Consider the following 68,593-nt stretch of genomic DNA (forward strand, 5'->3'; position numbering starts at 1 on the left):
TTAAGAGAAGAAAATACATAGTGAAAACTATTTCATACTACAAAAATGACCTCCTGATATTTGAGCTCTGGGGGCTTGGATTAAATTAGAGAGTAAATAGTCAAGTAGAAACTGGGAAGGTGAGAAGGGGAAAGAAAACTTTTAAAAGAAGAGGAAGGGTGGCTTTGAAAAGCTTGAGGACCAAGAGACTGAGGACTAGGTGTCAGCTTGCACACTTTTTCTGTTGCTCTGCAATGGTTGTGTTTTGCATTGTGTGAACTGCAAAGCAATGAGTTCTTTGCTCCTAAAAGTCTTTGGAAAAAAATTACTCTGTGGTGTATAAAGGGGACAGAAGGACAGGAGGTAAGATAACTTGCAATGAAGAGGGGAGGGGGCAGGGCTGTTGATTAGTGTCCCGTGAGAGGATTAGGAACTTATTAGGACAAAAAAGAGCAGGAGAAGATGAGGAAAAGCAAGTGTAAATATTAGTAGAAAGATTAGGAGAGGAGGAACTAATGTGAGCACTTTATGCACCAATAGAAATGCTGGCAGATGTCAACAGTTTCTGGCTGTGTGAGTACTTAAAGGACAGACCTGCCTGTGGTGATAGAAAAGTCTCTCTTCTGATGGCTTTCTGTGTATGCTTCATAACATGTGTCTAAGATTTTGTTCTGATAAAGCTGTGGGAGGATGCCCTCTGAGCAGAGGCTGCAGAATGTGGCATCGAGTTACTGCATGTTCTGCCCTATTTAACTTAAATTTGCTTAAGGCTCCAGTCTTAGAGATAGCATGGAGTGAAATGCTGCTGCTAAGCATGAGAGGCTGTGTGCTGCCCAGTGGCCTTGGCCATCGCTCTGCTGAGGGGCAAAAATACAGCTGCAGTTAGGTATCACTGGGCCCTTCTGGTGACCTTGATACTGGGCTGCCATCTAGGGCGTGGTGCTGGCTGTGTGAGATGAGAAGTGGAGCCTCTGTGGGAAGCCTTCATCTTGTTCTTTCTGCTTGCAGAGATTTGCACCCAGGTGTCAGGAGAGAACTCTCACCACAAAGCTCTAGGGTATTCTTAAGCAATCCTTCTGTTCAGGATGTTTAAGTTTTCAGACTGGAGTGCAGGTGCAGGCACTTGGCACACCTTCTGCTCCTCCACAGATGCACAGGGCTGCACACTTGTGAGGCCAGTCTGTTGGGAGCAGGCAGCTCCTGCTTCCAGTCCTGGTCCCAGTCCTTGTTTAACCCAGCTACATGGAAGGAGGTAAAAAAGCTGCACTGGTGCTTCTCATTTTCCTCTCCTGGGGAAGGAGAAGGATGATTACATTTTCCAGCACAGCAGCCTCTGGAAAACAGGAAAATCAGTAAGTGCTGTTGGCTGCTCCTTCCTATGCCTGACCCTTCAAGAGGTGACTGATTACCCACTGTTGGCTACTCCAGAGTTCTGCCTGTCCCTGAGCCCAGTGCCCACCAGCCTCAACTAGTCCCCTGGGTCAGCACCTGGTGCTACAAAGCCCCCAGGTTGACTGGTCCTAAAATTACTTCAGTCCTGCCTGAAGTACAGAGGCACTGCCACATACTGTCACTTTCAGAGCCCCTCTTGGCTGTGATTCCAGAGAATTGTGCCTACAGGCTGGGACCGTGCAACTGGATGGCAAACCAAGCACCTAGAGAATAGGGAATAGCACAGAGGAGAAGGAACAGAAAGCTCTGTTCTTTGCATGCGTGGGGAGAATTAAAACAAAGTAATGTGTGGTGGTGACAGAAACAGCTGCACGTTTTTGTGGCTGATGAAGCAGTTACCAGAAAGACAACAGGAATACGCCAGCTTTTGAAATGGAGCTGGTGTGTGTGCATGATGGGGTAGGACAAGCAGAGTGGTGAGGCATTCTTTCCCACAGGGATGAGTATCACCAAGCTACTACTGTAGACTGATTGCTTAATTAGGTATGTCTGAATCACTTGTTCTTTTCCTACCTATTTGCACTTGTGCAGAAGAGCAACAGCAGATAAGCAGCCCCTCTCTTGGCATAGGAGGAAGTATAGCAAGACTCTAGAAACGTGGGGGGAAAAAAACCCTCCACAGGTGTAGACTTAGAGGCACCTAACACTTAGGCATACAAGGACAGACTGTTTTTACAGCCCAAAGACAGCGAATGTCATTCTTCCAGGGAAGAGCACAGCATGATGTGGAAGCTATCTGCATGGGCCAGCCTCACTTCCCAGACCTTCTCCCTTCTGTATTCAATGAAGACAGAGCAGGACAACAGTGAATCACAGCAGCAGTGGCTCAAAGTGCAGGAGTTACCTTTCTCCTTTGATTCACTCTCTAGATGTGCCTCTTCTGCCATTAACTACCAAGGGAGCTTAGCCTCCCAGCTGAAACATCTCAGGCGAGGGATGATGAGTTTCCTGGTTTGCTTTCCCATGTGGGGCAACACTCACCTGTTAATTCCAGCACTTGCATCTCAGCAGTGAACAGAGCTAATACAATAGCTGGGTGGACAGGAAGAGACCAGGCTAGGAGTTGTGTGGCACCTGAAAGCCTGTAGCTAGCCAAAAGGATCTACTTCAGCTTCCTTGTATTTCATCTGCCTGCCAGCTGTGAGGGTAGGGTATGATTTCCACACACCCCCAGTACAGTCCTGCCAGCAGCCACAATTACACTAACACAATTTTCTTTTACTGAGATTATTGGGGGTTGTATGAGGTGGACTTGTGCTGGTGGCTGTGTACCACCACAAGTACAAGTAACAGCTCTGCTGGTATAATAGGTCCTTTTAAATTGGAAGCACTTTGTCCATCTAGCACGGTTATTTCTACATCTGTAAATCACTGTTAACACAAAATTAATGGTCTGCATCCCCCTTTTCCACAAACCCCAGCCAAATGAACACAATGCTGCAGCTGTAGCTAGTAAGCTATAGTGGCAGCAAAGCACTCCATTAATACCTCATGCTCAGCAGTTTATGATGCATGAGAGCTGAAAAAATTACACCCTTGTTCCCTCCAAATGAGAGGCACAATTGCCAGTAACAAGCATTTGCAATTAAAAAACTGCACCAAGTCAAGGACTACATTTGTTCATTCATAAAACATGCCTTTCTGAGCAAGAGGACTACAAGGCAGAAAACAGACAGGCTTGTCTTAATGAGACAGTTGTTTCCAGAGCTGTTTTCTACTCCCTCAATAGACCTTCATGGCTACTTTATCCCAACTGTTTTGAGAAACTAACAGGCAGAACTTTAGCCAAGGCTTTTATTGCTATGAACTGCAAGTTTAGATTTGAGGGACAGGAATGGGAAGGAAGGCTTTGACAATGTATCAATCAGCAGTGTTCTTCAGCCTTCAAAACAGAGCAGACAGGCACAGGAGAGTGGAAGTGGGTGTTAACAGTAAAAGCAGACCTAGTGAGACTCTCCTCCTTTCTGAAGATGCCTTGCTGCTCACACCAGGGTAGCAGCTCTAGGTTAGTGGTGTGCAGAGACCACAGAACAACTAAGGAACTGTTCTTTCCTTACCTACAGCTCAACATGAACACAGATCTCAGAATGATGTCTTTACTGTTATTTTTGGAAGACTAACAGCTTTTGCAAAGGAAGCAGTTGCAAGGAGGGCTGCAGTGCAGACAGACTTGCATTATTTTGAGCAACATTCCACCATTCTCTAAGCAAGGACATAGTAACAAAACACTCATCCTTCTTTTGTCTTACAATATTACGCTTTCATTAAGTCCAAGTGTGGACTGAAAAGGAGTTCTGAAGTACACCTCAAACTTAGCACTGCAGAATACTACATGGTTTTATGCAGCACAGCTAGCAGCAGGAATCTGATTGAATATTTGCTGTCCTCAGTTGGCGTGAGTCATGCTACAGGAGTCATGTACATGCTTCTGCTGTTGTCTCCTTGTAAAGCCCCAACTCTCACCTTAGGACTTGCCTACTTCAAAACAGCCAAGCCTGTTTTACTTTCCCAGACCTATTCTAACATTGAGCCAAGAACTGACAGCTCATAACAAACAAACTGATTAAGTGATCAGGACACGTGGGCTGGTCAAATCAAGTTTTGCTGAGGTGCCTGGAGAGGACTGGAATTGCCTGGAGAGGACTGGAATTGCAAGAAGTCCGTTCTGGCACACTTCACAGCTATGTTTGCCAACATTTCTGATTGTGGACTATAATTATTTTTCAGCATGCTTTTTTTTTTTTTAATATAATAAGCTTTCCTAACTTCCCAAGAGTTCAGGAAGTGCTCAGGTACCCCCACCCATGAACCACAGCATAGCACAGATGACAAAAATCTTCAAAGCCACAGTACAATGTTATAGGTGCAAGTGTAGTCAAGCAGCTGAAACTCGAGTTTGTAATAAAAAGGAATTGCAAAATAAAACGTTTCTTGACAGGTTACAAAACAGAAGGAATAAAAATAAAGCCCCTTCAAACTGCTTAGACGAAGTATCTCCTTAAGACAATATTGATCTGTTATCAAAAAACCTTCAGGCTACATTTTGAGAAATAAGCAAACGGTTGGAAACAGTGTCACTAAAATGCACGGTTGAATTCATAGCCACACTGACAAAAGAAGAAGACATGAAGGCTTCAACTCCACTTAAAGTACAGATGGGAAGAGGGCGACGTTCTCCAGACCAGAGTGCAATTGCAGGATTACCTTTGCCCTCTTGTGGGCAATTTTCTCTCCTGCAGCTTCTCAGCCGATTCCCCTGCAGACAACCGCAGCGTGCGGACGGCACGAACAGGATGCAAAAACATCTCTGGCCTTCCTTGTTCTTACTTCATGAGGCAAAGAATTCTGAATCCAAAGAGATATCAAATCTAAAACCCAGCCAAACAGTCAGCCTTGCTTGGTTCTTGCAGACAGCATGAAGGAGGCTGTGTGATGAAGCAGGTGCCTGTTTGTGCTCCTCACACCTTGCTAATTCAGGGCAAGTCCCCAGTGGAGACATCAGTGATAAGGATGCAGAGAATCTTTGTTATCTCAAGTTGTGTCTAGCAGCATTTTCATTCGTAAAGACACAGTCTACCTTAATCCCATTACACTTTTCACAGTAACCTATAGACCACACACAGGCTATTGCAAACTGATTGGGTTGGGCTGTACAGTAAGAGGCAGTACTGACCTTATCAGATGTCTACTCCTAGAAACTTGCAGGGAGAACATCCAGCTTTGCGAGTTGGACCTTATTCCCCAGTAACAGGCAAACACAATGCAAGCCTCTTCCTCCAGACCAGAAATAAAGATGATGTTATTTCCTGTGGTCAGCTCTGGGAGAACTACTTGGTGATATCAAATCACAGCAGCAGAAAGAAGACACACAAGTTATTTATTAATATTTTATTTTATTTTAAAAATTATTACAAAATATCTTAGAAAGTTCTTAAGACAAAAAAAGTGTAATAGATTCAAAAAGACAATGGAAAGAGCATTTAAGCATTTTAAAACCATTTAAATGGAAATTCAAGGCAAAACTGTATAAAAATTTCATTTTGTATCTATACAACTGTATTATCATCACGATTTAGTAATCATAAAGTTAAATTCTCAAAGGTATTAAAAGTGATAGTTCCAAACAGCATAAACTTTAATATCTAGAGAATTGCTTATGTTTATAGCAGTAGATCATAACAAAAGAAATTATTTCCATCTTAAAGGCACTACCAGCATTTTGATTTGTTACAGTTTCATATAACCTCTCCAAAATTTCACACAGTATTCTCTTCCCTTCAGTGTAGAAAGCTTGGTATTCTTATTGCACAAATTTGAACAAGGATCACTGTGATGGCCATTATGCAAAAACATCTTGTGTAGAGCTCAGAATTGTGAGAGACAGCTCACTGCTTTTTCAAGTTGGAGGATGCAGACGTAGAACTGAATTGTAACAGACCACAAGCCTTCCTTTTTAAGCACACAAGCAGCAAGGCACAATTCCTTCACATACACAGAACATAAAAGGCAATGTCAGCATTGTGATTTTAGTGTGGGCTGAACACCAAACTCAAAAACTAACATTCGCAATCAACACAACATATGTGCAAATTTTCAGAGGAGAAGCACAGTGCAGCCTCTTAAGTCCTCACATGCCCTGGAAAATCTGCACTGATTCTTAAGGCACTGTAAACAAAGCCTGAAAGCAGGTACAGAGCCTTTAAATATTTTGGATGGACTTAACTGGAAAAGATTAAATCTTCTAGTGTGTCTGAGCAGGCTCACAACAGCACTACTGAACACCCTGGTGAAAAAGGGAGAAGACAAATCTGGGCCAGTTGCTTCTTTCCACAGGTTTTACTATCACTTAAGATTATACAGAGATGGTTACCTTTCAAACAAGAATAAATTTAAGAGAGTTGCCTGCAGCAGTACTCCTGCCAGAGCTCCCACCACTCTCCTAAACAATCTCTAATCCACTCAACATCAGCCACCTTAATGTAAGCAATTAAAATAGCTGGTTTAAATAAAGTAGGCTGATTCCATCTGAAGTATGCCATGAAACCAGCAGATGACTTTGCTGACGTAGCACAGGAGGAATAAGAGTAATCCAGCTACACACACAGAAGAATATATTGTGAAGAATAGCAGGACTCTTCCAATTAATGAGCTCCTGTGATATATGGGAAACAACTGACCAGTTTCCCAAACACTACCATTTGTCATTTTCATTGGTAATAAACCTTCCATCCCTTTCAGTCAGAGATGGAATCTGATCCTCAAATCTATATATGGATCAGGTAGTTGGTGGGAGGATGGGTAAAAACTACCTACTTGGAAGTGCTAAAATGAAAATGGAAAACGTCAACCCTGCCTCACTAAATCCAAAACATGCCAGGGATGCCAGCACATATGTAGTAGGAGAATCCATCAAAGGTTGGCAGTATTTGTTTTAAAAGACCTAACAGTCAGATCATGGAAGTTGGGAGATGTAACTCAGTCACATTGTCTGATGTACAACCCCTTGTGGCACCTTTTCATAAAAATTACTTGCTCTGTATTTCAGCTTCCCTGTGAAGCATCAGCAGTAGATACCATAGATACGGAGGCCAAGGCAGAGGGGATGACTTTACAGGTCTGTTCCAGCACCAGTACCTCCAGTTGAAGAACAGACACTAGTAACAAAGCACTTAGGTGGGGAAAACTTTATAGAATCATAGAATCAACCAGGTTGGAAGAGACCTCCAAGATCATCCAGTCCAATTGATCACCCAGCCCTAAGCAATCAACTAGACCATGGCACTAAGTGCCTCATCCAGTCTCCTCTTGAACATCTCCAGTGATTGTGATTCCACCACCTTCCTGGGCAGCACATTCCAATGGGCAATCACCCTCTCTGTGAAGAACTTCCTCCTAATACCTAGGCTATACCTCCCCTGGCACAACTTGAGACTGTGTCCTCTTGTTCTGCTGCTGGTTGTCTCGGAGAAGAGACCAACTCCCACCTGGCTACAACCTCCCCTCAGGTAGCTGTAGACAGCAATGAGGTCACCCCTGAGCCTCCTCTTCACCAGGCTAAACAACCCCAGCTCCCTCAGCCTCTTCTCATAGGGTTTGTGTTCCAGACCCCTGGAAAAAGCAACCACAATCCAAACTTCTTTTCATGTACTTTCAGGCTGAAAAAGATTACTAGAAAAGTTACCTCAAGATAAAAGCCCAATTATGGTGCTGCATTGCTTAACAAATAGCAGCAGCACATTGTTTTCATATCAAGATGTCTTTAGTCTCTAAATCTTGACCTCTACAAGCTGTAAATATAGTGTAGGAATAACAATTTCAGTAGAATCATTGGCAATAAAAAACCAACAAAAATCATAAACACAGTTCCCAAAGTAAGACCCTGCAAATCATAGCAGGAATGTGTCAAGTTTCACATCACCACTAACACTGCCTGTAAACAAAATATCTTTACTGAATTTTCAGACAGCTACAGCAAGCTTTGTACACACAGACTGAGATTAGGTTTTAGTGCAAGTGGTCACTTATGAATACAAGGGAAAAAAAAAAAAGACAAGTCCAAAGAGCATCTCTTCTTCACAAAGCAGAAAATTCTGTGAAGGAGAGGTATGTCTTTTATGCATTGCTCTGAAACCAAGCTACAGCTTAAACTTGGTATCTTACAGGACTTGTTAGGATTTTATATTCTCCAAGCAAAGTGTAGTGCTAGGCTCCATTCTCAGAGCAATAACATCACATTCATCAGAAAGTGGCAGCACTGGGAAAAAACTCTGACCCTTTACAGTCCTTTGTCTTACAACAGCTTCCTTATCCTTTCCCAAATATGGTTTGCTCAGACAGTTCCTGGAGGGCCACAACAGGTTACAGGGCCATAGATCTGTCATACTAGGGTACTAGGGTACTTGGAAGACACAGCAAGAGTCATGAGCACCCAAACAAGGTTTTTGCATAATCAGCTTTTTCTCATTTGCTTTGGTATTTTGGAACACCTCCTTGCTTATAGCAATTTGCTCTACTTTTGAAGGCTTTCCTCTTAAATGAGGTCTTGCTTCTACCTCAGACATCTGAAAAATGCCTTTGCACCACTCAATTTCTTTTACAGCCACCAACATCCGATCTGATCTGCCTGTCACTGATATGTGTTGAATCAGGAGTGTTTCTTGCAGTCCTACAGCCTGCCATTTTTAAGACAAATCATAGGTACAAGTCCTTATTTACTTGTTTACCAACTGAGCTAGTCAGCAGCAAGAAGTCTCAGGCAAGTGCCATATTTATAAACAAAGAAAATGGTGAGGCCCATAACCATTCTGGAAAAGGTTACCATGACCTGTGCATAAACAAGCTGCATATGGTATTAACCTTGCAAGTATTATTCACCAGGACAGTTACCAACGTGTTGTAAAGTTTTTGCCATTGATGTTCAGATTGCTGCTTTTGAAATTACTTCATGAAGATATTTGTTTTCATCTTTTTCCTCTCACAGATGGCTTTTTGAGTATCATCCTGCAACTTTTATAGATTTCAAAACGGTCTGAAAGAAGATTCTGGCATAGAAGTCCAAACCTGGACAATTGTAGAGTACAAAACTTTCTCTTTAATACACCATTTACATCACCCTCCCCATAAAACACCTGCACTCACTATTCCATTGAACTGTTCTCCACAGATAGAACTGAGATATATCAATAGTAAAAAATCCCCACCCTTTTCTAAGCATTTCTAAGGCATTTCTGTAAAGTCCCCATTAGGCATCCCTTTTATATTCACAGTTTAACCAGTAAGTAAAAAAATTAATTCTGATGTACTAATTCACAACTGGTATCAGAAATATTTGGTCCACCTATAGAGAAAATATCTTTAGGGTACAGTTCAGAACTCATGCATCACATATGAACCTTTATTAGTCACCTCTGTCAAAACAAATTCAACATACTCTTGTCCTTAAAGTTATTCTAAGTAACCACAAGGGTTTTTTTAGTGCATGTTACCTGGACAGGTGGCAGGACCAGTTATTGAGCAGGACCTTACAACATGATGCTCAGGATGCCATTACTCATTTGTGATAAGCAGTGCATACAAAATTGATGAGTATGAAGAGAAAGAAGTTGTTACCTACAGTGCACTCAAAGTTCATTTTAGTTTTCCGCATTAAAAAAAAAGAAAAAAATTAATTCCAGAAAATTAGCTTTGTGTATTAGCTTTGTGTATTCAGTGGCTGATTTTCTGTGGCACGCTGAGTGTTGCCTGGATTTTCAGGGTGTCCCTCAATGTTTTGTTTCTGACTGTGAAAATACTCTATAATAATTTCAGCTAAAAACGCAGTACTTGCAAGAAATCCAAATGCCTGTGAAAGTGAAAAGAATGTATGATTTTAAAAATGTACAAACATTAACAGTATTCCAACATTGTTTGCTGGAATATTTACATACATTAATAACACTTCTGCATTAAGATCACAGTCCTCCTTAAATCGGTACTTCCATTTACATTAGAAACAGATCAGAAATCCTGATTCTAGCACGTTGTATGCAGAAGTTTTTACAGTCCTCATTCTCTTGCTCAAGTGGGAACCTTGTAATATGTCCTAAATAGCTCTTAATAGTAAAAGTATGATAATTTCATTGAAAAAAAATGCTTATTAAAGTATGGCACTGGTGGCATGGCAGAGCATTTATCCAGGAGATAGGCAGTAAGTAAAGAAGAATAATACATGGAAGGTGAAGTAAGGCAAGGCCTGGGGAGCCTAAGCAAGTCCTCACTGGGTCAGTGAGTAGGGACAAAATGACATTTTGTTAATGGCAAGATAGGACTAAGGAGAAGGTTGATTCCAGCAGGAAAGACAGACATGCACTATTCTAACTTCTACCTAAATTTTACACAGGTGGTTTGTCCCAAAGATACTTGACAGTAGTAAGTCAAAAATCACGATAGTTTTTGGTTTGGAGAGCTCCAGAAAAAAAAATGAAGTCATTTATACTCAAACCACTAGGTAGAATATACATAAAAGTGTGTCTCTCTACTAGCTCATGCTGCCTGTGGAATTATTTTGCTTTCTTTTCTTAGTCATTTTTTCCCATTTGAGATCAAATCAAATTTGATCTTTTATACTCACATATTCAGAATTCCAAAGTTCTTCAAAAGAAGTGCCAAATGAATGAGTAATTATGACACCCACAGCATCCCAAAGCCTCTTCAGTGCCTTGCCCTGAGTCTTTTCTGTTATTCCCAGAGGATGTATGTCCTGTTGCTTTTCTATTTCTGGCACTGAGGAACCTGCTACTCTTACTGCAGCCTTTGCAAGTCTGCATTCTCCACATATGCTTTATGATGCCTGGCAAAAGATGTGGTTTCCTCCTGACTTTGTGAGGGGGTGGCATTATGAAAGGACAATTGAGGGAAAAAAGTAAGCATTTTGGAGATGAGGTATCAGAGAACTGAGGCAGCTGCAAGGGGTAGCAACATCGAAACAGTGACAGTTGAAAGGGAAATACAGAGCCAAGGCAGGGAACTCTGAGCAACTCAGAAGCAAGCCACAAATGCTGTGGAGCTGTAAGTGCCTGCAGAGCTCTCCAGCTTTCCTGAAGAAAGCTTGCTCTTTGGATTATCTATATTAAATTTCTGGAAGGTCTGAAATAGCAAATTCCTCCTCAACACTGCAATGCATGGAGTTCTGTTCCCTTCTCAGTTTCTTCCCTGCAGACTGAATGAAGCTTAGAGGACAGAGAAATGAACATACCAGACAAATACAAAGTAAATCATGCAATTTTAAGACTTACACATGCTGCTTTTTCCACAGCAGACCCGGAGCTGGTCACAGCAAGCGCTATTGATGCTGACAGAAAACAGACACCTATGACTGGCATGGACCAAAAATTCTGCAAATAAAAACAATGACAGTTACAGAATTGTAGATACACTGCCCGAGAAAGAGCAATCATAACAGCAGCCAAGTCAGTCTGCCAGTGAATCCACATTGAAACTTCAACGCTAATGGAAGCTTCAGAAAAATGTATTTTACAGCTACATTCCAAACAATATTCAACATTATCAGCTATTTAAAGGAGTTTGCATTACATACTCCCCTGGTTTCATCTTCTTTGAGTATTTAATTAATTTAATTTTTTTTCACAATCAAATTCAAGCTCAGGCCCACCATCAACCCCATTTGGGAAATCAGAAACCTGTCAGTAAATGTACTCATTCAAACCTCTTACTACACTCTCTTATCTTTATCTTCATGCAAAAACGTTTACTGTTTGCTCTGAAGACAAATAGGATAGGACACTCATAAACCAGTATAATATTTTTACTGACTTTTCAGAGCAACTTTGTGCCATTCACAGATCTTCTGAAATACAAAAAGCATAGACAAGTACGATTATTACCAAAAAGAAGATAGGCTACACCCAGTAGGAAAACAGAAAGGGTAAACAGGCAAGTTACAAGCCTTATGCTGACAGTACACCCTGTCCTGGATACATGCATATATGTGCACCTCATGCAGTAGCATTAATCTGTGTGAAAGACTCCCACAAGTCCTAAAATCCTGCAAGTAACCAACATGACGATTTTGGAAAAGCCAATATAAAAGGGATTCTCAAAGCTGACTCATTTTTTAACTATAAGCTACTTTATCTACCCTTTAAATAGAGAAGAAAAAGAGATCCATTCTGTATAGCCTTTTAACTCTACAGTAGTCTTCAAGCACTTAGAAGAAATTGTTTTCAAAAAAGTATTCCTTACCACTCTTTGTACTTTATCTTCCCCAAGTGTTCCATATACGTCGGTGCAATACACACAGAGGATCAGGAGGCTCAAAAGAAAGGCACTGCAGCTTACAAATTCAAAGAAGTAAAGTCCACCACACCGGATACAATCCTCCACAATTTCTTCACAAATAACAGCCAGAAGAGACAGAATCTGCAAATGAATAATACACTTGAGTTGGATCAAGTCTCTAGTATCTTACATGAACATCACTAAAGACAGCTGTAAGTCTGCAAAGCACCCAGTAAAATTCTGCACTGCTCTTACAGACAGAGATAATTATACAGTGACAAGTAACACTTGCTGTTCAAGTTAGTCAATAAATTGCACTCAGGTAAGCTGAGCACACACTGCCAAATAAGAGGGGGAAACTGGATAGCACTGACACAATCAGCTACCTCCCTGAAAGTTTACAGCTGATGTTACCTCCCTTGGTAAAACTTCAGACAAAGTGCCTGTAGTTAATAGCTCACATGCTTGTTACCCAGTAACACAGAGGCTCGGCTCTACTTGTAGGAACCACAGCTCTAAACTATGTCTAAGTTACGTTGGACAGTCTTTAATCCATGAAAAAGCTTATGCTCACCTTCCTGCCACTGTAGGTGCCAAGAAAAGTTCATGAGTTAATTCCTGTACGGTCACCATATACCTGCTGCTGCATTTTCTACTATTTTATCATAGAAGAATATTGCTTTATTTAAATGCCCTCTCATTTTGACCACTTCTTTATAGTTTCTTCCATCCCATAAAGTTGACATAGATCCTTCTAGTAAGGAGTTCACCAAGTTAGGACAAAACCATTAGTAGGAATCAGATGCTGCCATAAAATTGAGCCTGATAAGGACAGCGATCACATTTTTAATAAGACTGTATGGCCAATAATGAGGTTGACAGTTCATTAAAATAAAAATTTTAAATAAAGTTCTATAATTCACAATTTTGCTTCGAAAATAAACCACCACCCTTTTGTTTCAGTTTTCTGACAATAAAACTAAGAACAACAATTTATCACCTGGAAAATCACTTGTAAATTCCCCTTGCTAATTAAGACTTCATAAGGGCATTTCGAAGCATCGTGTTTTAAAAACACTGTAATCATATAAACAGGATCTCAGGAAGTGAAAGAACCTGAGCTGGGAAAGGGCAATATCACTACCAGGTCTCCACATACTTTTCTTCTCTCTTGCAGCAGGCAAACTTCTCAGCAGCCCTCTTACCTGAAGCAGTGACTACAATGGCTGGCTGAGCAATGTTTCGAACCCTGAATTTCCAATTTTTAAGTTTTGGTGGGGGTTTTTTGCATTTCAAATGATTTGCTTGCAGCTGCGTCCCATGACTTCAATTTCCCATCTCTCACAAGGTCAGCTAAAGTGTGAGATACATTTTCATATATAGTTCTAGCTCTTTTTATCAGCACTGAATGACATCACCTTCACATGGGATGAAACAGAACTAAGAGGAAATAAACCTACCCAACCCCCCCCATGATATTATCTAAATAACTGAAAATCCCCTCTTCACCAAGTGTACAAACAAGTAGGGAAAAAAAAACTCCCAAAGAATACCTCTAAAGGTTTCAGTGTTAAATGAATGAGATTTACCAAGGGAAGTCTTATCCAAATCAGTATTTGATTTTTTTATTAATAAGCTGAATAACAAAATAGGGTGCATCATTATCAAAACTTTGGCTTTAAGAACTTCAACTAAAGTTGTGTTGCAACAGCACATTTATAAGCTGACAGAAAGTTCTGCTTGGGCTTCTCAAACTTACTTCTTAAACTTACTTCTTGATATCACTATGAGAAACAAACAGGATTGCTCCATTGTCCTACTACAAAAATAGAATAGTTCTAAATAGCACTAAAACAGTAGTTCCCAACTTCAGTTTATAAAGTTACAGCTATGTAACATCACCAAAAAATGTTTTTAGTATTGACTGGAAGATTATTGTCTCTATTCATCTGCATTTTAGTAACATCCTGCTATTAGATACAGTATAAATACATGGGCTGTTTTAAACAAGCCAGGAGATTACACATTCTATTCAGTTTCCCGAGAATTGTTCAACTGGAGACCCAACTTTGTCAGTTTGAGTCCTGAGATGAGTGCAGACTTCTGTAGGCTTACACAAAGCAGCCAAATCTTTGTTTTTAAATCTGCCTTCTCCATACCAATCCCTTGGAGAACTCTAGAAGCCAATGCCCAAAATATTCCTACTGCTTTTGTCTGAGCCCTCAATAATGAGTGAAGATGAGCAGCTCGGTAGTTCCTCATTTTCTTGAGAGCTAAGCCTTCCAGGCAGTTTCTTTCACCCTGAAGCACAGGGTAACACCTGAAGAGAAAAGAAGGTAGCCATCTCTTCTCCCAGGCAACCAGCAGCAGAACAAGAGGACACAGTCTCAAGCTGCGCCAGGGGAGGTTTAGGCTGGAGGTGAGGAGAAAGTTCTTCACAGAGAGAGTGGTTGGCCATTGGAATGTGCTGCCCAGGGAGGTGGTGGAGTCACCATCCCTGGAGGTGTTCAAGAGGGGATTGGACATGGCACTTGGTGCCATGGTTTAGATAGTCATGAGGTTTAGGGTGACAGGTTGGACTCGATGATCTTTGAGGTCTCTTCCAGCCTTCTTGATTCTATGATTTTATGATTCTATGATCACCTATCTTCCCTCTGACCCAGAGCCCTGCACTGCTGCAGATGCAGTACCAGCCCTGGTGGGCAGGCAGAAGTAACCCATCAGCAGGTCAATGTGCAGCTGAGAGCATGCATGGGCTGCAGAGAGGTGCCTGGGGACACTGCTGGTTCCTGCAGGAAAATCTGCACCTTGCCATATGCGTGCACTGCTTGCAGTAAAGGATAAAGCATCACTGGAGATGCAGGTTTTAATATTTTCCTTTTCTTTCTTTTTCCTTTTTTTTTTTAATTATTAGTCTTACGTGTCCATATGTACACCAGAAATTAAACATCTTCCTCTGTCCCTCACCAGCAAGAAGTTATTCATTGATACTGACATTATTGTCACACATCAAGTTTCTAAAGTAGAATTAATAAGTAAAAGGCTACCAAACAATGCTATGAAAATAAAGCAGATTAATGAACTTTCCAACAGACCCGTGCTCAGCAGTGGTATTCCCAGTGCAATGCCTTCTAATTCTGATGGGCACACATATCAATTCTGTAAGTGTCCACAATTAGGGCTACTACAGGGAGTGAACAGCTCAGGAAAAGAGCAGATGATTGAAACTGAATTACAGTTCTGTTTTTCAGTTAGGGCATATTAGTTACAGTCAAACAATAGTTGATGACAAGTATTTCTTCTTGAGATGAGAATTCATTTCTACCTCAGTTTTGGCACATTATGTGCCTTCAGTAATTTGTGGGGCTTGTTTAAAGTATTTTGACTATTAACTCCAAGATCTATGCATTATGGGTAAAGGCAGACACTCCCTTCCCCCCTCCCCCCCAAAAAAAGGAGGTGGGAAGAAATGTTGGACATCAGGAAAGTGAATTACTATAATTCTCTTTCCTTTTCATTTTTGCTGTCATTGAAGGACAGGTATGAGCCATAAACTGCTAATTCTATAGGATTATATCAAGCAGCTATCTATCCTGTTTAGAATAATCATAATTTTCCATTTTCCCACCTAGAAATCTTTTAAAATGATGCCTCTGTTCAGGTAAATAGCTTAAAACTTTGGCACACCAGTAAACATGCAAATGTAACAGTTCATTTTAGTCAGTAAACCCACTTATACAAATGATCTGCTTGTCTGAGAGCAATAGTCAGCAGATCTTACTTTATTAATCTCCAGTAGACAAAGTAAAAGTTTATGTTCTGATATATTGATAGCATCCTTGGGGGTAACATTTTTAAACACCCCTAGAAAACATTTTTTTTGGCAATGTTACCATTACAGCACTCAAGAATATTACATTTGGTGTTGAGGGTTTTGATTGTGTGCCAGGACAAGGTTTAAAGCCCAAATGTCTTCTTTGCAATGGTGAAGTAATGACAGAGGGTTGGAAATCACCTACCATTCCTGTCAGCATGACACATCTGGCTAAAAAGCCACTTTATTGGCTGGAGAATGTACTGTGACACAGTCAGATGCCCTTTCCCACTGTCAGTTTCACTACCTCCCCGCCAATACTTAGAATGATGCTCCTCATGTCCTTAACAGCAGTAGCATAGGTGAGTTTTGGAAGACTTCATCACCAACCACAGAAGAAGCATGAGTCTGAATCATGTCCCCAACTTCTGAATGCTTCCAGGAATAATGTTACATGTAGTAAAAATGCAAGCAAAATAAATGCCTTTTGTTCCCTGCACAAGGTGATGCATTACAACGCCTCTTACAAAAGGCCACCATCAACACTGCACATTTCTGGTGGAACTTTCTACCATGGATCATGAGAAAAGAGAATCCCTGTTTTAGCAAAGTCAGTGCAGCTCGATGAACTTACAAACGAGCTGCAGGGGTGGCAGGAGAGGGATGTTCAGATCTGATGACCCAGCAAGTCCTTTTTAGTTCTACTGCCCTACCCTGAGGTTCAACCAAAGGCTTCTACCTCCTATTTTCATCAGAAGTGGCCCTCAAAAGAAAATCTTAAGTTTCTTGTGAAGTTTCCCTCTGATTTTAAAGCATGACAGCAGCCTGCTGAACGACACCTGCTGCAGCACGAAACCTTGGTCACACAAGTCACGCAACCATCAGATGTCAGCACATGCTTGTGCAGCTAGAATATGGAAAAAGAACAAGCCTGTTACTGCCACGCCATAAAACAATCTGAACGGCAGAGACGAAGGCTTTGTAAGACAAGGCCTGCCTTCCAGCCGAGTAACAAGTCTGCACGGCTTTAGTGACCAGGAGCAAAGGTGCAGGCTGCCTCTACTACGTCTGAGCCAGGCTCCTTGCCTGAGCGAGCCCTTTCTGAGGGACAGCAGCAACTCGCCGCACGCCTGCACCCAGCTACCTCCTCAAACCTGCGCCTCGCCGCTGGAGAGGTTAACTGGCTGAGCTTGCCCTACAGCCGGAGATCATCAGAACACGCGCATTTCTACACCAAAGCCGCACTTTCGGCAAGCAGGGACAGCTGTAGAGCTCCCCGATGACACGGGCGGGCGCAGGCCCAGCCGGGGGTGCGGCGCGCTGCTCACCCCTACCCCGCCGCCACCGCCCAGCTGATCTCAGGCCCCCTGCTTCTGGCCACCTCGGTGAGGCTTTCGGCCTCTCCCTCTTCCTTCCTCTCCCTTCCCCAGGTGCTCGCTCCGCGCAAGGCCCGGCACGTCCACAGCCGCTACCTGTGGAGGCGGGCAGGCCGGCTGTCAGTCTGTCAGGCAGTCAGTCTATCGGTCGGTCAGCACCCCAGTGCCGGCGGGCGTTTCGCCCTGGTCCCCCTCTCCGCCGGGCAGAGGAGAGAGCAGAAGAGGACAGGACGGGACTCACCGCTTGGAGCGCTTTGGTCGGCAGCCGCCATCCCCTCAGGTGCCGCAGGGTGCAGCCGAAGGGGCGGCGGGACGGCTTGGCCTGCGGCTCGGTGGTCTGATTGTAGACGGCGTGGTTTTCCATGGCTGTCAGCAGTCGGAAAGCGAAAGCAAAAGGACGGCAGCGGCGGCAGAGAAGAGAAAGACAGCGGCAACGCAGGGCAGGGCAGAGCAAGGTAAGGCGTCGGCCTGCCTAGGCCCCAGCGGGACAAAGGCGCTTCCTGCAGTGGGCGCCATCGCTCCCCCCGGCGGCGAGCGGGCGCGGCTGCTGCAGGCGGCCTGAGAGGGGCAGCGGGCAGGTGAAGGCTGCGGCCGTGGGGGCTGTGGCAAGCGGCAGGCTTGCAGGAGTCGTCTCGGGCCTGTGTCTGTTCTCATTTTTCTGAGGGGGTGCTTTATTAAGAAGATTAAGAGATTATTTACTTTCCTCTTGTCACACGAGATTACGATACCAGAAGGACTTTTTAAAGACGAAGTTTTCCCTGCTTTGCATTCTCTGTTGTTAATGACAGAAAACAATATTATCCCAGAGTCTCCACTAATACACTTCCCTACCTTTGCCCAGATCAACTTTTAAAAGAAACTACAGCTTCGGGTGCCTGGGTAAGAGTATGCTCATCACAGGTAAGCAAAAAGTGTGTTACATTCACTTTTATATTACTAATGCATCATTCACAGGACTATTATGGAACTTCATAGTCAAGTTCAGACATACTTCACTTATTTAAATTTAGTCAAATACCGTCTTCTGATATAAAAGATGGCAATGTACTTGCTTAACCTTAGCTTTATATGTGCTTAGGAAGCAGAGCAGGCGGTTCAGGCACTGCCTCTTTGAGAGCCACACAGTGAGGTGGAAGTGTGTGGCACACTGATCCATGAGGCAGGTGCTCTTTGTAACTCTGCCATGTGCCACTGTGAACTGGACAGATGGAGTAGTGTGGGCCAGATAAAAGCAGTGCATGCTGTGTACCAGCAGGCCGCATGCATGACTTCTGGTAAGACAAGACAAGTCTGTACATAAACAATATTCATCTGCAGGAACTGGCTTGAGAGACAAATGAGTAGGGTAAGTCCCATAATTCCCAAGGTATGGGAGTTTCTGCTAAAATTGGTAAGGTATCACCATGGGTGTGCCCTAGCTTCTGCCGGGGGTTGGGGTGAGCCTAAGTAGCTGGCAGCATCCCAGACTGCAGGACTGAGCAGGTAGGTGTAGTCCATAACATTTACCACTTACAAGTCCCCAGTGCCTTCCTTACCCTTTTTTTCTTTTCTTTTTTTTTTTTAACATTGATACCATATTATAAGATTACATTACAAGAGGTTGGCATCTCTTCTGAAGGAAATTCCCTTTTTATTTTCTTTTGCATATCTCAAAACTGGCTGAGTAACTCCAAAGCCAAAAACTGTGTGACTCTGCTATGCTGTGATCTGAGGGAGACAGGACTTAATGGAGATAGAAGCAATTGTCAGTTCTTTTAAGATGTTTGGTAAAATCTAAGGCTGTTTTGTAGTTGTTCCCCTTTTGAACCTTTACCAATGTCTTAATGCAGCATTGCTAGATTATGAACACATATGTTAGTATTGGAGAAAACTGTCTTGAGGAGAGACTGCTTTACAAGGAGTCACAGAAACACAAGACAAGCCTATAAAAGATAAAATATAAGGGAACTTTTTTTTTCTAGCTACTGCTGTAATTTAGAGTTGTATTTCTTGTTCAGGCCTTCTCCGGGAAATAAGTATCAACGATGCATGAGTTATAAAGGCTAGTTTGCCAATTAAAGCCTAACTTATTTAGGCTACTTTATTTATTTGTTTATTTTTATTTATAAGGAAGTGCAGGAAAAGCAAAACAGCAGCAAAGGTACAGGAACTGTAAGATCATGTGATAGAAAAGGAATGAAAACTGGACAGCAGCATTGGACCTGACAGCTTAAAAATACTACAAGCGTTATGTTGAAACATAGAAATGCTGCTGTTCACACAAACTGCAAGAAGTCTTCATCGTCCTTTTAATCATCACTGTCTTTCAAATACAGTATCTCTCCTGTAAAGAGGGAATGCAAATCAAAACAACAGTTAGGACGTATAACAAGTCTGTTTAATGCAAATAACTGTAATTAGCTGGCTGTGATATAATGGAAGTCCCACTCCAGATGTACATCTATTAATTTCCTTCTGTTTACATGCTACATCTGCCAGTTTTCCAAAATCAGAGCACCTTCTTCATTCCAGCCTCTGCTGGAATGGCAGGACCAGAGCTAAAGGCAAAATATGGTGGCAGAGAAGCAATTCTGGAGTTAGATCCTGAGCTATGGTAACATCTCCAGTCAGCCAGGCGGAGAGTGGAAGATTGGTGGAAGCAGATTAGTGATGAGTGACCTAGTTTTCTCCCTCATTACATCTTCTCCAAAGACACCCACCATAGTGACCAAAAAGCAATACCAATTAGGTTGAGAAAGCCACCTCATTAGGGAAGATTACAGTGTACACACTACAGCTGTATGACAGTTACCACTCCTCACCACTGATGTTGAAACAAATGTGTGACTAGAGCTCCTTGAAGCAGTAGAGTAAATGCCAGCCACTGGAATAAGTTGGATACAGGCCAGGGCTCTATCAAGGTTTTCATAAAGTGACACCTTGGTGGCTTTTTAGCACTAGCTTTGTGCTGTGAAGCAATACAACACAAAAGCCCAGGTCCCTCACATTCAGAATTGGCAGCAGGGTTCCGCTGACCTCACAAATGAATGTTCTCCATGATCATAAATGCAATTGTGGAGCGTTTTGCTTTTCTCCTCAGAGGGTAAGGGGGAAGTAGAGGAATGCAAAAGCAGTTTAGAAGGCCAAACCAGTGAAGGAGCGTGTTTGTTTCATTTGAAGGGTGGTGAGGTTTATTGCTACTGCACAATTTGGGGTGCTCCACTGAAGTCAGCCTGCTGGAGGCACAGCTCTGTCCCTGCTCTTGGTTCTGGTGTTCCATCATAAGTATTGCACCAGCTTTTGTTTGTTATTCTAGCCCTGTATTGTTATGTGAAGTAAATACACAGGATTTGCTAGCAAATGGAATACTCCAAGTACTGTGACAAAGAGCTCAGAGAAGACTTCAATATGTTGCTTCTGCTGAAGCTTCTTCAGCTCTATTTTTGGGCTCAGTATTGCAGCTGAATTTGACAACCCTGATGACCATACTAGTATGCTAGAATGCGTAATTTTTAAACAGCTGAAGATTAATTATTATTTTAAACAGCTGAGTATCCCTTATGGTATATAAGAAAAAATGCCCTCAACTCTCCCCTTTTCCCAAATGCAAGGCTAAGCCCACTCCCATCAGTGGTTTTCTGCCATGTATCCATATGGCATAAAGCCTTGAGGTATTCGATAGGCAATGGTTCTGCAGCTGAAGGTGTCCTACTGCAAATTGTTTGCTCCCCAAGAGGAGACTGCAACCCAACAGGCTGGTACTTGCATTTTAGATGTAGCATTAGAAACTTAAGGTTAGTATAGTATGGGAGCTACTCCATATAACCTGAAAGCCATCTGCCCATTTCAGAGACTGCCATTTTCAATGAAAAAATATGAACTGTCTGCACATAAAGTGGCCATTTACTAAAAATTTTCAAGTTTAAAATCTGCAGAACAGCTTTATTACAACCAGCATACTCAAAAAGTGACCTAAGAACATGATAGAGAACAGGAAAGAAATCTGTAAAATTCCCCCTGAAACAGTTTTGTTTGAAGCTCATCAGCTCCTTGTCTACACAGAACTAGACTGAAAAGTCTAAAGGAATTTGTTTATTTATTTAATAGTATTTTTGCAGTATTCATACTGCAAAGAATTTTAAAAGTATAAATTGTTCTTTATCAAAAATCATCTCCTCTAGTTCTTGTGTTACCTTTTTGCATTCTGCATCTTGTCCCCTAGACTGAAACTTTGTACTAAATGACACTGAAGTGCTGAAGTGATTAGAAGCAAATCTGAAATTATTCATGCTGTTATTCTTTTTTAAGCTGAGAACCATAAACCTCATCTATAGCAGAATAAAGGGTTATTCAGAAGTACTGTTGCTGAATCAGCTTAATTTACCCATTTTTTTTTTTTATAGGTTTGGTGACTGACTTGATGGTGAAGGAAGGAGAACAAGGAGAAGGATTTACTGGCACTACCGTTTTGTGAAAAGGGCCTTCTGTCGCAGGGACTCATTTTCCAGTTCTGGTAAATCTCAACTTAACTGCTTACTCACCTCAAAGCAGTAGTCAGGAAAATTGCAACTCAAGAGGACAAAGCAATCAGCCCAGTGGTCTTGGTCTCATCAGAGGAGAAGAGAAAAACAAACAAACAAAAAACACCAAACCAAGAGCCAAGCCATCAGGTCACACAGCTATGCATTCTCTAATGTTTTCCTTTTGTGGTGAAGATATCTTAAAGTCCTATTTCCCCAAACAGCACAAGCAGGCTGTAGACAGTTAGGGAGAGCAGCTTTAAGAAAATTTGAACTTTAAGGAGGGAAGCAGGCTAACTTTACTCTTATAAAATGAAAAGGCATGACAGGGAGACAGCCTTGATTTTGTAAATAGTAATTTGCAAATAATAAACCCCCACAATACCAAAGAGCTATCAGGGTTTAGGGAAGAGATATATTTAGAAGCTTTAAATATGCAGAAGTGACATTTTGCCAGCTGTTTTCAAAGAAGTTCAGTTATGAGTCATGAGTGAGGTATTCCCCTGCCCCAGCCTCCACAGCAAAATGGCACCCAGGGCAATAGTTCCAAATATACTACAGCTCATTTTCCAGCTGTGAAAAGGGTGGGGTGCTTTGACAGATGCTCAAACAAACTAAAATAAAGACTACAGGAGCTAAAATTTTCTTTCAAAATCTTGGACATCACCAACTAGTTTAAGATGTTGTCCTAAAATCCAGAGTTTCACCCTGCCAACACACAGCACTGCAGTAACAGGGGGAAGCAGGACAGTGATGGTAGGAGCAGAACACATCTCCCAAGCACATGTGAATTCTGTTTGAGGAAGTTTATGCCATGCATCAATGACTACAAACTTGTTTTTTCTTCAAGACATTTTTTATTCTATAGGGTTGTTCATCAGCTGATCATACATTTCCCCACATGCCACCCTTACTAAGTCACTGCCATAAGCAAAATTTTAAGGACTTGTCATGGGCTGAGTTGAAATCTGCTGCTGTTACTGGAAAGCACCCCACCTTATGCCAGCTTCAAAATGAAAGTGCTGGCTGAAGCAAAGTGTTATAGGGCTTGAAGTTCAGCCAGCAGCTGGAACGGGAAGCCTCTCATGTTACAGCTTTTAGTTTCTAGGTTTGGGTGTTGGTCTCATTCTGCTGGGATGGCAGCAGGATGGGGCAGCATGGGAGGGTAGCTTAGGGTTCAGTTCACTGGCTTCTATTTGATGCTGCTTTCTGAATTTTGCTGTGCTTTTTCTGCAAATAGGCTAACTGTGCATTCCGTTATCTCAGTTTCTCAGTAAAACTTTGTATCTTGACTCTTATCTCAGCCCAGAGCATTTTCTGTTACTTTTCCTTCACTTCTGTGTTGGAGGGAAACAGTCTGTTACAGGGCTCCAGCTTGAACAATTGATCTAGCTAAGAACCTCTGCTGAAACTTGTTAAAATTGAGTCAGAATGCTGACTTGTGAACTGACAAGTATGCCTAACTTTAGAGCATTCAATGTGCAACAAAAACTTTAGCCATTTTGAAAACACAGAGATAATTCAGTAGTCTCATAACAGAACGCAAGAACGGAAGACGACTACCCAGTTTTCAAAATAAAGAGGACTTACTTTCTTTTCAATGTTTCAGTTTTCTAAATAATTGGAGAAATTAGTTCTGTAAATGAAAAAGCTTCTCATTATCAATCAAAAGTTCTCATTAGAGAACCTGAACTCGTTAAAGAAGTCTCTTGGCAATCATTTTGTCAGGATTGACTTTTTATGCATCCTATTCTGTGGCTAGCAATAGAACATAACCACAAACTTCATGTGGAACAGTAAAGCTTAACATTTGTGTTGTAAAACTTAAGTATAGTCCTAATCTCAGTCAACTACTTCTTAGACAGGCTCTGATGAAACCTAATTGCAGCCTTCCTATACCTGAAAGGGGCCTACAAGAAGGCTGGAGAGGGACTGTTTCTAAAGGCCTGTAGTGATAAGACAAGGAGCAATGATTTGAAATTAGAGCAGAGTAGATTTAGATTGGATGTTAAGAACACGTTTCTTTACCATGAGGGTGTTGGAAAACTGGAACAGATTGCCCAGAGAGGTAGCTGAGACCCTGAAGATATTCAAGGTCAGGCTTGACAAGGCTCGGAGCAACCTGATCCAGTGGACGATGTCCCTACTCACTGCAGGGGGTTTGGACTAGACCTTTGGAGGTTCCTTCCAACCCAAACCATTCTATGATCCTTAGGGTAGCTAGTGTGCTTTTAAAACACATTGCAGCAGCAACCACCCAAGTCAGATAAGCTACTTGTGCTCTTAAGAACAAACTGCAGACTTACCCATTCCATTCCAGAAACAATGTTTTAAAGAAGTTAAAAGTTCTACCAGTGATACTATTCGCTGAGAGGTAAAATACAGAAGCATGTTTTAAGATGTTTTACATCACATCCTTAGACTTAACTGTAAACAAACATGAACACCATGGCTTCAATGAAAGTTATATAAATTTGAATGCAGAGAATACTTTATTTACTGATTACAGTTTTGATGACCAATTTTAAACCATAACTCATGTGGGAAACAGTGGGGGCCCTTAAGGCTGAGCCATATATATAGACAAATCTGGATACTGATAATCTGTACATTTAACCTCTGCTTTGTCTTTATACATCTGTTATTCAGTGTCTGAAATTAATCAAAGAGAACCCCCCTACCCTAAAATGTTCACTAATTTAGTCTTATATCTGGAATGAATTTTTGCATGGGTTTTTGAATGCAGTGTAAATTTAGTGGAGATCAAACTGTTTGTTTGTTTTTTTTTTTTTTAAACCATATCACAAACAGGGTTTTTTTAACCATACCCCAAACAGGTTTTTTTTAACCATATCCCAATTCAAGTACAATTGGAGTTTGCTGTTGTTACAGCTTTGTGCAGTTAATTTTGTCTTCCAAAAATTAGTAGTTGTTCTCTTCTGTAGAGGTTAATCTATTTAAAGATAGTGTTAAACTTGCCTAACAGGTTCGAAAAATCAATATAAATTAAGTGCCCGTGGTGCATACCAGTTTTCCTGCTCTAAGCAACCCCTATAACTTAAGTGGATATACTTGCATTTTACAAAATGACACTGACTTTTCAACAAAACCCAGAAAAAAATTAATTTACTATTCTTGCACTGAGCAGTACTCCTACAGGATGTGATAACCGTTTTCCATCTGTACAGCTCCCTTTTGTAAAGCTGGGCAACACATAAGAAAAAGATAAACATCAACTGTTTGTGTTCTGAAAGATAATTCAGTTCTTTAGTTCCAGTCACTGAAGGAAGAGGCAGAGGCAAGTTTGACTTATCCCAGAAAAGTGAACAATTGGTTTTATTTGGTGTCTTCAGGATGCTTCACCTTCTGTGGGAGATGTAGGTGTTGTAGGAGAGACCATTTCAGGTTTTCGTGAAATTCTGTCCAATTCTGCTTGAACATCTGTTAAGACTGGCTTCTGACCTACAAAATACATGCAGAAACATTCAGGCATTTTTATGAATCAGTTTTGGGAAAGCCTGTAAGTAGCTTTAATTCTCAGACAAGTCCTAAAATTGTTACTGCATACTTTGATTGCAGAGTAAAAGCATAAAGCCCAAACCCCAAGTCATTTCATGAATGCTATCACTGTATTAGAATCAAAGAAGCTAATATTCCAGCTAACAAGCAGAGGCATTTCCCACAACTGCTGAGAAGAAAAGTAATTCTCAAATCCCAAACTATTGTCTCAACAGTTTGCAGATTTGAAGAATGAGTGCAACAGATAACACTAAACACAAGACAAATACTGGGGAAGGTGAAGAGGCCGCATCTAAATCTAAGACAAACTTATTTGTATTTATGCAATTCCTTGAAAACTTAGACCTTTGCAATGTTGAACTGGCTGCACTCTCACCCTTCATTGTTGCCTATTATGAAATTTTTGAGAGCCTTTTTTTTCTCCTTTAATAGTCTGATTCTGTTCATGAAGTTTCTGCCATGGCCCTGGACATAAGAGTTTTCTGGAGCGCTGCCTCCATCTGCCCGGCATTGCCCAAACCTGCTGCCAGCCACTCCCCACAAGATTTTTTCAGTGGATGCTCTCTGCACCTCATACTGCATGAGCTGTATGTGTTTGTACTATCTCCATTTGCTGTTCAAACTAGCACTGCTGACTTTGCCTGAAGTGTATTAGGAAGTACTTGTAAACTTTGCTCAGCCAGCTAAGCTTTGCACTCAGAAAACAGAAGTGCACGCATGTAAAGAAAAAAAAAAAATCAGGGTCAGTCTGCACAAAATGTTAATAGGAACCATTTTCCTTTCTCTTACTACATAAAAGTAAACACTAATGTCAGCAATGTAACACCAGGTTTCTCACCTAAGCACACCTGATCTAGTTGGAGATGTCCCTGCTCACTGCAGGGGGGTTGGACAAGATCACCTTTGAGGGTTCCTTCCAACCTGAGGCATTCCATATGGTTGTGTGTGTGTGATTACTAACCTCTGGGGAAGCTGGGAGGAAAGATGTCTGTGTAGGTATGCTCTAAAGTAATACAGAAACATTTTAATCTGGAATAGCAAGAAGCACCAGAGTAGTATTGCATCTAGCTTTAGAGCAGCCACTATTAGACATTTTTAGATTAATACCACTTATTAATCACATCATATGAAAAAGGCTATCAACAGAAAATACAGACTTATTTTTACAGGCTGTCCCCAAACTCAAAACCTTCATTACATCAGAACTAGATCAGTAGCAAAAGAAAATTTTATATTATCTTAACACTGGTGGTATTGTTAAAAAGAACACAAACAACTTGGAATTCAGTTCCAATATATCTGAATAATATTAAAAGTGGCTTACAGCATAAGCCATTTTATTGGGATGATGTGGAACACAGGACAAAAAAGAAGAACTCAAGTGGACTATTCATGCATAAACAGCTACAACACAAGTTTTAATTTGATCCTCTGAAAGCCATAAAAGGCAATACTAACCTGCTGTGGAAACAAAAGCAAAAAACATATCCAATGAAACATTGTTAAGTACAGTATATCTGATAAATTATACTAGTAAGAGCAATCCACCACTCTCAAATTGAATTATCTATTAATCCTACCTGATTTTTTTGCTGATGGTGGTAAGTTGCTGCCAGCACCTCCAGGGCCACCTCCTCCGGGACTGCCACCAACACCACCAGGGCCACCGGGGGAACCAGTTTTCTTGCTCAGGAGACTATTAAAGAAGTTAGCCAGGACTCCTTCACTAGTAGCTCCAGCTACAAAGACAGAGAGGGAAAAAAAAAAACAAAACAAAACAAAACCAAAACAGATTTTCTAAGTAAATACTGATTTGGCATATTAATTGCTCTAAGTGTATCAAAGAGAAAGCAGGCAAAGCAGCTGTTCTACTTTCCCAACTGCATTTGTGCTCACATAAGAAAAGGTACCTTTCATATTGGGATCAATTTTTTTTGACCCAGTAGGGATAGGTGTAACACTGGCAACGTTTGATGTTACAGATCTATTTGGTGTCCTAGGGGACCCACCAGGAACTCTTGGAGAGGCATCCTGTGGAAGAAAGAAAATCAACAAAACCAACCTACCAAAAACCAAACCCCAAAAACCAAAAGGGCACCAAACTGGCCAATTTTCTACACAATTAAATTGTGTGCTGTAAAGGTACATGAAATGAAGCATTTTGCTATTTCTCACAACTCAAACTTACTTTTTTTTTTTTAAATAATGTACTATCCCATGCTACTGAAATGACACAAGATTAGTTTTTGCTCACTGTACATGAGTTTTTTCACACTTGGGCAATGTTCCTAAAAATATTAAATTTAGGGCAATTAAAGCATAATGAAGCTTTTTCATTTTATCCTAATGAGAAACTTGAAAACCCATCTGTTGCACAGTAATGCCTCTGCCCATAGTGAAAACATGGATTAGGATCATAGAGGAACTACATCAAATTTCTTAGAAAAATACCACCAGTACTGTGGAAAGGACTAAATGCAGCCCAGGAGATAAAGAACCCTCCATTACTTCAAGGAAAACAAGTCATGTTGTCAGTTCATCTAAAAAGATAAAGCTACCTTTGTAAGATCACATGCTCCCCATTAAACTTTTGTCACTTTTTAGCTATTTTATTTTTATTTTAGACGTAGATGATGGCATTGTTTCATTTGAGCTTGTTTTTATGCCAAACGCTTTATAATACCAGAGAAACAGTGGCAAGTTTAGGATATAAAACTCAATGCAATTCAATTCAGACAACATAGTTTGTTCCCTGGCACACTCTTGGGACAGAAAGAGTAGTCAACTAGCTATTTAGATGCATTCTAACACATGAAAAGTAAAGCCATGACATGTAGCCCTTGCTGTCAATACAAGTTGTCATGACTAGCTGTGAAGTGTCATAATTTTGAAGTACTATATGATGTTAAAAATACCCCAAACAACCAAAAAAAATTAAAATATTAAAACAAGCCACCCTCTAAATATATGGAAGTGAATAATTTTCAAATAATATTTAACATTTTTATTACTAACCACTGGCCTTCCTGCAGCAGTAGGTGGTTGTTTCGCCAGCTGTGACTGCAAAAAAACCCAAACAAATCCATGTAGTGTTAGATGTACAAACCCAAACGTTACTGAAAATGGTGCTAAATGAAACACCAACTGCTTGTTTTATAGACAGAAAATTACCTGCTGCTTCATAAGAAACACTTGGTCATCTTCTGCTACAATTTCTTTTTCATGAACAAACTGCAACACAAAAACATTAACATTGTTTTAACTAAAAGAATGTCATGGTGAATATGACCAAGGCATTCAGTAATAAAGTAAATGTGTAAAATACTGTGTTGACTGAAGAACATATTTTCTATATTTAAGACTTCTACCTCATGACTTCATTTAAGCTAAGTTAATTAGAAGAGAAATTGAAGTATCGTTAACTGCTTTGACCTGGCATGCACAAATCTCTAGATGCAGAAAGACTCATTAAAACAGTTCAGTAAAAGAAGAAGGAAGCAGATGGTTACAAGGCACATTCAGGGGTCTTGGGTTCATTTGCAGATGCATGAACTCTGCAGCATGCTCGCATCTCTCAATTTATTGAGGCCCCACTTTGGTATTTTTTGAATAACTACAGCTGCATTGCATGGTAGTGTATAAACTGGACAAAGGCATCCTGTATCCTAGGCTGTGAATCTAATTGCAAGCACTCTCCCTCCAAATCAGCCCACCACCAACATTTTGCAAAAAACAAGCATAGTAAATGTCAGTATGAAAGTTTATAAGCCAGGCCTGAAGTTTATAAGCATGCAAAAAAATTTGTCAGTTATATATTCCTTGGACACATGTAACGCTCTACTATATCTGTCTTGATTTTTTTTCCTTAAAGATTGGAGAAACGACATAGTATTATTTTTCTCAGCTAAAATAATTCATGCTTGAAAATATGATCAGTCTCAAATTCTTAGCTTTCTTAGAAAAAGCCACTTCTATACACATGGGCTCCACTGCTGCTTCCATTTTTTTTCCCCAACAACCTTACACATGTTTTCAGGTAGTTCAATCAAAGCCTTTTGTTAAATAGTGTGAGAAAGAAAATATATGGAATATATGCAGAACTTGTTTTCACATATTTTTGATCTGACACTGTCTCAAGCCTTCTTATTTTAAGTATTCCAACAGAAAGCATTATGAAGTTATGAGCAACTCTGTGCAAAATGGAGTGTTCTTAAAAATACTAATCCAATTTGACCAACACTTAAATGACACAGACTTTGCAATATCAAATATGTATGCAAAATAGGTTATGTTTGTAGTCTTGAACAATGTAACAGCAGCAGAAAAAAACCCCAACAGTATAAGCTGGAGAAGAGCTATACAGCACAAAAACACAAAATGAATTTTTTTTCTAACGGAAGAAGAACATTAAGAATGAAATAGATAAAACAAGAAAAAGCTTCACAGGGTTTATCAGCCTCTTACAATAAATGTGAAGCAAAGCCTCAAACAAAAAAGAAATGGTCAAAACCTGACAAGTAAATAAATAGGTAAGAAGGTGACTGTCAAAAAATTAAGTATCTCAATTTACCTTTCTGACTGGTGGTTTTGTTATGATATCTTCAAAACTGTCTTCTGCTTTTAGTGTCTGAAAGTTCTCATGCAATATTCCTATCTTCTTGTCGTTATCCCAACCTGCAGGACTAGATAAAGGATTATTTGTCTTTGAATTCTATTGTTACTTGAGGTTATTTTTGTATGCAATCCTGAACTGCACAGAACTGAAAGCCAGTAAAGCTGTCATAGCTCCTATTCTCCTGTGCAAGCTGGTTATTGATTAGCACAACTAGTTAGAGAGAAGAGCAAAATCTCGGGGCTTAACATTTCTCTTTGTGGCTGTGAGTGTTCATAATCTCAGTCCACTGACACTTACCAAACTCCAACTCATGAGAATGTAAAAGGAAACTTCAGAAAGCATAAACAGAAAAGGCTCTAAATGCCGTTTTACAGACTTGCACAAAGACATTTTGTAGTTGTATACAAAGAATAATGCAGATAACTTACATAAATACTGCATCTTTTTCCACAACAACAGCTGGAACATTGAAAGGAAAACCATACAACTTCTGGACAATATATTTATACACTAAATCAATGTTTTTGTTCTCCTTTACTGAAGTGTAAATAAGAGCTGCCCCATCTGAATAAACTTGTTAAAGAAAACTCAGTTTAGCAGATAGTAAGAGGTATTAAAATGACCCCTCTTTGTTAGTTTAAAGGTTATCTACTCCCAACACTTATTTTTTTAATAAGCTACTTAGTAATTTAAAATCTTTCTTTCTGCATTTGTTTTTGGCCAGTTCAGCTGTTCCTTATAAAGTCCATACTTTACTCACTGTCCAAGCTCACAATACCAACTGTTTCACTACAATGTCTTCAAAACTTTCTGCTTTTAGTAAACAGAAATTCTGATGGCATATCTTGGTATCTCGTCATTATCCCATCCTCCAACACAGACACTACAGCAGATAGGTAGCTAGGTAGACACTAGGTAGCTTGAAAAATGCCAAAGATCTTTCATTTCCCTACTTGGGTTTTTTTAATTAGGTGTGGTAGGTTGAAATTACTCCCCAATTAATTTGGAGGAAACTCCACCCAAAATAAAATTGCCAGACTAGGTAAGTTTGGGATGGAAGTAAATGAAGCTATACCTACAAGCAAACTACAATCTAGAAATAGGAAATGCAATGAACATATACAAAATACACAATATATGTACAATAGATATATATATCTACAGTTTATAAACAACACAGAAACTCCTCAGAACCCCCCTGGATGGATCCAGGGGGCCCATTCACTTCCTCCCCCACTCCCTCCCTCCTTCCTGTTACCTCACACAGTAGTTGAAACAGAGATACCCTGGCAAGACCACAGAAGGGAGAGAACGTTGCAAGCAGAAACAACAGAAGAAAAAAATCAGAGAAAGAACTGTTTATGCCACTACTCTCTATCCCCATTAGCAAGCCAATGAATTATATAGACCTTATCATTATTTTTCTTTTGTATCCAATGGTAATTATTTTACTTTCAGTCTTTGCAGGCAGGAACTAGGCTAAAGTTCCCTCTTCATTCTGTGACATTAGGGTAGCTGCTTTGTTCATTATACAGCAATCTGCTTTTGAATGAAATGAAGGCACATGAGCTGCGCTGGATATCACTCACTAAAAGACCAAAAGAATGCTTAGTACTCCAGCATGGTTAAGTATCAAATTAACACAGCTTATGCACAGGATTAAAAGCAGCCAGGGAAGTTTTGAGTAATTATTACTTTGTGTTTATAAAAATGCCAACCCCCCTAATTTATTTCTACACGCATGCAATTCACACTCTAGAATAAATTTAAGTAGTGGGATCCATTACTCACATAGTGAAGTTACATTAGAATTCCAAGTTGTACATGACACAGCCAACCTGTATGAATCTTTTCTACACTTCAAATTCAGAAGACTTCATTCACAAAACTTATTACAATTACTCATAATTCCATTTTGAAAAACTAGGTCTTTGAAGCCTTTTGAAGGACATTCCATCTTGGTACTCAACTGAGGTATCAGGTTCTTGAAGTAATTTTTCTACCTGCTGTCTCTCTAACAGTAAACTTCCCTTTACCACAGCACAAATGATGAAACCACAATGTAGGCATACTACTGGCATCTAAACTCTACATTCTCAGACGTCTGACTAAACAACACTAAAGAGTATTTCATACACTTCTTTTTAAAAAGTTTAAAAATAGTAATAGCAAAGTTACAGCTTATGTGCATTGTTTCTGTACCCACACAAAAGAAGTCAGTGGACCTTTCCTACAGAAACGCACACTTCCTTCCTTCCCTCACCACCTCATGCTGTGGAATTACTGAACACTAAAAAGACTCCATATTTAGGTCAAAAAAAAAAAAAAGAGCATCATGTGTTACATGCATCTGAAGCAAGCCCATACTAAAATGGCTTATGTTGCTATTATTTCAGGGAGCTTGTTGGCTAAGATGTGCTAACTTACAAACTGACTCCTGGGAATGAAGGTAAGTGAAGAAATTCATGGTAAAGGGGAAAAGATAAACTCTTGCAGCAATTGAAAAAAAGGAAAAGAGAATGGAAAAAAATAAAGAAAACAGTTAAGTTTAACTCAACATTATCTGCAGGGGTAGCTGAAGCAGTTTCATACTGCTTTGGTATAGATGCAAATATTCTTTCATGCTGGTCATAATTAATGCAAAGATTTAACTGAGTCATTATCATCTTTATGACATGTTAAAGGATACATTGTAAGCAAAACTGTCTGATATGTGACTGAATGAAGTCAAAGTGTTCATCTCTGTAGTCATGCTCTTTTTCCAGAATGCTGATGGCATCACACTGTCAAAACATACACAAAATTAATAAACCACTTTCAGTTATCTGTGAAATTGCACTGCTGCTACACATCCAGTTCACAGTTGGGCAAGGGGGATGGACTGGGGCGGGTGGTGCAGATAAACACAAAAACCTACTAAGATAGTTTAGAAGCTTAACTGAGCACTTTAAAACACAAACTAACCCAACAAATCTGAAAAACTGCAGCACCCAAAGAACCAACTTGATGTGCATGTACTGTTTTCGGTACTAACTTTGGAGTTAAAGGGATTACCGTTTTTCATTCACTGACTCTCCTTCCTGTCAATGCAACAACTCAAAGGTTCTGTTGAAGACTGATCCACTGAATGACACCACCATTTTCTGCCCAGTGTATATTTTTACACACCCTGGACATATAGTGTTATGCAGTTATTAAGTAGCCTTTTGCAAGAAGAGGCAAAAGCAAGAAATGTGGAAGTAGAGAAATAAAAAAAGTGAGGGCAGGAGGGCGAGAGGAATAATAGAGAGCAAGCAGATGAGGAAAAAAAAAGGTGTTCTTCAAATGAGAGGATTGGCCTTCCAGTGAAGGAACAACATATGGATTAAAAGGTTTATTCTTTCACTGTGGGCCAGAAGATGTAGTATGCTTAATGGCAATGAGGACTGAAGAGTCAAAGGTATTAAAAAAAACAACCAACCAAACAAAAAAACCCAAAACCAAATCGAAACAAACCAAGCCACAAGAGAAGCACACCATTTTTTTTCCTTTAGACTAAGAATATGGTTACATAATCTAACAGAAACCAAAACAGATCACAGAAACACCCTAAGGAATTGAGGAAAGTTCAAACAGCAGCACTTTACTAACTAGATCCCTCAAATATATTAGTTATCAGGAAAAGATTACACGTATTACAAAAAACTTTTCAAACACTATTTGTGAAGTAAGGAAGACTGTGGAGAGAGAGGGAACTCTAGTTGTTTATACTGACAAGCTTACTTCTGTGAACAAAACCACATGAGATATTTCTCAATTTCTTGAAAATTAGTATAACTAAAGGAAAAACTAATCCCAAAATAACATGCAAGAAGGGATTCCAGAAGATAATATTAAACATTTCAAAAGAATTCTTATGCAAGCTACCAAGAATGACTTAAGAACCATGGGTTTCCCATCCCAAATCCACAATTGACAAGAGTTGCTTAAATAAAATATGCAAAACACCTTAAATGTGAAACAAACCTTTGTACAAACTACTACTACTGGAATGCCTAAGTTACATGTTAGTGTATCTGCACCCAGGGGTAAAATCACACTGTCATCTTTGTCTTCCTGTAATGAAGTATTTCTTCTCTGTGGAGAAGCTGGAAAATCCTCGCCTGGTTCTATATATTCCTGGAAGTCTCTTACCACTGAAAGTAAAAAAAGTTATATTAAAAGATCAGCTACTTTATTATTTCAACAACGATTTCCACTGCCATTGATCTCTAGCACTGTTGATTTGTATAATACTACTTCTTTTCATTGGAAAAAAAAAAAAAAAACAAGCATGCACCAAGTGCCAACTGTTTGTTTGCTCTATGCAGCACATGAGAGAACTAGTAAGTCTGAGATTTGCTTTGACAGCCAGAAGAACATGATTAGATAAAATGTTATCCATAAGGTCAGCACTGAACCATTTTTCTTTTATCATTGTGAAACTACTAGGCAGTTGTTATTGACTATTATTGCTTGATACATTTCCTAAATGACACCAATTCCCTTGCATTCTTCTTAGTAAAATTAATGGAACATTTTGTCATAATAAAGAGAATTAAGCCTTTTACATATCACTTAACTGCTACCATATGCCATGTTTTACCTAAACCCCTGTTGTCTCAAGGTCTCTTCCAGCCCCTAACATTCTGTGATTCTCACTCTGTACAGTGAATCTACAGTAGTAATAAACAAAAAAGAATACACAAACATTAGTTGTTAAATGTCTTTATAATTAGGTAAGAGCATACCAAATACTTCATATGCTATTAAAATAAATCAGATACTACTTTAATATTTAGCTAGGAGGTTAAGTCAGAAAACGACTTAACCTCCTAGCTAAATAGAATTAGAAAGTTACAAGTGTAAGTCTTGTCAGGTTCTGATGCATACACTCAAGTCTCTTATTGCACAGTTACTCAGTACTCCTACAGTCAGGGATGCAATGTTAGGCATAAAATGCCTATACCGTTCACATCATGTGTCATATTCAACACAGCATACACAGGATTCTACCAAAACCCACCACTGATTACTCTTCCGTGAGTAATGCATGCTGATTCACTTAAAAAAGATAGCAAGACAATTGAGCTGAATCATGCATACTAGCAGCTAACTACTCTGGTACATTCTCACTGCTTTGTCCTAATTCATGTTAATCTAACCCTAGCTTCACTAAACTGAGTGAAGCCCTCTAAATTTATACCTAGAAAAACATCAGTTGAATTAACAGAGAAAGACTGATTCTGCCACTCTGCTCTGGTGAGACCTCACCTGGAGTACTGCAGCTCTTGGTCCCTCAACACACAAAGGACATGGACCTGATGGAACAAGGCCAGAGGAGGGCTGCAAAAACGATCAGAGGGCTGGAGCACCTCTTCTGAAAAGGCAGGCTGATAGCATTGGGGTTGTTCAGCCTGGAGACAAGAAGGCTCCAGGAAGACCTTACAGCGGCCAAGAAAGCTGGGAAGGGCCTCTTTTACAAGTGCATGTAGCAATAAGATGAGGGACAATGGTTTTACAGGGAGAGAAGGGTAGGTTTAGATTGGACATGAGGAAGAAGTTTCCTGTGTGAGTCGTGGAACACGAGAATAGGTTGCCCAGAGAAGTGGTGGAGGCCCCATTTCTGGAGACATTCAAGGTCAGGCTTGATGGGGCTCTGAGCAGTCTGACCTAGTTGGGAACGGCCCTGCTTATTGCAGGGAGGTTCGCCTAGATGACCTTCCAAGGTCCCTTTCGACCCAGTGCATGCTATGGATTATTTCAACACCTTAGAGAAAAAAAATATTTATTAGGCCAAGATTATTCAACTTTTCTATATGTTTTGGGGCTCACAATAACAATAAGCAGACGCACAGATTATCTCTATTTGAACACTCAACTCAGTCTTATTCAGGGAATGCTACTACTTCAGTCTGGCCTGAGACTTTCTGAAAGCCTCCCAAATTGACTGTTTTAGCCCCAGAGCTGTCACCAAGATACACCAGCTATTCAAAGGGGTCTTTCCTACACAGCACTCTGTCTGTTCCAGGATATTTGCATGCTGAAATAAAGATCACACTACTCCAGTGCTAGAAGTCCTCCAGTGGATTCTTGAAATTCCCACTGTATGATCATAACATCCTAATCTTTATAGAAGCACAGAAAACAGTAAAAAGGACTGATGTAGGGTATCACAGCTCACAGACTGGAATACAATCTCAGGTTTTCCTTAGAGGCAGGATTAAAATGACCAGGCCACAAGGCTTCATTAGACACAGCTGAACTCAGTAACAGGAAGAGCTATTCCAAACCTTCACACACAGCTGCTATGCCTTCCCATACCGGACCCTCACAGGGTCTATCTACCTTTGAGTGAAGTTGCTAGAAATGGAAGACAAACACAGCTTTCTCAAATGCTTTTCCAGAAAACAACACACACAAACTCCCATTAGGTGTCAGGGCTGTTAGCAAGTTAAATCAGCTTGCATGAGCCACTGAGGAGCACTGAGCCTGACAATGCTGCCAAAAGTCAGGCAAGTAAGAATTCTCCCTCCTCCCCTTGGCTGTGTCAAGCTGCAGCCTGCCTAGCAATGCATGAAGCCACATCACAGGAGGTTCAAAACAAAACCAGCTTCCAGTCATATCTGGACTGTGTCCAGGGCTTGTTATACCCAATACACAAACCATCAATATCTGTAAGACCAAATGATGAAAGAATGAGAAAGCAGATAAAACTTTTAATGAGTATCCATTTTTCTTGACTCACTTCATCACTTAAGTGGTCTGGATTTTTGCAAAGTTTCACTATTCTATTGAACTAAAGAAGCAAAACTATCAGCCTATACTTTTTTGATAACAGAGATACTGTGTCCTTACTGCTTTCATCCAGTAAAATCCTATCCGGAAACTGTTTAGGGGTGGGGAGGGAGGTGTTTAATACATGCACAGACAAACACACCCCCTCCAAAAACCAAACCAAAAATTCACACCTGAAAGAGCTTGGCTCCTCCCTCCTAAACAAGTTCTTTCTGTGGAAGATAGGATTCTCAAGCATAATGCTTTCCTTAGAAACATCTCCATCTTAAAAGCATAAACAAAAGAACCACCAACCCCCAAACCACCTTCCAGAGTATCTACAACTGTCACTTTATCAGAGGACAGCTACAACTTGCATTTCTGAAAAAGCTATTCAACAGTCTGGCAGTTGGTTGCTTAAGAATGTATCAAAGAGCAACTTCAGACTTGTAAACAAGGTGTAATGCTATTTGATCTTAACACAACTTTCTCAAATGCTTTTCCTTGTAGTAATTCACTGAGAGATGAATGGGAAAGCCTCATGTTTTAGTACCCTAAGGGAAATACAGTGGCTGCCCAAAAGTAATACAGAGCTATGATGGCATTGAGTTTGGTCAGACAGTTTAAAGAATGCTGCAACATCTTTGTTTTCTGCATGCTTAAAACTAAAAAGGCAAGACATTGATAAAGCTATATCATATCCATGCCAAAACAAACATATAGCTGCATTAGTGTCAGTATTAATCATGGTAAAACTCTTCAAGTAGAAAAGGCCCAGACAATACCATGCTGTCATGAATCCTTTCAACATTTATATTTCAACTTTTGGTTGGCAGAGGACATGTTCCATATTCTCTGGACTGAGTAAGTACAGGAACAATTAAGAAGCTGATGCAGTGATTTGTTATTAAATAAATAAAAGGGAAGCTAAGAAGGTTTTTCACTTCGGAAAACCTTTTCTAGATAAAAACCTGTAAGACTGTAAAATCAATTCAGCTACGTTCCTTTTGACAGCTTACCCCTTCCCATTTAAGGTAGTTCTGTTAGAAAGCAATAGTGGTATTTTTCATGTCTACCTGAGTCTTATCTAAAGCTTTACTTGCTTGAGAACCTCTAACGTTATGCAACATTTCTAAAGAATGAGAAAGATTGCAATGGAGAGATTCAATGGTGCAGAAAGCATTAAACATCTTTGATCTAAATGGATTCCTATGTATTTGCAGAATACTCACGTTTTTGTTCCATTTCTTTCATTTCTTCAGGAGGAATTTTTAACTTGTCAATATGTTCTCTTACAACACTTGCCCATTTTTGTAAAGAATCCAGTGCAGTCCAAGGCCTAGACATGTCTACTACCAACATAATTAGAGTGTCCTTTAGAGAGCTTGCCTCCATTGCGAATTTAAGAAGACCTTTGTGATACAGGTCACCATCCAATATCCATACATTACATCTTGTTTGGTCTACACAAAAAAAAAAAAAAAAAAAGACAAAAGGAAAGTATTTTCAGACTTACTTCGAGCAGTCCAATATGTAAGAGCTATTAGGGGAGAACTGAGTGAATTCAGCCACTCCTCCTCAGCCCGTGGTGTGCTTCGCTCTCAAGGACTGCCACCTCCCTTTAAAACTCCAATGTGATATGCCTATAGAACTTTAGAAGTGCAGAATGCACCATGGCCGTTCAGAAAACTGGAGCAGAACTGCAAGTTTTAAAATGTACATGAACTTAATGGACAAGAAAGTTACTCTTCAAATTTGCAAAAGGGCAATCACCTTACAAACAGACCATCCCACTGCCTTTTTCCCCTCAAAAGATCATACTCCAGTATTCAGAGACACTCTGCGGCAGATGAAGAGCTGTTGATTCAGAATCAGATAGCTTAACACAACTACATTTTGCCTTCCAGTAAGGTTTTATTACTTGTTACAGAACTTCTAAGGCAAACATTTAGATCAAAATCCCAATCCTCTTAACCCTGATCTAGTAACCTTTGAGACCAATAGCCAGACAGGGCAATCAGGAAAGCAGGTGATTTCAGAATAGAAAGAAGACAACTTTTTCTGGTTTTCCTTCTATCTATATTCTTATAGTATAGACAACAGTTCTCATTTCCCCCCCAACAGCTCTCAGTGTGTTACTATTCACATTACACTTCTAAGTATTATTTCTAGATAATTCATTGCACCTCTACAGTGCCCTGGTCATACTCCTTCCCTTATTTCCCCATAAATAAGCATCAATTATCCACTCCATAACCACATCTATTTGGTGTTTGGTCCTTTTTACCTTCTAGCCATAAGTCAACTCAAGCCTGATGAAACACATTCTATTTTATTTCTCCTTCCTCTTAAGTTTTCAGACTGGTGCTTTGGTGGGTTTTGTTGTTGTTGTTTTAAAATGTTTTTAACAACCTCCTTCAGCATTGTGCACATCTTCCTATCCATCAATACATGGTATGTATTCTTGCAAATTGTGATACTACCAAGACTAAAGTTTCTTTGTATGTTCAAAAAGATAAATACTTGCTAAAATAATTAAGATGCAAAGTAAGAGCCTAGGCATCTTTTCCTCTAGGCTTGAGGAATATACATCTCCTCAGAATGTTGCAGCTAAGATTGCTTCCCTGGCGTTTTCAGCTTTTGCTTTTGACTGTTTTCTCTCTTCCTCTACCATTTAAGTGGTCGTTCTTTGTATCTACTGAAGAAATTATACTCAGAAACTTACTCATGATACACTCACTCATGGCTAAGCAATTCATAAAGAAAGAAAAACATCCCAATGTCACTCCAAATCACACTACTGAACCATTGCTTTTGCATTAATTTAAAATATAAAAAAACACAAACTTACCATCTCGATCTTCATCATGCACATTTAAATACAAATACTCCATTCCTCTTCCTTTTTTATATTCCTCTATGCCTTGAATTTTTCCTATTAGGCTAGTTTTACCAGCTCCATCTTCACCTGGAGAGACAGGAGGCAGATACCACTCAATCTTTAATCACAGTTACATTTAAAACCCCCTGGGGCAAGCAGGAAACCATGTATTAACAGGCTGACTGACCTAATTAAAGTTTTGAAATATAACAGACTTTGCCCAACTCATTCATCTGTTCAAAATGCAGGCCTCAGCTTCAGATCTTATTTCTAATTATTGATAAGTGCAATTATACCACTAACTATCCTGTCTGAAAGGGGCTCTTATACCTATTTCTTGTAAAAGATTCCTTAAGGAGTAGTTAAACACCTCAAACTGTATCAGTCTTTCAACTGCAACCAAATGGTTCACAATCTCTTTCTGAAGTAGTGTTCAAGTGACAGTAAGCCTGTCTTACCATCAGAAGAATATGATTTAGAACTCATTCATATCAAAAAAGCACACAGCACCAGGCCAAGTAAGGCAAACCTGTTTCCTTAGAAACAGGTTCCTTAGATTTATAGGTTTCTTTGAATCTTTTACAGATCTGAAGAAACCTTAAGAACAGGTGATAAACAGTAACCTGCTGCCTTACAATACATGTGTATTTGGAAACACACACAATAGTGGCAGGCCTGCAATCTAGGCCTCCTATTCTCTCCCCTCCAAACAGAGCTTGGATAGCCAGGGACCTTTACAGCATAAACATTTCAACTATTGTCAGAGACTCTTCTTGAAAAATTCTTATTTCTATGTCTTTTTAAAGGGAACTGAACTTAATCTTACAAACAATATTAAGGCTTCATTATAAAATCCAAAGATATAACCACAGAAAAAAAGCAGAAAAATCATACTTTGATAGACTTTGTATTTCCTTAACATATCATTACCAAGATTACTACATATTGTATCAGTTTCACTTTTTCAGCAAAGTTTGTTTGCTAGTTCCTTAACTATATCAAAACAAGATGCATCTAAGAACACCATTATAGCTAGTTTTAACTAAATGTTGGAAAGCACAGCTATTTTCTATTCACATATATTAAACATTTTCTCCTCTTGAAAGAATATTCTTTTAATAAAAATTCTAAGAAGTGAAGCATTTAAGCTCCACCACTAGAGATGAACTACAATTCCTCTTTTGCCTTCACCCAAGTATTTATCCAAGCTTCCTAGATTTGTCACCAACAAAAAAATGGGGAGGCTTTGAGCTGCTGCACTGACACGTTATGCCATGCGAGGTGCTATCACTCTTGCCAACAATTTCTGTATGATTCATTCTGTTATTTTATGGTTTTAAACAGGCAATTAATTTGTGCCAGGTTGGACTTGATGATCCTTGAGGTCTTTTCCAACCATATTGATTCTGTGATTCTGTGAGAAGAAAGCTCAAGAGATAATCCTTTTAAAGAGGTGTCGCACTCAACAGTGTTCTTAGTGTAGCTAGAAGACAACTGTTCTGACAAGTTCTGTTACATACTCATTTGTTTCACACGGGTGGCAATAAAGACTACAACTTGTTTCCTCTGGGATAGTACAGTGTCTTCTGCAAAGTACATCTGCCAGTTCTTAACAAAAGTTGCTGCAACTTAAGTCTAAGAAACATTTGAGGTTATGAAAAGTTCTAAAGGTGAAAAAAATGATACATTTAAACAGTCTGAAATTTATACAAATGCTAATATCTATGGAACCACTGTTGGAAAGTGCTCGTGCTAAACAATACAGGCAAACTCAAAATATACATGCCACAAGCCCTTTTACTTATCACAGCTGTGTGATTTGTGATTTCCTCTCCATCCCCCTGTTTCCAAATGCCCCAAGTAAACTAAAGTTCAGTACTGTTAATATCTTATGGCAATGTAAGAACTGGATTTTTATTTTCCCTCCTCAAGTTTCCCAGTTATTATATTCAGACCCTATACCAAAATAAATTTTAACAGTATAGTGTAAGACAAGTTGATTTGATGTAAAATTAGTACCTTTGGACACAGTAATCACTTCAGCCTCCTATCAAAGAATTATTTAGTCTGTTCTGTGATTTTCTACTCCCATCTTCTTAGCAAATATCCACCCCTTCCAAAACACCAAGATCAGGTAGGTGAATACAAGTTACTGCATACAGCAAGAGGTGTTCATCATTCACTAGAAAGCCAGTGATGCATCAGTGAAGTCTGAAGGGTCTGATATTATTTTCATTAGTTACTCAGGTAAATGAAGAGCACAGTACAATTTGCAAATTATGCAAGAGAATCCAAAAGATCTGTGGAGAAAATAGTCAGAAGCAATACAGACAAGCAGGCCAAAACACATTAGCAATGCATAAACCAACTAGTCTACAAATAAGACAACTAATTTTCAAGGATGCAAAATAGCTGCCTAGATTATTGCAAATTTAAGATATTGCATCCTTCTTTTGCAAGAAACATAAAAGGTCCTCTTTTTCCAGAGTAAATCCTAAAGAACTAAAGCTTTCCATTATATGAAATTACATTTAGACATTAATACTGCAGTGAGGAATCAAAAGTGATGCTTCTAGCAAGCAGTGCTACACACCAAAGATGAACACCAGTAAAAGAGGGACAGGTATTTCACAGAATCACAGAATGTTAGGGGTTGGAATGGACCTCTACAGATCATCAAGTCCAAACCTCCAGCCAAAGCAGGATGACCTTGGTGACATTGCACAGGAACCCATCCACGTGGGTTTTGAAAATCTCCAGAGAAGAAGACCCCACCTCCTCTCTGGGCAGCCTGTTCCAGTGCTCCATCACCCTCACCACAAAGAAGTGTTTCTTCATTTTGAGACCATACCTCCTGTGTTCTAGCTTGTACCTGTTGTTCCTTGTCCTATCACTGGGCACCACCAAAAACAGCCTGACACCTTCATCTTGACATCCACCTGTCAGATATTTGTAGACACTGATAAGATCTGCTCTCACCCTTTTTTTCTCAAGACTAAACAGCTCCAGTTCTCTGTCTTTAATTTTGCATAAAAGTCAAGCTAGGAAGCAGCTGAAACAAAGCCAAACCAATCTGCTTACAAGCAGTTATTTCACTATCTTGTTAACAAAATGGAGAGCCTTAACTAAACAAAAGCCATTTCATCTTTATGCCCACACTGCTACACTTCACTCTGATGAGCTCAAGTTTGGGGTTGCGCTCACCAAAGCTTCTCTGTCCAAGGTGCTACTCTGTCTATGAAATGGAGTTGGATGACATCCTTCTTGTTAATGCCCTCAAAGGGATAGGAAGCTACAATAAAAGCCCTGCCCAGCCTCCTCCCTTCTCACTACTCCAGGCAAAAAGTATGTTTACTGAGCAGAAAATTACGTATCACTAAATGTTCTGCTACAATAGAGAATTTAGCAGAATGGTCACCCACAGGGGGAAGAATGGGCAATGAGGTGAATGAATTGCCTTCTGTGAATGCAGGCAGGCACTTATCTATGAACTGCTACTTAAACTGTTCAACCATAAACTATTGCATTAGAGAGAATTTAGGCTCTCTATTACAGAACTTCTCTAGAATTTCAATTAAACATTTTAAAATAAAGAATATTTACTACTCATGCTATTTCCACATTTCTTTCAGTTTAGAAAATGAAAACAGACGTAGGATTTCACTTGTCTTTGAACAAGGTATTTCTTACTTCTCACAGAAGTCTGTACTTGGAAAAGCAATCAAAATGTTTTCTCAAGGACAGATCTGAGGTTTTTAACTTTTAATTTAAATTGTTTCTCCACCAAAACGTGTCAAGTGTGTTTCAAAGCAAGAAGTCAATGTTTCATGTGTCATCAGTACTGTTGGTCTACCCCCCTATCATCCAGGGCTCTGATTTTTTTTCAATAGCTCTGGATGCACTTAGTTGTGTATAATCTATAATCCTGCTGGTTCCTTGATGGATTTCTTTTTTGCGTCTGCTTTTTAATTCATGAATTAAAATTCAGCTTAATAAGGAAATAATACAATTCATCTCTAAACTAGATTTTCAAGCAAGGCCAAGCAAAACTAGAGATAATGGTCCTAATTACCCCTTTTATGCCCCCCAACGCAAAAAGCATATTTTTGTGAACTGGCTCTAGAATTTTTACAAAACAAAAGACAGCTTCTCAGTACAGCAACTCACAACATCTAGTATTTTAACAAAAAACATTGAATATTTTTGTTAATAGAAAAAAAAAAAATCTACCTCACTTAAATGTCATAGAGCAAAGTCATCAAACCCAAACCTGATTTATCAAACAGAACTAAGATGCCTTTCCAGAGTCACTGAGTGATCTCTGTTCCATGCTGTGGAATGTCTAAATCCTAATACAGTGGAGACATAATAGCTGCCTTCTTACTAGAATGAAGTGCATGGCTGCTATAGCTATTTTCAGGATAAAATACTGCCTTTTCCACAGCCATTTATTAGTGAACAAGACTTACTTACACATACTGTACTAAATGGAGAACACTTTTTGCAGAACAAGACTGAAATAATCAGAGTATGCCAAATTCAGTTTTAGTGAACTGAAAAATAAAATCAATTATACTGATTAAATCCTCTCTAGAATCCCTTAACACAACATGGAAGTTCCCAATAAATAGGTAAAAATCAATCTGTCAAATAACTTGCCACTAAATTATAATTTACACATTGGACAAAACACTTCTCTAAATTTGTTTTACTCCACCACCTAAGTCTTTCCCTTCACATATGATTCATTTGGTATCCTTGTGGCACTGAAAGCTTAAACTTTCCTGAGGAGTATCTTAATTGCACTTCTGCATTAAAACATGATAGAAAGCAGATTGTAGACAAGTGTTGCAGCATGCCTTATGTCAAGTTGCGTACCGCAAGAATACATGGCCTGATTATGGAAACCAGTACAGCAGAAGCAGTATTACTTTTAGGCTTGGAGAAACCCACAGTCAGAGAAAGCCAAATATTGCAGAGAATTCCACAGAGAATACCAACAGCAGATCTCTCTAATGCAGGCCTTCTACTTTAACACAGCAATAAATCATCTGGTGTATTTCACCCAGGTTCACTATCAAACTAGAACAATCCCATATTATTATCAAAGGGACATCTTTATTGGTACTCCCCCCTGGAGAACACAGAAGCACAGCTGATTTCACTGTTCATCATCTTTAGAAATTTCTCAGAGACATATCCAGTAATCATCAGTACCTCCAGCAAAGCAGAGAAAAATTAAAATACAATTCAAGAATTTTAGAACTTTCCATACTGTTCTAACTATGCTTTACTACAGCACATCCATGCAATTCTGGCTTTTTTTGGAAAGGTATTACAGCTGGAAGGACATTATGAAGAAGTACTACTAAGTTCTTAAAACAAAAAAAAAAAAAAAAAAAAAGTGTTTCAAAACAAGCACTTAGAATTTTGTCTAGGTCACTGCCCCATCCAAACAATTGACACTTCAGAAGTACAACTGTACTGGTTGAAACACAACTTGACTACATTTGGTGGAAGGCTTTCATCACCTGTAGAAGGTGAAGAGGTTTGAAGAGGAGCAAGACAAGCTATCTGACTTAACTTCTGCAGTACTAAGGAATTAAGAAACGTTTGAGATGAGCTATATAGACAGTTTCGTGCAGCAGTATTTCATTGGCTGTAACCTCAAAATGATCACAGTGAAACCTGCAGCTATTTGAACAGGAAAAAATAAAGTGGAATAGTAATTTTTGTAGTGTTGAGTACAAATTTAAGTAAGCAGATTTTGTATTTATTTTAAATACTCTCATGACAATTTACTATACAAGAATTTAATTCTGAAGTTCGCTATATTCCGTGTGTCCACTAAAAGAAAGTAGCAAGCTAAAACTGTTCTTCAGGATTTTCTACAGTAACAGCCATCCCAATCCACATACACTCAAGAATGCATACCTGTAAATTAGCTGTAGACTGTGGAAGCCTCTTCTCAAGCATCCTGACAGCCACTGAACAGGAGCAGAGCTCAAAGACTCAAACAAACAGGCCTGGCCTTGAAAAGTGAGATGTCTGGGGTAAAGAGAAAATGTGGGCACAAGGTAGTTGAACACTCACTGCCCACCAAACTCAAAGCTGTTATCATCAAGTGAAGTAAAATGCATAAAATCCAAAATGCAGATGATTCAGTAGAAGCATAAGTGTGCAGCACAGACATTTAGTCAGGCTTACATGTGTTACTTGATGGTTTGACATCATTAGAATTGCTGGCAAAGAATCTACTATGCTTCAGAGATGGAGAAATGTATGAAGTACAAAGCCAGATAGAAAGCAACTATTCAGTTCACTTGCAAGCTGGGAGCCTGTTTTGTTGTGCATCCTGAAATGACTTTGAACATTACTGCCTCAATGTATGTGGCAGTTTATTGGAGAAATGATTTGTCTGGGTCTCTGAATTCCAGCCTTCACACATTCTATAGCACTATGGATTCCATCTGTAACCTGCAATGGTGACTTCTTAGCTGCTCCCTTTATCCCACTTGCTGGTTTGGATCTAATTATCAGGAGGGGAATAAGCAAGAAAGCTCCTAGTTATAAACTTCAGTTTTCTCATTACACTCAAGAAGAAGCATCTCCGCTGATCAGCTACCTTTATTACACAAGTGAGCAGAAGAGACAGTCCAGGAGGAAAAAAAAAAAAAACAAAAAACACACAGACAAAAAACCCACACCAAAACCAACAAGCAAACCCAAAAAACCAACCCAGCAACATCAGCAAAAACCCCACATTCTCTTTGGCTATCTGCAGAAAGTAGCTAGAAACGTCACCAAGGGCACCCAGCTTCCTTAAGAAAGCAGAGACATCTTATACTTTCTGCTGGTGAAGTTTGGTAAATGAGATAGCTATGGTCAGTATGACTGAACTGCCTAGGAATCAGAGCATACATGCTTCACAGAAAAGTTTAGGAAAGCTTGAATTTTTATTGCTTGTTCAAACAAGAACAGAAAAATGCTTTTATACTATCAAGCGCTGTCAATCCAAGTTTAAAGCCTTCAGAAAAAAACATTTGCTGAAAAGATGCCTGTAAAACAATTTTAGAGAATAAGAACTATGTTAGTTACCATTTTCATTCGCTGATTTTGAGCGGAGAATTACCAGTATTGTATGTTAACCTTCACTTTCACAAAACTATGTGCCATATCTAGAGATTAACTAGTTTCCTTTAGTTACTTCTTGATGTCTTGAACTGCTTTCCAGGTTCTTAAAAATAAGATGTTAACATAGCTAAAAATAAATACTGAAAGAGTGGAATGAGAATGCCAGATATATCCAGGCTCCCAGAACAAGTAGGCATACAAGTGTCTGAAAAATATAAATGCTGTTAGGCAAATCAGAAAACTTGTGCTTGCAAACCAAAGATCACTAAGCACTAAGTGGTGGGTTTTCCTGTGTGCTGTTTCCTCTTTTTTTTTTTTTTTTCTCCTGTTGTTGGGTTTTGGTTTGGGTTTTTTTTGGTTGGGTTTTTGTTTTTTTTTTTTCAGGAGGAAGGTTGGAGGTTTAGCGGTTTTATTTTTTGTAATGCAGTCTGTATTGAGAAAAAAGCATTTGTCACTGCATACCATGTTTCAGCTAGAAAGTTTTGACTAATATAACTGCAAATATTTGCCTGCCACAAAATGAGTGAAAACTACCAAGATCCTGGTCAACTTTACAACTCCTGCTTAAAGGTATTCAAAGAATGGTGATACTGAAGGTAGTCATGGCAAGAAGTGATCTGTATTAACAACAGCAGCTAGTACAAAACTATTTAAAGGAACAAAGCTTAAAAATAGAAGAAATGAGAGATAAGAGAGAAACACTCAGCTCAAAAGCCTGAAGAGACAGAACTTCACATATGGAATCTGCCCATACTTAAGACCTCTCCTTTTCCTGTGCTCCAGCCTTCAGGAGCAGCGTTATGACTTGTAAGTGAACAATGATGAGTAATACATGGATTAGGTATTCTCATAAGGAATGAGGCCATGATCCTCATTGGGTAGTCCTCAGATCTGATGCTCTTTTTCCTAAATACATGCCAAACTTTTTTCTTGGACCACAGCCTTCTAGAAAACACAATTCCTAAGAAAGAACTGTAATTTCTTCTACAAACCTGCACACCTTTTAAAAAAATGCATCAGTCAAAAAAGAAAAACAAGTGTTACATTAACTCAAAGTTCTACATAAACAGGTAAAAAGGAATTTTGTGTACAAAAAATTAAACATCACAAACTAAATGAGCATTTGGAAACATTTTATGGTGTCTACTCTAGTTCTGAAGGAAGCACAATCTCCAGTTACTGAGTACTAAGGATTGCCTGGCTATGAAGAGAGAGGAAGAATAAGAATATAATCTTGACAAAGATTACACCTTGAAGAAGAATCTTCCAACTTCAAAGCCAATCGTCCAATTTAGTTTCAAAATACTACATAAAAAGTTATCAATTATTACGAAATCTTTCCTTTCTTTAACATCACTAGAATTTCAAATCTCAATATTCTACTTAATTACATAACTGAAAAGGAACAAATTAAGGGGTAGTAAGCCTTGTAACAGGTTCACTAGACCATCCTATCATCCTTGCATTTTTTTCCTTCATAGTCAGTTTTAAGTCATCACTCAAGATTATCAAAACAGGGAGAAAAGGTTCATAGAATCATAGAATAGAATCAACCAGGTTGGAAGAGACCTCCAAGATCATCCAGTCCAATTGATCACCCAGCCCTAAGCAATCAACTAGACCATGGCACTAAGTGCCTCATCCAGTCTCCTCTTGAACGTCTCCAGTGATTGTGATTCCACCACCTTCCTGGGCAGCACATTCCAATGGCCAATCACCCTCTCTGTGAAGAACTTCCTCCTGACATCCAGCCTAGACCTCCCCTAGCTCAACTTCAGACTGTGTCCTCTTGTTCTGGTGCTGGTTGCCTGGGAGAAGAGACCAACTCCCACCTGCCTACAACCTCCCCTCAGGTAACTGTAGACAGCAATGAGGTCACCCCTGAGCCTCCTCTTCTCCAGGCTAAACAACCCCAGCTCCCTCAGCCTCTCCTCATAGGGTTTGTGTTCCAGACCCCTCACCAGCTTCATTGCCCTTCTCTGGACACGTTCCAGTACCTCAACACCTCTCTTGAATTGAGGAGCCCAGAACTGGACACAGTGCTCAAGGGGTGGCCTGACCAGAGCTGAGTATAGGGGAAGAATAACCTCCCTTGTCCTGCTGGCCACACTATTCCTGATCCAGGCCAGGATGCCATTGGCTTTCCTGGCCGCCTGGGCACACTGCTGGTTCATGTTCAGCCTACTATCGACCAGCACCCCCAGGTCCCTCTCTGTCTGGCTGCTTGCTTTACTTGAAAAACGCCATGAGAGTACAAACCACAAGACTACATACAATCATAGTGTGCAGACAGTACGCACAAATATCTTTATACTGGGTTTCAACCATGTTTCCAAATACTGACACGCAGTCTTTCTGGGGACACGGAGGATGGCAAAGGAGGGAATAAGCAGCTAATTAACAAATCCATCCTCTCAGGTTCGTTAAATTGTCTACTGGTAACAGTATTTGTCTTTCAGACCAAAAAAAAAAAAACAACCCCAAAACTAAAACAACAAACCACACTAATAAAGATAGTGATAGTAATAATATATATATATGTACATACATTTGAGAGCATCCATTTCTCCTCATCCCCCATGCAGTTTTAAATTTTGCTTGACATATCATTTTTCCTTTTTCCCATCAATACTGAATAATAGCTGGGTTTCTCGTTATCACCCTATACCAAAGTCCCATCCCTTTAACTTCTAAGGCTTGCCAAAAGCAAGGTTGGACTAATGCACTGGGTGGAGATAAGAGGACACAATGAAAGGCAGCAGCAGTAACCGATGCCGCTGCTACTGCACAACTTGCTGATGGTATTGCTGCTGACAAGCTCGGTGCATGTGGGCAGGACACAATCAACACGCCCATAGAGCCTGCCCCGCCCTTCGGCCAACAGGGAGCAGCCGTCACTGATACTCGGGGACACGGAAGCGATTTTTGTGTTTGCATGACACACCATAAGGACCAGCAAGCAGTGATGGCTGAAGGATCGAGAGAGGTTTCAGAAAAGGTTGAAGGACCCACACGCATCCCGAAGTCACCACTCATCGAGGGAAAAAGACAATAAAAAACACCCTCCCAAGCCACCTCTACCTAAGGGACTGGGGTGGGGGATGGACAGTTTGGGTACTATTGCCAGGTACCTAAGATGAAGGGGATACCTAAAGTATCTCTGGATACTGGATATCCAAAATTATGAAAAAACACGCAAGGGAAAAAGCAAGAGGGTTAAGTCAGCATCTTGCCACCATCATCCCTCCCACAGCCCCCCGCCCCGCATTCGGGCCCTAAGGAAGAAACGCTCCAGACGCCGAAGAGAGTGTTACGAAGCAAGCCTGTGTGCAGGGCATGGAAAGTGATCAGGAGGTTTTTCTCACCCAACAGGAGAACGTTCTTCCCCGATGGCAGCTTAGAGCGGGAGCGCGTGGACACCTCACTGAGGATACAGGACCTGGCGCGGAGAGACGACAACGCTTAGGACGGGGATACCGCTTCCTCCCGGTCCCCCACCCTCGTCACCTCCTCCGGGGGAAGGCATGGGGAGGCGAAGGCATGCAGAAGGGAAGGCAGGGCAGCAGCTGCCACGGCCAAGGGGAGGAGGCCCCCCATAGCTCACAGCCCGGGAAGGACTGGGCGGCAGGAGCGGGGATTAGCTAGCCCTCTCCCCACCGCCCCCGCCGGCTGAGGAGTCGCCGCGACGGCGGTAACGGCCAGCGCGCGCCCAGGTCCCCGGCCACGGGGCGGGGCGGGCGGTTACCAGAGGTTCTGCCCATCGTCCTCATCGCCGCCTGCCCGCAGCTCCGCGTTGTTGTTGGTTGTGGCCGTAGCGGCGGACGAAGAAGAGGAAAAAGCAGCAGCCGAACCGATCCCGGAGGAAGAGGAGCTGAAGGAACCGGCTCTCCCCACTGCCGCCGCCATCTTCGCTGCCTCCTCCCTGCGCCGCCGCCTCCCTGACACGGAGCGGGCGGCGGCGCGGCAGCGGCTGACAGGAACCCGGATGTTGGAAGGTCGGGGGGCGGGGCCTGCCGGCGCCGCTGGTGGGATCCCGTCCGCGGGTGGTTTCCGCGTTACTGTTCATCTCAAACCGTCGAGCCTGCTTCCCCTTGGCGAAGGCTTGTGGGTACCGAGACTCCCGCCGTCTTCTCAGGCTTTCTTCAGGTGTCCCGGAGTGGAGAGGGAGACCTCGACTTGGGGAGCAAGTGGCTTTCGTTCGGACTGTCTCCAGTGCAAGGTCCTAGCCCGCAGGCGGGGCCGTCCTGGTGAAGTGAGATGAAGGCCGTCGTCTGCCTTTGTGCTGTGAGGTGTTGCTGTGTGTTAGGCAGCTGCCGCGATGTGCTGAGTGCTGTTTGCCCCAGCTCTACCCCTGAAGAAAGCACCTTGCATCCAAGAGAAGTAAGTGCGGCTAGGGGTAAGACTTCCCTTCCGGGGAGGACGTGGTGGTCTTATCTTCTCTAGGAGGCCTACCCATTACTTGTTCTTCTCTCACAAGTATAGTTTTTAGAGCTGGAAACAGATGGGTCACATCATCACCATTTTCACAACTTCAGCTCATACTAGAAGTCCCTGAAGAAACAAGTAAGCATGTCAGTTCTTCTCCCTCAATTTACAGCGGTATCATGTTTGGTACAGTTACACATGAACCACTTCAAATTCTGTTAAGAATTAGGTGGGTGAGTTTTGTCCCTTCCTGTGTCGGTGTGATTTTCCATTCACGGAAAATCAAACACTGGATGTTTTCTTGTGTGCCTGCCTTTCAAACAAAGGATACATGTTTCCAGAGTCTCTGCATGTTGACAAAGATAGTGGCAGTATTAGGAAATTATGCCAGCAGTTTGGCTGTAACATTTTTCTTGTACATATGTTTTTTCTTGCTGCTGTGTTTAGTTTTTATATTAACCAAGAAAGACTGCTTTATAAATAGCATTTTAAAACGGGGGGGAAATTATCCATTTTTAAAAATCCACGTGTTTTTCTCTGTGGCGTTCTGTTGCTTTGCAACCCAAACTCCAGAGAGTGCTTTCAGGTGTTGTTTTAGTAGAGGTCATTTGTTGGAACTTGAAGATCACTATTCATAAATCTCAATAAGGTCCTTTAGGTGTAAAATCGGTGAAATGAGGGTAGCCAGATACTGAACTACAGGTGCTTTTCAGTACATGCACAGTTACTGGTCAGGAGTATTTCATTGCAGACAGAATGCAGATGCACGTTACTGGCAAAGTTTTGGTGGAGATATGTCATCCAGTAAACAGTGACCACTAGAGGAATGCTGCTGATAAGCCACTGAAAATAGGAGGAAACAGATTATTAGAATGGTGGAAGAACTTTTAAAATTTAGTGAGTTGAAACAGCTTGTGGAAAGGGTTTGACAAGTTGCAGAGCCAGAACAAAGGGTAGGGAGTAAAAACGAGCAGAGTGAGAAGAGAAGGAGCATCAGAAGGAAGGAGTTTGAATTTGGAAAGAAGTAGAATGGGAATGCCCTTTCAGTGGGAGTAGTTGGTTAGGTCAGCTCCACTGCAAGTCAAGTTGCAGTTCTAAGAGAAAGGAAAAAACAGATTAACTTCCCCAATAGATTACATAATACATTTCCTAACTGAAACAACTTTCAGGAGTCCAAACTTCAGTATCCTACTTAAATCAAAAGTGATAAAGTAGATTTTAGCACAAGTTGACAAATAGGTAGCTATTTATCCTCATGCATGGTCTTGATTTTTTGTGAAGCTTTACTAAAAAGTGGATGTAAAAAGTGAATTAGCTTTTAACACCTCACAAAAGTACTGAAAACACTGTTTCATGTTGCTCATTATTTTAAATGATGTTTCATACCCTATTGTTTGCATGTGAACCATATTCAGTGGAAATATGTACATTATATTCCCCTCATTTTTTGAAACCAGGATGTGTATGTCAGCAAGCAATTTTTAAGTATTTGACAGTAGTAGAAAATAAAAGGCTGCACAGAAGCATGATAATAAGAGCATTTGGCTTTTGTGTTGAGTAGGGAGCATGCTGATATTGTGAAAAGACTGCAGCTTTCCTGCTTTTGTAGAAGCTGATGTTTCTAGGTGGGGAAAAAAATAAAATCTGGTGAATCTAAATCTACCAAAGAGAGACCACCTCTTTTATTTCCTCCCCTCCTCCTTGCCCTGACATCCATTCACTCTGGAGTATTTTTAAGGTGTCTTTCAACTGTCTCATCCTCCTGTAATGGATGATTTTGCTGTGTGCATTTGAAAGAGATCTGTACAGTTAAAAGTCTGAAAGGATTCACTTACCAGATTGTCACACCTGACAGTTATGATGATGGTTGTGTGGTGTGTTTCCTACCTCTACCAGAAGCTATCCCTCCCTCCTATTCTGCCTCTTCTCCATTTTGTTTCTATCTTGGGAGCTGCAGAGGAGAAAGTGAAAATGACAATGTTGAGCCATCATACTTGCAGGTTAGATTTAAAAAAAAAAATCAAGATGGAAACAAGAAGTTGAAAGAATCTAGTTTCATCAACTGTGCAGTATGCTGAGACAGTATCTCAAATTATTCATAGACTTAGCTGTGCAACAGAATAGGAAAAGGAAATTTAGGAAAAGCCTATAATAAAGACGAAGCAACCACACAAAATGGGGGAGGGGGGAAAATTACAATAAGACATTATTTCCTTTCCTCCTCTGTAAAATAAGTTTCTGTCTGGCAAAATGATCTTTTGAGTGTATGTGAGCAACCATTCCATGCAGCATTTTCTGAAGGGTAACTGTGAACAGGAGCTGATGGTAATGATGCCCAGCAAACATAAAATCCTACTTAGAAGGCACATTAAATATAAGGTCTTCCCTGACAATCAACTTGCAAGTTTTAAAGTTATAAGAGTTTTTAAATTATAACTATTGTATTCTTACTTAAAACTACCAATCTGATTTGAGAGTGCCTTATGCTCAATCACTATTACACTTTCAGAGGTAAGTTTGACTGTAGAAGACAGGAAGGTAATGAAGAATGAGGTCCATCAACTGTGAGGAGAAATAATGTTTCAGTGTTGATTGTTAGCAACAGTTTTAACTTGAAAAAGCATTGCCAATGGCATAACTACCTTCATACCTGACGTCACAAACTACAACGTATCGTTGGCAAAATAACATAATTTTGTAACACAGACAGGTGAGCTGCCCCAGAGTGATGCCGAAGTGCAGACCCTGAGATAGAGTCAGTTATGTAGCTTTGAGCTGCCTGTGGCATGCTGACCAAGGAGGGACCAACAGGGCAAGACACCTCCTGTGCACAGCTGGTGAGTGATCATAGGAATGGAGTCTTGGTTTCCTTCACATTCTCTACCTTTTAGATTTTTAATGTCCTTTGATTATTCTGTATCTCTCTCTGCTTGCTCTAAATATGAGGCTGTTGTTGGCTGTCTCTCTTCATGTAAAAACTTCTGAGTTAACATTCTATGAAATAATGGACCAGCTTCTCTGTCTGCATGCATTGTCAGTGGCCAAATACTATAAAATTGGTTGTGAATTTAGAAGACTTCTTTTTTTTTCATGAGCCTACGGAAATGAATTGTTGTAGTTCAATTACACTGAAAAGATTCATTTTGCATTGTTAGAGAGATTTTGCCTTTAAGGCAAAACTGGCTTAGCAATGATTTCGTTGTTGAAACCAAAATCATAAAGGTCATGGTTCTCCATGCATGTTAAAAGTTCATTGTACAGAAGGCATCTCTGAAAAGGCATCAATGAAGAGGCAGAATGCATAGAACTTTCAACAAGATGTTTTATTCCCTTGGGCTATAATTTATTAAAAAGTACAAAACTAAACCTTAGAAAGAAAAATAGAAGCATGATTTACCATTACTTCTTGATCTGAATTTGTGTGCAATTGATATTCAGAAAGTGTTCATGAACTTGATAATGATTTTTGAAAGTGCCTTTTTGGTAGTGTTAGCAGCTAGTCATCTGTAACTTAATCTTGAAGTTATTCTGTCAGGAAAAGAGAAAATATTGTATGACTTAGCTGAATAGTTGATAATAGCACAAATTGCAAATGGATAACATTGACACAGTATTTCAATCTGTGTGCTGAAATTTATTAATAGAAACTACAGGAAAATAATTAGGAATAACAAACATGACTCAGGAGACTTAATGGAAGGGATCTGTAAGAAATACTAGACTTATGACCAGTTTTGTGTATCACTTGTTGTTTGGGGTTTTTTTCCATTTAAACATGTATAAGTCTTGTTATTGGTAACACAGGCTCTGCAGACCATGCAGCAATGTACCACTTCTATTTTCTACATACCACATCGTAAATCTTTAAGAATGTGCAGGGCCAACTAATTTTATGAAGCAGATTATTATGGTCTGTTGCAAAAGAGACAAAGACTGTTTTATTTCACAATGTTTTATTTATTTAATCTAAATCTGTTACCATTCTGTAGCAGATGCAATAGAACACCTTAAACATATGTTGAAGTGCACCCTTCTGTTTGCTTGGAATCGATGAGATTTAAAATTTGCTTTATGCGTGTGGCTGGTGATTAAAAATATGTGCTTGCTATGCATCTATAGAATGTAACTATGCAGATCTGATTAGCCAAGAGCTGCATGCCCTTATTTTCCATTGGGAGACCAAGTATATTCCCTCTCAGGACATGTTCAACCCACTATGTTGATACATTTGCTTTCCAGGGGCAGTTTGGGCCAATGTTCTGGGGTCCTGTATGTGCTTGCTGTAGTGCTGAGTATCAACTTAGGGAAAAGGCTCAGAGCTGTGCTGGTTACTGGCTTGCCAGGTTTTGTTCAGAGCAGTACAGGACTCTCCCAAGAATACCACTGGGGGATCTGCCCCAAGGCTGGATAATTGAGTGGCAGCATGTGTGGGAGAGTATGGGCAAGAGCCTAGGCCAATGGTCACCTCTGGTGTTTTGGAATTTCACTTCTGAACAAGTGCAAAATTCTGACAAGCTGGTGAATTGCTTGGGAAAAGTCTGTTGTCATCCTGGGAGTTCCTGAGAGAAATTACTGTGATGTGTTGGGGCCTGGCCATGCCTTTCAAGCCATTCTCATTACTGTTCAGAGGGCTCAGGGGCAAGAGAAGGTCTCTGGGCCTAGAGACAGACCAACAGGCAGGGCAGCTGCACCAAAGAACCAGCCTGTGCCAGGATCAGCTGCCACTGTACAGAAAAGGAAACATACAAGGAAAGCAGCTCCTCTGGCAAAGGATGAGGGTGAATCAGTGTCATCACGGGAACAAGAGAAGGAGCCAGGGGTGGTCACTCATTCTTTATCTCTGGTTTTGGAAGATGGGCAAGGACAAATGATGGATAACGTGAGTAGCAGGCCTGGCAATGCAAGGGAAGTCTCTTCCTCTGTACAGGCCTGTGTTTCAGCTGTGAAGACTGAGCAAACATTTTCTATTCCCCACCTGCACAGTCCTGTGTTTCAGCCATGAGGAGCAGGTGCTTCAGGAGCAGGTGCATTCTCCAAAAGAGAGAATCTGGGAGGTGCACACCACAGTGTACCCTGTGGTTTTACTTAATGTGCCTCTTGGGGAGGATGTGAGGAAGTGGGGTGGAAATCCCACTTCAGTCCTAGCTGCACGGGTCCGTGAATTACAAGAAAATTCTCCCTGGAAGAACGCTGCCTCAGTTTCCAGTGGAAAATCACCCCAAAAGTGCAGGCAAGCTGATACTGTTTCTGATCCTCCTGAATGGACTCCTGAAAGCATCTTCACAAGATGCAAGTGATCCCAGTCAAAATCAGAGGGGCCCTGCCTCCAGCCAGGTGGAGAACAGAGACAGCTGGGTTTATTGGAGTGTAAGGAACTGATGGCTGGGCAAGTTGAACCCACTAGAGTATAAAGCTTCAGTAGACAGAGGTGCTCAGCGCACTCAGATGCCATCAAAATACGAGGAGTGGAGCCAGTCTGTGTTTCTGGTGTGACAGGGGGATCCCCACACCTGGATGTGTTGAAAGCAGAGCACCGGAATGCAAGCCACAGTTTGCCTTCAATTGGAGAGGTGGAAGGAATCACTGGAATTGACTGCCCCAAAGGTGGAAACACAGCCTCACTGTTTGGACTGGGCATGGACTGATCCAGAGTGTACTAGAACAGGGTGGAGCTCAGAGCAGCTGCAGTGAGAAGTCTTCTGCGTACTGCAAAGCAATCTCAATTTGAGTGAGACTGGACAGTGACTGATGTATGGTGTGTGTTGTTTGATGTTAATTGCTGCTGGGCATGATGCAGGTGGTCTAAAATAATGGGTGGAGAATGTCATGGGCTGAGTTGAATCTGCTCTTGATAATACCATGCTGTCAGCTTCAAAATGAAAGTGCTGGCTGGAGCAAAGTATCAAAGGGCTTGAAGTTCAGGTTGTAACATGAGAGGCTTCCTGTTCCATTTTTCCTGGGTTTGGAGAGTTGGCCCTTTCCACTGGGCTGGCTGCAGGTCAGGGATGGGGGGAGTTGGTGGCTTCTGCTGCTTCTGCATTTTGCTGTGCTTTTTGGCAAATAGGCTAAGGTAATTGTGCATTGTGTTATCTCATTATATTCTTTATCTTGACCCAGAAGGGGTTTTTTTTGTCTTACTTTCCCTCCTGTTTGTGTATGTGAAGGGGGAATTTGTGAGAGCGGGCTGTGTTAACCCAGGACACAGGGCTGCCACACAATATTTCCAAACCTATTTATAAAACCCTTAAAAGGAACTTAATGTTTCAAAGTTCAGACTCCTGCTTTGAAGACACTGAGCATTTTTAGCTGCCATCCAAGTAAGCATTCTTACAGTGCTTATCTTGGAAAGAAATATTCTAGTTATATGAGTATTGTATTAAATATATTGAGATTAAGTTTTCATTATCTCAGTGGCTTGAGAACTGCTCCCATTTTATGCTGCCTCTGCACGCACTTGTTTTGTCACTTGCCAAAAGATGTCTCTGTTTTTAGTTTTCTTTCTGTTCAAAAGCAAAAACTATTGAATAAGGTTTATTTATTTAAACAAAGGGACCTGTTTCCCTCCATTTTTCCTTTTAAGAGTCTAGCCACTGAAGGTTTGCAAAGCTCAGAAATACATACATTTCTTTAAATTACTGGATTAGAAACATCCATTTTAACTAAGTGATACGTTGTTTCACATGTTGGAGGAGGATACTCTCCCATTTTTCTCTTTCTGTGAATTGTGAATAATATCTCTGGTAAGGATTATGTCCTTTTCAGTAAAACTACCTGTTAAAATCCTCCTCAGAGCTGCACAAATGGGTGACTTTGGTTAGTATATTCAAGTTAGGAAAAGAAGGCTAACTTATACTCTGCTGTTTGTGAATTAATAGAAACATGTAGCTCAAACACAAAATAAAAAATGGTCGGTATAGCAGATTGCCTCAGAATAGCCTCACAGTGTTGGAGGATTTTGTTTCATTGTTTTTTTGCAGGTTTGTTGTGGTTTTTTTAAAGTTGTCAATGTGATGAGAGGGGAAATACTAGCTGTAAGATTTCTCAACTGAAAGCAAAACTTAAAGAAATAGTATCTTCAGTAAACAAAATTATGAAGGTTCTTTAGAGTGGAAAGAGGCCTGGTTTGTTGGGTTTGTTTTTTTTTTTTTTTTTTTTTTTTGCTTTTATTTAAGTCTGAAGAAATCTACTCATATGTTAAGAGTTGTTCTATGCAAAAACAATTAGCAGAACTGCACCCAGAGTGCCAAGATGTATTGCCCAGACACATTTCTAACATGTGAGGCAACATTTTAAAAGTAAGGCAGAGGAAATCAAGTCAGGAGTGAAGAAAATCAGCTCTCAGCACCAGGCATTTGTAGCTGTCCTTGAGGTAAACAGAGTGATGGTAGAGGGCCATGGGATGGCCCTTTGCCTGACTGGCTAAAAATGAACACTGTACATACTTAATATGCATCTTGCCCTTTAATGTGTGGGAGGATAGAAAAATCTGCACAGGAACAGATGGTTGGCTCTTGTCTCTTTCACAGCAGCCTCCCAGGTTCTTATACCTGCCTTTTGCTCAGTGAAGCTACCCTCAAGTGAAAGGCCTCTGTTTAATTTCTCAATCCCTGTATGATGGAAGCTGGTCTATGGATGTATCTAAGGATTAGCCGGTCTTTTAAAATAATGCAAATTTTTATCTGCATTTAAAATTACGTGATTTGGGCTTTTATATAAAAGTAAAACCAAACCAGAATATTTTTTAGAGTTATTTACTCATGATAAAAGAAAAAATCAAGGCTAATAAAAACAATCTCCCATTATTTTGGTAAGAATCTTGTCAGTGTAAGGAAAAAGGATCAAACTTGACATCAAGAAAGTAATACTGTCCTATGAAACCGATTCAGAGCAAGAATACCTGAGTGAGTATGAGTATCAAAGAAAATAAAGGAAAGAAATATGCCATGTTTTATTCAACATGGCGTATTTTGTAAGAAATTCAGATTTCTTTGTCAAAAAAAGCAATTACTGGTAATTGTCCAGCATTCTTTTTCTCATTGGTGGTTGCTGAGTTTGGTTGGATTTTTTTTTTCTCCAAATTCTTTGTAAACTAAACAACTAAAGATGATGCTTTATGGTGGAAACTTGCTGACCCTTGACTGTAGAAATACAGTAAAAGCTTTTTAGTTAGGTATTCTGAAGGCTTTGAAATGGGTATTGATGTCTACTAATGCAGTGTCTGTGTTTTAGAAATTAACATTGGCATTTGAGTAAATTTGCCTGTTTCACATCACATTGCATTCAGGTTACATCTTACATCTGAAATCTCAGATTGCTTTGTTTTGCCTTTGGACAAGCATTCAAAATGGCAGGGGCCTGTTGCAGTAGGTGTAGGGATTCAGAGGTGGGGGGCACATTGTGGGGTTGATTCTTCTGTTGAACAAAAGTAAGTGAAAGCTCTCTTAGGCCAGAGGTATTGCAGCAATGCAAAATGAGTGTGAAATGGTAGTCAAACACACAGCCTTACTGCAGGCTATTTCCTTTTATTTGCTCATTGCTTCAACATATGAGGAACACAGAAACCAGGTACAGTGCCAATAGGACATGAGGAACACAGAAACCAGGTACAGTGCCAGTAGGACATCTATAGTGATGGCAGAAAGAGAATGAGAAAGTACCACTGCCCTGCTTCCTCTGATAAGGAGGTCTCTCTCTCTTCAGTTACGTAGTCTGGTTTCAGGTACATGTTAGAGATTTACAAAATATATGTTAGGGGCTGCAAGTTGTAGCCATTACAAATTATTTGAAAATAAACCTTTTGTGGTTTCATATGGTGGGGAATATATACAATTTGCATGTATGACTTCAGTAATACTTTGCCTATCATAATAATAAATATGCAACACAACTGTTACTGTTAATGTGATCATATTCAATAACTAAATTTAAATTGGTGCAGAAGGCCACACATTTTTTTAAAATATCCCTATTTTAAACTTTTTCAGTGTGTCCTTTCTCCTAATCCACACTGTCCTTTCTCCATTTCTAATTCATCTATAAAATGTGAATGCCCAGCATCCTTTCATCTGCCAGGTCACTCTGGGTAATTAGGGTCCTGGAGCTTCTTGTGTTTTCTTCGCTGCATTATAAAGCTCTTCCTATGTCCCTGTGTTTTGGAGACCTTTTCTGCTCTCAAATTCTTCTTTAAGATTTATCTTGGTCTTTGTGAGGATCTTTCTTTCATGCTTGTGTCAGGATAGAATCCACTGTCCAAGCACTCCTAAACCTCTGCCCTTCCTCAGTTCCAAAGAAGCGCTAACAGTGCAGCATTCAGTCAGATAAGTGGTAGACTTAACTGAAACAGTATTCTCTGTGCAGTATCAGTAACAGGAACTTGTGGTAACAAATCCGTAGTGGGGAACAGAGCCAGAGAAACCGTGAAGGATGAAACACGTCCAGGCTAGCTAAGCAAATTGTTTTGTACAGAGGAAAGATTGGAACATTTGAGAAATTAAGATAGACTGTTCTTAAAAGAAAAAAGGAGGTGCAGAACCAGTGTCAAGTGTTCTGTCGGTCTACACAACATTTCCTACTGTTTTAACTGCATTTCATCCCTTCTCAGGCATCTCTTAGGAACTTGGTGATGATGATATCAGCTACCTACCATTACTAAAGATACGTTTCTTGAAAATATTTATTGTCCTCCCAAATGATGTAATTCTTGTACTAGAGGTGTCATTAAGCTTCAGAGTCATTGTAGTAACTCTTAGGACTGAGCATTTCAGCAAAGCTATTAGTGCAAACTTTGAAAATCTCTTCAGTTTGCATGTCAAAGATTATCATAGACTTTGATATGTATGAAAAATAAGAGTCTGTTCCATGGAAATTCTGCATTCAGAAAGACAGTACAGCCAGTGAGGAGAAAGAGTATGGTGATCCATGGGATTAGAAGTGTACAGTGTGATATTATGAGCATAATTGCACTACTCAGTAAAGTATGATATGAAAATAGTTGATCCACCACTAAACTATTTCTGGAAGTGAATTTGTACAGCCCCATTGTTTTGGCATTGAATACGTGTCGAGGAAGACTGACTGGCTTGGTAATAGCACACATGGGCTTGGAAGGAATGTGCTAAGATATCAATACAGCTCTTAAAACCAGGGGCATGTGAGTAGACAGTGCCTGCACTGACTGGCACAATGTCCTGATCAATTTGAACTTCTTCACATTGCGTACCATTGTTATAGCAAGGTAGATGTGCTGTAAAAGAGCTTGACTTGATTAGCCAGGCAAAATTAATATTAACAAAAGTTAGGATTTCTTTTCCTGAATGTACCACCAGAGAGGTAAAGCTCTGTTTAAACTAAAGAACAGTGTTAACAGAAGAGTGTAAGTCATTGACTGTCTATGAATACATTGAGTCTAAAAATCAAAAAGGATTTTCTATCAGGGCAGAGATGCTTTGAGGCAGCTGTCTGATTGAGTAGTTATAAAAGGAGATTTGGTCAGTTAGAAACAGAGAAAGGGATTAAGTGATACAACTGCAAATGTAAGTAATTTGCAGTAATTCAGAAGTTCCTTTCTAGTCCTGTGTTCCTATGCCTCACAATTCTATTCAAGTAACAGAGTCAACAGTAAGTTCCACTATTGAATAATTTGGAAAAAGCAACCTTGAGGAGGAATAACCTGCTCCTATCTTTCTACATATAGTTCAGCTTCAGTGTGTGTATGTGTATATATATATATATATATGCATGTATGTGTGTATATATATGTATGTATATCAGTTAACAGAGTTGAGGAGTGAAAGAAGTGGATTCTCTGGTAGCCAGAGTATATAACCTTAAAAATGAGTAGGGAATTAGGCTTCTTCAGTTGTACAGTTAATGAAACTATTTTGTTTAATCCTGATTCTTTCAAAATAACAGTGATAAAATCAGGGAGATCCTGGTCAAATTTCTTGCAAAAATAGGCCAAACGATTTACAACATGATTTCAGTCATTGTAGTCATGAGGACCTGAGAACTGCTGAATTCAGCCAGATGAAGTCTACCTAACGTAGTATCCTGTCTTTGCAAGTAGGTACTTATGGAAAAACTGTATGGAGGCAGTCATGCTTACAGTGATTTTTCTGTCATGCTCTTCTAGCCTTCAGTGGCTAGGAGATTCTTTTGTTTGATACTTACTGCTGACCTACTGCATAGAACAGCTGAATTCACAAAGTCATGATTTTTTTGATCCGTGTATAGTTTGGGCCTCACAACAGCTAATTGAAATGAGTTTACTTCATTATTATCAACAAACATGCATGCTTTCCAATATTTATATTTTTCATAAAATTCTTGGCTTGATACATATTTATCATATCCTTCTTCAGCTCTTTTTCTCATTCTGCCATAACCTTTTCAGCCTGAATGTTTACAGGACAGACATTTTGTATTTGTTTTGTGTTAATATTTAAATTGTTTGTTTGTTTGCTTTTTTTAAGCACCAGATGTTTATCGATATCTTTCCTGGTGATACTGACTAACACCCCACATATATACACATATGTGTACTTTTCCTTCCTCTCTTGATGGGCGTTATGCCTACTGACTCCAAATAACCTCTGGCATTTTATCACCCATTGAGTATTGAACCATCCTCTGAAGCTTTTCATAGTCAGCTTTAGATTTCCTCAGACTAATAATTTTGTGTCATCTCATTTTTTTTCTTTGTCTTATGTGTGTATTTCCCACATTATTCTATAATACATTGAAGGGCTTAAATCTCTCAGTTGAGCCTTTGTCAGTGAATCCTGATACCTTCTTGGTGAATATTTCTTTATGAAGATAAGAATACAAACAATATAAAATATGACCTATAAAAACACTCATCCCTTTTTTCTTCTCCCTAAAAAAGTATTTTCACATTGCTAGTTTCATTATTTTATTGCATAAGTAGGAGAGTTTTTAATTCCTTTTCACAGTGTAGTTCTGTTTTTCAAAGGATGCATAGGATGATGGGAAAAGAAGAAAATGGAAATTCACTGCTATTTGATGATTTAATAATCACACATGTTGAGTTTAATGGCTCTACATTTTTATTTCTTCAGGAGTATGGGATTCTGGCACATAACGACAATTGAGAGCAATTGTCAGGAAAAGGTATATAAAGGAAATTGTTCTTTTTTTAATGTTGTAAAGGCATGTAAAGGTTGTCTTTGTCTACAATCTTCTATTGGCTTAATCCTCTATGCTTGCTTATTAAGCTATGAATACCTGCAAATCCTTTAAAGGATTAACTGTATGTGCCTGCTAAGCTTTCCAAGGCAGCTAAAAATAACCGCAGGCTGATTCTACTAACACACTAAAAATTGGACCTACTCTACATTTATATTGTATTTGCTGCTGCTTTGACAGATGTGACACAGTCTGGAGGTACTTAAACCTTCTATGAAGATTCAGTTTGCTCAGAGATTCAGAGAGCACAGACCGAGTGCTCTCAAAACCCCTGTTATAACTAGCAGCTGTTTTCTCTTGCAGCCCACAGAGAATCAGCATTTGCTTAGTCTCTTGAAAAACGCCAGTGATGAAGGACAGACAAGGTGGAAAAAGAAATTCAGCTTCATACCAATGCATGAAATGAAGGTTTCCTCTGTAGAATTGGCCATGACTTACATGAGAGATGGTCTTGACCAGTTACTTCAGTGCAGTCACAGAACCAGAGTACATTTTGGGTTGGAAGGGACTTTTAAAGGCCATCTACTCCAACCACTCTGCAGTGAGCAGGAGCTGTCCTTTGTGTATGATATGGCTTTTGCTTGTTGCAGTCATTGAATTAAAAAATGTGATGATTTCCAGAATGATTGTTATATTGTAATACAGTATGAGCACGTATGCTGGATGCTGCTGGATATTATTAGGAGGGGAGCCAAACAGATGATATTCACTATAGTGGAAGCCTTACAAGGAATGCACAGTTTCTTTTGGTGCTCCAGAGAGTGCATAAGACAGCAGTGCTGACTGTGCTTTATTATTCCTGCTGGCTGTTGGGGAGAAAGAGCTGGTCTTCACCTTTTTCCATGGTCAAAGAAGTTGAACTGTGGAATATATAAAACGGAAACTTTGAGACAGTGAGGCTTTTCACTTTTCATTGTCTTTTGCCAGGTATTTTCTCTCCAAAGTCTTGTATTGGTACAACCAAAATTGCAGGTTGCAAGAGAGTATCATATATGCTGGCATTTTCTTGTCAAAGGACAGAATACCTGATGTGTATCTTTGCTGCAGTGATTCCTTCCTTCTTGAACAGGTTCTTGAGGTTCTCGAGGTTCCTGCAAAAAAAAGGCAATTTAGAGTGTACCTAACAGCTGATACTGATTTAGCAGTTTTTAAGAACTGAAGGAACATAACATTACATAAAGCTAGCTTGTTCCCAAGTGATAGGCCTGGTGGGTGCCTGAATTTGTTCTGAGGTGATGGAGTAATATTGGAAACCAAGTGCAGTGAGATGTAGGTACTCACATAAGGGGCAGCTCTGTCAGCATTCCTTATAGCAAACTCCTGACTGCAAAACAATGCAACTGCAAAAACAATACTTACCAGGGTCATGGCTTGCCAGCCACCTGGTCAGAGTGTAAAGAAGCATTGACACAAGTGCAGAAGGAAAATTGGAATCGTCAGTGTGCATTCAACCTTCAGTCCCAAGAGTATTTTGCACAGAAAAGTTGCTAAACTTCTTTAAAGTTCAGCTACTCCAAGAGCTAATTAATTGTTACTGAATTACTTAATTATTATGCAGTTTGGCACTGGAGGAGCTGTAGATCCTCTCTCAGCTAAATGTGTAAGCAAACCCTACACAATCCAAGCTGAAGGTTCTAGCTCAGATACAGTCTAAGTCCATTAATATTAATAGGTGCTACTTTATGTCTAAAATACTTTTGGAGCCTGATAAAATTTGTTCTGAGGCAACTTCATATTGAGCTAAATCAGGAGATCACATAATTTTTACTAGTTCTTGGTAAGGAAATCAAGAAAAGCTTGAGAGTGTGATAATATTTTTAGCTCCTTGCATAGTCAGTGTCTGCCCATGCATGCCCTTAGTCTACCCAAGGAAGTGCCACATCTAAACAGATTCATTGCTTGTGATATTTCAGCAATGTCTCTTAGAAGTAGTCGCAGAATTTCCACAATGCATTATATTGCAAGAGATTACATGGATTTACCAGGGAGATTATATGGTTCTACTTGTTTCAATGCTCATTTGTCTAATTAGGCACACATTGCTTAATGGGTGCCTTTATCTGAACTTCATGAAAACCTGTCAGGTTAAGTTTTATTTGATGTATTTGGGAGGGAGAACATGGGCTTTTACAAAATGCACTTCCTATATAAAATATGTAGTAGTTTGGTGTGGATCGAAACTAGCATTCATATGTTTTAAATAAGAAATCTTGTGGAACTCAGACTTGTCACATTTTTGCCAGAAACTTGATGGTTCCCTGCCAGCTCATCTACCCATCCACTTGACAGGTTGCCCAGCCTTCCAAAAGCTGCAGCTGCCTCTGCGTCAAGGATGGCAGCACTTCCAGGGCTGCAGGCTCCAAAGTGGGTGGCCAGATGGACTTTCTCTCAGATACCACCCAAAGGGTCCCCATCATTGTGGGGTAATGTGCTGTGCATACAGCCTGCTGGTTGGGTGATAGGCCAAGGAACTTCCAGGTCTGGAGATGTTTTATCTTGTGCCAGCTTTTAGTTGTTTTAGTTGTTTTTTAGTTGTTTTAGTTGTTTTGTAATAAATTGTTCTGTGAGTTGACTTCCTATTCTAACTCACTAAGCTTGTCTCTGAAAAGAGAATGTATGCATTTAACACACCACTTCATAGCTGTCCTGCTTCCAAGGTTCCTGTAGAAATGACATGAAACACATGTCTAGAGGAATGCTTCTGACAAGCATTAGGGTTTTGAGGAGGTTTGGGTTTTATTTTTATCTAAACAGAAATTCTTGGTTCTCACAAATATCTGATCATATTTTAGATTCAACCAGACCCCATCAGTGTCTTGTGGGCTAACATGCAATTTTTTAACCACTTAGATATTCATGGTAATTAATATACCTGTGGTATTAATAATGTTTTGTGGTAGCACTGTAATAACAAATAAAAAATTATAAGCTTTATGTTAATGTGTACATGGTTGTTGACCTTAAAAGCTTTTCTCCTGTTTTTAGCGCTGAGAACAACACAATTTATAGCACAGAGCAATGCTGGTGAAATTTTGGGGACTGTAGCTCTTCATGCTTGCATAAAAGTAAGTGCTAACCATTACTCAAACAGGTTAATAATAAAAGCATACAAAGCAATTTTGCGCTCCTTTTCTGGTTATTTTTTAGTAGTTCACTGCATTTTTAAATAGCTCTCTTCTCACAGAGCTCTACTCCAAAAATAAGTCAATTCTGTAACAGTAGGTATGTTTGAAGAAGACATCTTTTTCTGCTGTAGATACTGCTTGTAGATTTCTACTAGATGCCATATAAATAAGTCTTTATTTTACTGAAGTGAAATACTGATATTGAAAGAGATGTGTTAATGTAATGAAGCAACTGTGATACATCAAATTTTTGTAGACTGTTGCCTAGAGATGAATTTTTTTATATATAATTAACCTCAGAAATTTAATGAAGGGTTTTTAATTAACAGTACTCTAGAGCACAGGATAATCAATGCTTCTAGACAGCCAAACAGAAACACTGATACTATAAAAGATGACATTGTGATAGGTTTTCTCCATCTTGGTAACTTTTTCAGCAACTTTACTTCATACCTTGCCACACAAGTCCTTTCCTGAAGTTTCTCGTTGGACAGAATTATGTTTTCAGAATTTAAAAGGATAATATTTTTTCTTAAATGGTGTAATCTAGCAGCACAAGAAGAACCAAATGTTGCGTTCTTTAATTGGACAAATGGCTCATCAAAATCTGTATGAAGGATGGAGGCATTATAATAACTAAAATATTCCCTCCTGTTTCTCTGCTAATACAATATGTTGGAATGTAAAAGGTTGGCCTTGCTATGCATTTACCAGATGCTTTCACTAAGCTGTACAAGATGAACCTAAATTTGATTGATTCGCCTCTGTGCTACTCCAGCTCTATATGTATTAAAAACATCAGAGCTATGCGAATAATAAAATTAGAATGAAATAGAGAGAATTCATACACTGCTGCTTGCTGAAATGATAAGTACTTTCTCTTTGATTTGATTATTCTTTTGTACCAGTCACTATACAAATTTTGCTAATGTTTCTTGCAGCATTTACAGATTCAAAGTAGTTGCCTAATCATTGTGGCTTACAAAATTAACATGCTTATATAAAATAGTCTTTGATGGTCGTATGTTCAACTGCACACTGGCACAGCTCCAACTGCATAGCCGTTGACTGCATACGGATTTAGGTACAAACTTAAAGTTAAGCCCATGCTTAACTGCTTTGTCTCTCTCTCCCTGCTCTCTCTTCCACTCAACATGCTGCCCTGCCCTACTCTTAATATCATATAAAATCTATGAAATTTAGCTCATGCTGACAATCAAATGAATGTTCAGCTATTTCCCTGTGTTCTTTATACCCAAAAATGTGGTTGATTTACTCTTGTTCCAAGCCCAAAGAAAAAACTCTCCACTGTGACTTCAACAGTGCTGTGCTGCGGATGTGAGCGTGTCTGTATCTGTTCTCACAGGCAATGGACAGGCCTCTTGTCTAACAAAAACTTCATTTCAGAATCAGTCCTTTCTAGTGGATTGTCTCCCAAATGCATGTTTCTTTTGCAGTAGATGTAAATGAAGTTGTCATCTTTTGTGGCTTTTTATTTAATGGTTATCACAGTTACACCTGTTTTTCATCGTATTTGAAAATGTTTATAGCAAAATATTATCTTAGTAATATTAGCAAAGATTTAGAAAGTGAATTGCACAACACTTGTTTTATAGCCTGAGACTGTCATCTTGTATCCAAACCAGAAAAGTTACTACACAAAGGAAAGTGTAATAAAATGTCTGGAGGCAGTGACTTTAATAAACATAAGAGGTTTTTCTAACACTTAATAAACTGAAAGATTTTACCACAAGTATAACCTCATCCTCGTGTGATTTATGTGCTTTCTTCTCCAAAATAGTATTAATCTGCAATAAGATATAATTGGGTATTTATGCCTGATCAAACTAATGAGTGTGATATTAGACTGTCCAGAGAGCTGTGGCTATATTAAAATAAAAATATTTTAAGTGCTCTAATTATCTGATAAACCAGGAGCCTAAGTGACAATGCTGGCATAAATTAGAATTTAAAAAAGTTTAGTATGTATTTCCTTCAG

General features: G+C 39.9%; 2 protein-coding genes across 3 annotated transcripts; both read right to left on the bottom strand.

Annotated features, from left to right (window-relative positions):
• Positions 1-8,001: 8,001 nt before the first annotated feature.
• On the bottom strand, positions 8,002-17,830 carry CMTM6 (CKLF like MARVEL transmembrane domain containing 6). The gene is made up of 4 exons (XM_054384789.1): positions 17,639-17,830; positions 12,172-12,348; positions 11,205-11,303; positions 8,002-9,772 (listed from the first exon to the last, which is right to left on the bottom strand). Exons 1-4 carry the CDS (start codon positions 17,759-17,761, stop codon positions 9,623-9,625), a joined length of 549 nt encoding a protein of 182 aa, XP_054240764.1. The 5' UTR covers positions 17,762-17,830; the 3' UTR covers positions 8,002-9,622.
• A 6,588-nt stretch (positions 17,831-24,418) lies between these two features.
• Positions 24,419-50,759, bottom strand: DYNC1LI1 (dynein cytoplasmic 1 light intermediate chain 1). Of its 2 annotated transcripts, XM_054384725.1 has the most exons (13): positions 50,586-50,759; positions 50,206-50,279; positions 39,677-39,793; positions 38,058-38,288; positions 34,036-34,205; positions 32,720-32,813; positions 30,459-30,594; positions 29,986-30,097; positions 28,587-28,646; positions 28,431-28,475; positions 27,326-27,446; positions 26,996-27,154; positions 24,419-25,358 (listed from the first exon to the last, which is right to left on the bottom strand). In XM_054384725.1, exons 1-13 carry the CDS (start codon positions 50,744-50,746, stop codon positions 25,246-25,248), a joined length of 1,593 nt encoding a protein of 530 aa, XP_054240700.1. In that variant the 5' UTR covers positions 50,747-50,759; the 3' UTR covers positions 24,419-25,245. The 2 variants fall into 2 exon arrangements, with proteins under 2 accessions (XP_054240700.1, XP_054240702.1); XM_054384727.1 differs by lacking the exons at positions 38,058-38,288; positions 39,677-39,793.
• Positions 50,760-68,593: the final 17,834 nt, after the last annotated feature.

This window comes from Indicator indicator, chromosome 11, assembly GCF_027791375.1.
Source record: "Indicator indicator isolate 239-I01 chromosome 11, UM_Iind_1.1, whole genome shotgun sequence".
In the NCBI taxonomy this organism is placed as follows: Eukaryota; Metazoa; Chordata; class Aves; order Piciformes; family Indicatoridae; genus Indicator; species Indicator indicator.

Bases quoted from the DNA above. Each gene is read 5' to 3' on its own strand.
- CMTM6 (XM_054384789.1), bottom strand. From the start codon at position 17,761: ATGGAAAACCACGCCGTCTACAATCAGACCACCGAGCCGCAGGCCAAG. The intron at 11,304-12,171 runs GTAAGGAATACT...TTTTATTTGCAG, and splicing joins AAGATAAAGTACAAAGAGTG to AATTTTTGGTCCATGCCAGT. The intron at 9,773-11,204 runs GTAAGTCTTAAA...TCACTTTCACAG, and splicing joins CTGTGGAAAAAGCAGCATGT to GCATTTGGATTTCTTGCAAG.
- DYNC1LI1 (XM_054384725.1), bottom strand. From the start codon at position 50,746: ATGGCGGCGGCAGTGGGGAGAGCCGGTTCCTTCAGCTCCTCTTCCTCC. The intron at 50,280-50,585 runs GTAACCGCCCGC...TCTCCGCGCCAG, and splicing joins GACGATGGGCAGAACCTCTG to GTCCTGTATCCTCAGTGAGG. The intron at 27,155-27,325 runs GTACCTTTTCTT...CTGTCTTTGTAG, and splicing joins AATTGATCCCAATATGAAAG to CTGGAGCTACTAGTGAAGGA.